General features: G+C 52.8%; 3 protein-coding genes across 6 annotated transcripts; 1 reads left to right on the top strand and 2 right to left on the bottom strand.

The window, feature by feature from the left end:
• Positions 1-3,145: 3,145 nt before the first annotated feature.
• On the bottom strand, positions 3,146-28,216 carry srrm2 (serine/arginine repetitive matrix 2). Of its 2 annotated transcripts, XM_080184798.1 has the most exons (12): positions 28,023-28,216; positions 19,164-19,429; positions 17,895-17,996; positions 17,413-17,574; positions 16,300-16,377; positions 12,959-13,021; positions 12,466-12,501; positions 11,419-11,469; positions 7,398-7,499; positions 5,347-5,575; positions 4,189-5,132; positions 3,146-4,149 (listed from the first exon to the last, which is right to left on the bottom strand). In XM_080184798.1, exons 2-12 carry the CDS (start codon positions 19,400-19,402, stop codon positions 3,237-3,239), a joined length of 2,919 nt encoding a protein of 972 aa, XP_080040924.1. In that variant the 5' UTR covers positions 19,403-19,429; positions 28,023-28,216; the 3' UTR covers positions 3,146-3,236. The 2 variants fall into 2 exon arrangements, with proteins under 2 accessions (XP_080040924.1, XP_080040923.1); XM_080184797.1 differs by having other exon boundaries at positions 3,146-5,132.
• Positions 28,217-31,487: 3,271 nt separating this feature from the next.
• On the bottom strand, positions 31,488-40,081 carry mmgt1 (membrane magnesium transporter 1). 3 transcript variants are annotated; one of them, XM_080184796.1, is made up of 5 exons: positions 40,014-40,081; positions 36,275-36,381; positions 34,246-34,298; positions 33,043-33,146; positions 31,488-31,694 (listed from the first exon to the last, which is right to left on the bottom strand). In XM_080184796.1, exons 2-5 carry the CDS (start codon positions 36,351-36,353, stop codon positions 31,541-31,543), a joined length of 390 nt encoding a protein of 129 aa, XP_080040922.1. In that variant the 5' UTR covers positions 36,354-36,381; positions 40,014-40,081; the 3' UTR covers positions 31,488-31,540. The 3 variants fall into 3 exon arrangements, with proteins under 3 accessions (XP_080040922.1, XP_080040921.1, XP_080040920.1); XM_080184795.1 differs by having other exon boundaries at positions 39,971-40,063; XM_080184794.1 differs by lacking the exon at positions 40,014-40,081 and adding an exon at positions 39,899-39,982.
• A 579-nt stretch (positions 40,082-40,660) lies between these two features.
• Positions 40,661-51,413, top strand: thoc6 (THO complex 6; the record flags this gene model as incomplete). Its single annotated transcript, XM_080184799.1, has 8 exons — positions 40,661-40,700; positions 44,510-44,628; positions 44,994-45,058; positions 45,846-45,949; positions 47,815-47,852; positions 48,719-48,767; positions 50,625-50,696; positions 51,311-51,413. Coding segments are annotated over exons 1-8 (574 nt in total), but the record flags the coding sequence as incomplete, so codon positions are not given.
• Positions 51,414-51,568: the final 155 nt, after the last annotated feature.

Raw genomic sequence — 51,568 nt, 5'->3', positions numbered from 1 at the left:
GAGCGACAGAGAGAGAGAGAAGAGGCAGAGACAGAGCGACAGAGAGAGAGGGGCAGAGACAGAGCGACAGAGAGAGAGAGGGGCAGAGACAGAGCGACAGAGAGAGAGAGAGAGAGGGGCAGAGACAGAGCGACAGAGAGAGAGAGGGGCAGAGACAGAGCGAGAGAGAGAGAGGGGCAGAGACAGAGCGAGAGAGAGAGAGAGGGGGGCAGAGACAGAGCGAGAGAGAGAGAGAGAGGGGCAGAGACAGAGCGACAGAGAGAGAGAGGGGCAGAGACAGAGCGAGAGAGAGAGAGAGAGGGGGCAGAGACAGAGTGAGAGAGAGAGAGGGGCAGAGACAGAGCGAGAGAGAGAGAGAGAGGGGCAGAGACAGAGCGACGAGAGAGAGAGGGCAGAGACAGAGCGACAGAGAGAGAGAGAGGGGGCAGAGACAGAGCGAGAGAGAGAGAGAGAGGGGGGCAGAGACAGAGCGAGAGAGAGAGAGAGAGGGGGGCAGAGACAGAGCGAGAGAGAGAGAGAGGGGCAGAGACAGAGCGAGAGAGAGAGAGAGAGGGGCAGAGACAGAGCGACAGAGCGACAGAGAGAGAGAGAGGGGCAGAGACAGAGCGACAGAGAGAGAGAGGGGCAGAGACAGAGCGACAGAGAGAGAGAGGGGCAGAGACAGAGCGACAGAGAGAGAGAGGGGCAGAGACAGAGCGAGAGAGAGAGGGGCAGAGACAGAGCGAGAGAGAGAGAGGGGCAGAGACAGAGAGAGAGAGGGGGGCAGAGACAGAGAGAGAGATGGGGGGCAGAGACATACCAAGAGGGGGAGGGAGAGACAGAGCAATAGGGAGGGAGAGGGGGTGGGAGACGGAGAGTCAGGTAGAAAGAGGGGGAGAGTCAGAGAGAGGCATTAAAAATCACTTGTTTTTGCCTGAACAAGCATGGGGCTTATTCCCCCTCAGCCCCCCTCCCTCACCACCGTCGCAAACCTGCTCCCCCTTCTCCCCCAGTTTAACCTTTCGACAAGGTCTCACATAGCAGACTACTATATAAAGTTAAACGCGTGGGGGTAAGGTCTGGAGATGGTTAGAAAGCTCGTTAGCTGGTCAGTAGGAAGCAAAGAGTTGGCATAAATGGGTCATTTTCCGATTGGCAGTGAGTGAGTAGTGGGGTTCCGCAGGGGCCTGTGCTCGGACCCCCAAATCTTCACATTATATATTGACGGTTTGGAAGAGGAACTGAATGCTTTCTCTCCAAATTTGAGGCTGATACAAAGTTGGGTGGGAGGGTGAGCTGTGAGGGGGACACAGAGATGTTTCAATGTGATCTGGACAGACTGAGTGTGTGGGTATCTGCAGTGTAATGTGGATAAACGTGAGGTTCTCCACTTTGGGAGCAATAATAGGAAGACAGATTATTCCCTGGATGGGTGTAAATTGAGAGAGGCGGATACTCAGCGCGACCCTGGAGTCCTCGTCCATCAGTCTCTGACAGTAAGCGTGCAGGTACAGCGGGCAGTAAAGGAGGGAAATGGTCTGTAGGCCTTCAGAGCGAGAGGATTGGAGTGTAGGGACAGGATGTTTTACTGCAATTGCACAGGGTGAGGCCACACCTGGAGTATTGGGAGCAGGTTTTGGGTCTCCTTATCTGAGGAAGGATGTTCCTCGCTACAGAGGGAGGCACAGCGAGGGGTTTCCCAGGCTGATCCCTGGGACGGCAGGTCCGTCAATACGAGGAGAGACTGAGTGGGTTCGGAATTCTGTTCACCTGAGATTCGAAGAGGGGGATCTGATAGAAACTTATCAAATTCTAACAGGGTTAGACAGGGGAGATTCAGAAAGCATGTTCCCCAGGGTGGGGGGAGTCCAGAACCAGGGGGGAGGGGGGGGGGTCACAGTTTGAGGATGAGGGGTGAACCTTTTAGGGACTGAGGGTGAGGGAGGAAATGTCTTCACCCAGAGGGTGGGGAATGTGTGGGATTCACTTCCACAGAAAGTACAGTCTCATTTCACACCCAATCAAATGATAACCTGCCTTCCTATCATTGCTACTGAGATGAAGAACCTCACATTTACACTCACAACCTCTCACAATTTACACTCACTCAAGTAATGATTGACTTCAGGAAGCATAAAGGAGAACACACCCTGTCTACATCAACGGGGACAAAGTAGAAAGGGTCAAGAGAACTTCAAGGTGTCCAGATCACCACAACCTGTCCTGGTCCCCCCCACGCCGACACTATAGTTAACAAAGCCCCACCTAAGCCTCTACTTTCTCAGAAGACTAAGGAAATTTGGCATGTCCGCTACAGACTCTCACCAACTTTTACAGATGCCTCCTGTAGAAAGCATCCTTTCCCGGATGTATCACAGCTCGGTCTGGGCTCCTGCTCTGCCCAAGACCGCAAGGAACTACAAAAGGGTGGTGAATGTAGCCCCCAATCCCATCACCCAAACCAGCCTCCTATCCATTGACTCCGTCTACACTTCCCGCTGCCTCGGGGAAAAGCAGCCGGGATAATTAAGGACCCCCCCCCCCCCCCCCCCCCCACAACATTCTCTCTTCCACCTTCTTCCTGTTTTGGGTTTCTACATTCCTCCACTCCACCCCCCCCCCCCCGCCATGCCCCGGACACTCACCGATCCTTGCGTCTGTCCCTGGGGGGCGTTGGCGAGCGACTGCTCTGAGAGTTTGACGAGCTGGAGCTGGAGGGAGAGCGGGAAGCCCTCCGTCGCTGGGCCGGAGGCGGCGAGGGGGAGCGGGACGGCGGCGGGGACTTGGAGGCGGAGCGCTGGCGGGGCGGGGCGGCCGGGGGGGACAGGGGACTCCCCTTCCCCCCGGGGGACGGTGGTGCCGCCGCCGCCGCCGCCTCCCCGCCCCGGGCCGGCGACCGGCCGGACGATACGGCGTCCCCGCCGTCCGCCAGCTCCCCCCCTGCCCCCGGCGGCGATCGGGGGCTGCTACCTCGGCTGCGGGGGGCGGTCTTGCCCGCTGGCGGTCCCGGGGGGCTTCCGCCATCGACCGGCGGCTCCTGGCCCACCGCCAGCTGCTCCTTTTCTGTTGCCGGTGGGCTGGCTCGAGCCGGGCTCCTGGTGGGCCGGGGGCTTGTCATCCCACCCCTCGGCGACGGCCTTCCCAAGGTCAGTGGCAAACGGTTACAATCTGGGGACGATCTGTCTTGCCGTGGCGACTCGCTCTTCCTTGGCGATGACCCCTCGTGCCTGGGTGACTTGCTGCTCCTTGGTGATGCCTTAGTCTGCCTTGGTGATGACCTGTCTCGTCGTGGTGACTCGCTCCTCCTTGGTGATGACCTGTCTCGCCTTGGCGACTCGCTCCTCCTTGGTGATGACCTGTCTCGCCTTGGCGACTCGCTCCTCCTTGGCGATGACCTGTCTCGCCTTGGCGACTCGCTCCTCCTTGGTGATGACCTGTCTCGTCGTGGCGACTCGCTCCTCCTTGGCGATGACCTGTCTCGCCTTGGCGACTCGCTCCTCCTTGGCGATGACCTGTCTCGCCTTGGCGACAACCTCTCGTGCCTGGGCGACTTGCTCTTCCTTGGCGATGACCCTTCTCGCCGTGGCGATGACCTCTTGTGCCTTGGCGACTCGCTCCCTCCTTGGTGACTCGCTCCTCCTTGGTGATGACCTGTCTCGCCTTGGCGACTCGCTCTTCCTTGGCGATGACCTGTCTCGCCTTGGCGATGACCTCTTGTGCCTGGGTGACACACTTCGCCTTGGCGATGACCTGTCTCGCCTCGGTGATGACCTCTTGGGCCTAGGTGACTCGCTCTTCCTTGGCGATGCCTTAGTCTGCCTTATCGATGGCCTCTCGCGCAGTGGCGACTCACTGTCCATTCGCAGTGCGTTATTCTCCTTTGGTGGCGTCCCCTCGCGCCTTGGTGACACACTCCTTTGTGGCGATGAACTCTGCGCCCTTGGCGATGACCTCTGGCGCCGTGGTGACACGCTCCTACTTGGCGATGACCTCTCTATCCTCTGCGGTGACCTCTGGCGCCTTGGTGATATGCTCTTCCTTGGCGACGGCCTCTCTGCCATCTGCGGTGACCTCTGGCGCCTTGGTGACGCACTCCTCCTTGGCGATGACCTCTGGCGCCTTGGCGACACACTCCTCCTTGACGACGACTTCTCCTTCCTTGGCGGCGACCTCTGGCGCTTCGGTGACACGCTCCTCCTTGGCGGTGACCTCTGGCGTCTTGGCGACACGCTCTTTCTTGGTGACGACCTCTCTGCCCTCTGCGGTGACCTCTGGCGTCTCGGTGACACGCTCCTCCTCGGCGACGACCTCTCCTTCCTTGACGGTGACCTCTGGCGCCTCGGCGACACGCTCCTCCTTGGCGACGACCTCTCCTTCCTTGACGGTGACCTCTGGCGCCTCGGCGACACGCTCCTCCTCGGCGACGACCTCTCCTTCCTTGGCGGTGACCTCTGGGCCTGGGGCGTCACGCTCCTCTTTGGCGATGACCGCTCGCGCCTTGACGATGACCTCTTGGGCCTGGGCGACTCGCTCCTCTTGCGCGGGGCCTTGTTGGGCCGTGACGTTGACCTCTTGCGCCTCGCCGGCGATCTCTGCTGCCTGGGGGACGCGCTCCTCCGCGGTGACGTCCTCCCCCTCCGCGGCGACGACCGCTGCTGCCTCGGTCTGGGGGACTCACTCCTCCGCGGCGACGACCTCCCCCTCTTGGCCGGCCGGCCCGGCGACGACCTCCCCCCCCTCCTCGACGACGACCCCTCGCGCCGCGGGGTCACGCTCCGGCTCCGCGACGGGGCCTTGCTGTGCCGCTCGCGCCGGGGGGAGGCCTTGCCGCCGGCCCCCCTCCGGGCGGGGGGGCTGCGGGGGGCCCGCGCCGGCGAGCGGGGGAAGCCGGGCGAGGCGGCCTCCCTCCCCGGGGAGCGCCGGGCGCCTCGGGCGGGGGGCGGGCTGCGGCTGCGGCCCCGGGGAGGGGTGCCCCGGCCCCTGTCCGGCGAGTGCCGCCTGCCCCCGGGCTCCGCCGACCCCCTGCCTCGGCCCGGGGACCGAGACCCCCGCCTCTCTGTCCAACGGGAGGGGTTGCGCTCGCTCTGTCGGACCGGGGAGAGCGCTGCCAACTGCTGCCGCGAGCGCTGGACCGGCGAGGCATCCACGGAACTCTGTAAGACATAACAAGCGATGGAAAACCGTCAGAGTGGGAGGGAAACGTCTGCCCCGTCACCATAAAGGAACACCCTTTAAAATTCCAGGGGGGGGACCCAGGGCACCGCCGCGGGACGTTGAAAACGGAGGTGAGAAGAAAACCCATTTAATGCCACCCCCACCTCCCCCTACCCCCCCACCCGGCCCCCCGCCCAACCCCCCTCTACCCACCTCTCTCTTGCTCCTGCCCGCACCACGACCGGGGCTTCCGCTTGTACTCCTCGCCCTGGCTCCCGGCCTCTCCGGCAGGACGGGGGAGCCGCCCCGGGCTGGCGAGGGCTTCCGTGCTGCCGCCTCCGCCGTCCGACCTTCGCCCTCTGACCTCGCGGCCGGCCGTGGCGATGGGCTGCCCCTTGCCGGCGCCACGGGGGCCATCGGTGCTGCCCTGGGACTCCGGGACCTGCAGAGAGACGGAGGAGGTGGGTGGTGGTGGTGGAACGGTCAGCAAATGGGACAAAGCCACCCCTGCGCCCCACCCCTCAGCTCCTCCGGGCCTGTTCCCCCACGCGATAGGACGGTGGCCCATCTATTCCTGCCAGCAGCCTCCCCAATGAACTTTCAGCCCCCTCTCCCCCGCACGTTGCTGCGGACGTTCGCATTTGCTGTTTGCACAGTTGAACGAAAGCACACTCTGTGCAGTTTTGGGCGCCGCACCTGCGCAAGGATATTTTGGCCTTGGAGGGAGTGCAGAGGAGGTTTACTAGGCTGATACCGGAGTTGAGGGGGTTGAGCTATGAGGAGAGGCTGAATAAACTGGGCTTGTACTCGTTAGAGTTTAGAAGAATGAGGGGAGATCTCATTGAGACGTATAAGATGATGAATGGGATGGAAAGGATAGAGGTGGAGAGACTCTTCCCGCTCAGAAAGGATAGTAGGACTAGGGGGCACAGCCTCAAGATAAAGGGGGGGCGGTTTAGATCGGAGTTGAGGAGGAACTTCTTCACTCAAAGGGTGGTGAATCTCTGGAATTCTCTGCCCGTTGAAGTGGTGGAGGCTGCCTCGCTAAATATTTTTAAGATGCGGGTTGACGGGTTTTTGATAAGTGAGGGGATTAAGGGTTATGGGGAGAGGGCGGGAAAGTGGAACTGAGCCACGACAGATCAGCCATGATCTTATTGAATGGCGGGGCAGGCTCGAAGGGCTGGATGGCCGACTCCTGCTCCTATTTCTTATGTCCGTTCCAGAGGTGTTGCTGCAGAGACCAGGCAGTAGTGTTGTCAAAGCAACAGTTTGTTTCTGAATTTGAGCCGGCGTAAATCAGGCACTTTAGACACCAAGAACCTACTGAATTTGAAACCGACGGTTTGGGCAGTCGGAAACAATGACGTCAGCAGAGGTGTAAGAGATGGGAAGCAGTGAGCCAAACTCACTCAGAGGGTGGTGGGTGAGTGAAATCGGCTGCCGCTGGTGGTGGTGGAGGAGGTGAACTCGCTGGGGTCTTTTGAGAGACTTCTGGATGAGTGCATGGGATTTAATGGGATTGAGGGTTGTAGGTAGGGATATGATCCGCGCAACTTGTGGGCCGAAGGGCCTGTTTGTGCTGTAGCGTTCTATGTCCTAAAGTGGGAGACCACTTGCTATCGTCCACAGCTCTCGAGAGACAGCAAGACAGACTTGCCTGCTCTCGTGTACAGCGCACAAGAAACAATACTTTTCCCTGTGTCCCGATACACGTGACAATAATAAATCAAATCCTTTTCCTTCTCCCCTCTGTACTCTATGAATGGTATGCTTTGTCTGTAGAGCGCGCAAGAAACAACACTTTTCACTATATCCCAATACATGCAATCAATACCCCACACAATAAACGATTCGCTTTCCTAGTTACTTGCTGTTCTTGTACACTGGCCTTTTGATATTCGTGCACAAGGACGCCCAGATCCCTCTGCACCTCAAGAGCTCTGCTATCTCTCACCGTTTAGACAACAAGCTCGTTTTTGATTCTTGCTGCCAAAATGGACCAATGCCCAGGTGTTAAACTGCATTCGCCACACGTCCGCCCGCTCACACCGAACCCTATCTTAAATCCCATTGAGGCTTCCTTGTGTCCTCACACTTCCCAAAACCACCACCGGTGAGACTGTTTGCGTTATCGAGCACGCAGGAGGGGGAAACCTTCGGCATTGGAGGGGGGGAGGAGGAGGAGGAGGAGGAGGAGGAGGGAGGCAGAGAACGTAAACGCGCGATGGCGGCGGCGCACAACACCAAATCGGAAAGCTCACCTACTCCGTGAGGGCGAGGTGCTCCTGGAAGATGAGGAGTTCTGCGAAGTGGAGGAACTCCGGGTCCTCCGGTGCTTGCGAGGAGGCGAATGGGTCGGGCTCCTGAGGGGCAAGGATTCAGAGTTTAATCCGGAGGCTTTTCACTCAACCCAGCCAGTTAGAGAGAACCTAACCGTCTCCCCTTGACGTTCTATGGCATGACCATCACTAAACCTCCCCCTCCTTCCACTGTCAACATCCTTTGGGGGGGCGGGGGGTGTGGTTGGTTGGTGTTACCATTGACCAGAAACTGAACACACTCTCCCCCACATTCAACATCCTGGGGGGTTACCATTGACCATCACTGAATCCCACCCCCCCACTATCAACATCCTGGGGGTTCCCATTGCCCAGAAACTGAACTGGGTCCCGGCCATATCAATACTGTGTCTCCCAGAGCAGGTCAGAGGCTGGGAATCCTGCGGGGAGTAACTCACCTCCTGATTTTCTCCCCTCCCGCCCCTTCCCAAAGCCTGTCCCACCATCCACAAGGACACAAGCCAGGGGTGCGATGGGACACTCTCCACTCGCCTGGATCATAGAAACCCTACATTGCAGGAGGCCATTCGGCCCATCGAGTCTGCACCGACCACAATCCTACCCAAGCCCTACACCTATATCCCTACATACTTACCCGCTAATCCCTCTAACCTACGCATCTCACAACTCTAAGGGGCAATTTTAGCATGGCCAACCACCCTAAACCGCACATCTTCGGACCATGGGAGGAAACCGGAGCACCTGGAGGAAACCCATGCAGACACGAGGAGAACGTGCAAACTCCACACAGGCAGTGACCCGAGCCGGGAATCGAACCCGGGTCCCTGGAGCTGTAAAGCCGCAGGGCTAACCCACTGTGCCACCCACGGATGAGAACGGCTCCCAACAACACTCGAGAAGCTCGACACCAGTGAGTGAAAAATCATGTCTCACAAATTTGATTGAGTTTTTTGAAGGGGTAACCGAGAAGGTAGATGAGGGCAGTGCGGTTGATGTTGTCTACATGGGCTTTAGCAAGGCCTTTGACAAGGTACCGCATTGTAGGTTGTTGCATAAGGTTAAATCTCACAGGATCCAGGGTGAGGTATCTAAATGGAGACAAAATTGGCTTGATGACAGAAGGCGGTTGTAGGGGGTTGTTTTTCAAACTGAAGGTCTGTGACCAGCCTCAGGGATCAGTGCTGGGCCCACTGTTATTTGTCATTTATATAATGATTTGGATGAGAATATAGGGGGCATGGTTAGTAAGTTTGCAGATGACCCCAAGATTGGTGGCAGAGTGGACAGTGAAGAAAATTATCTCCGATTGCAACAGAACCTTGATCAATTGGGCCAGTGGGCTGACGAAGGGCAGATGGAGTTTAATTTAGATAAACGCGAGGTGATGCATTTTGGTCGATTGAACCAGGGCAGGACTTACTCAGTTAGTGGTAGGGCGTTGGGGAGAGTTACAGAACAGCGAGATCCAGGGGGACAGGTTCATAGCTCCTTGAAAGTGGAGTCACAGGTGGACAGAGTGGTGAAGAAGGCATTCGGCATGCTTGGTTTCATCGGTCAGAATACAGGAGTCGGGATGTCTTGTTGAAGTTGTACAAGACTTTGGTACGGCCACACTTGGAAATACTGTGTACAGTTCTGGTCACCCTATTATAGAAAGGATATTATTAAACTAGAAAGAGTGCAGAAAAGATTTACTAGGATGCTACCGGGACTTGATGGATTGAGCTATAAGGAGAGGCTGGATAGACTGGAACCTTTGTCTCTGGAGCATAGAGGGGTGATCTTATAGAGGTCTATAAAATAATGAGGGGCACATCAGCGAGATAGTCAATATCTTTTCCCCAGAGGTAGGGGAGTCTAAAACTAGAGGGCAGAGGTTTAAGGTGAGAGGGGAGAGATACAGAAGGGTCCAGAGGGGCAATTTATTCACACAGAGGGTGGTGAGTGTCTGGAACGAGCTGCCAGAGGCAGTAGTAGAGGCGGGGACAATTTTGTCTTTTAAAAAGCGTCCAGACAGTTACAGGGGTGCGATGGGTATAGAGGGATATGGGGCAAATGGGCAATTGGGGTTTATAAAAAAAGGGGCTGCTTTCCATGCTGTAAACCTCAATGACCACCCAGGACAAAGAAGCCCCCCCTCCCCTCTCGATCGATACATTAACCCCCACCTTTGACATTCGCTCCCTCCACCACCCACGCACAGCGGCGGCCGTGTCTACCGTCTACAAGATGCCCCGCAGAGACTCGCCAAGGCTCCTTCCACAGCACCTTCCAAACCCGCCACCTCTACCCACCTAGAAGGGCAAAGGGGGGGGGGGGGGAACACCCACTGTTTGCAAGCTCCCCCCCCACCCCCCCGAGGCCCCCCGCACACCATCCTGACTTGGAAATAAATCGGCCGTTCCTTCAGTGCGGCTGGGATCCAAATCCTGGAACTCCGTCCCTAACAGCGACATGGGTGTACCTACACCACACACACACACACACACACACACACACACACGGGGATGGCTGTGGGGTCGAGGTGACGGCTCACCTACCCCCTTATCGAGGGGCGGTGGATAAATCCTGGGCTATTAGGGTCAGGGGATAAATCCTGGGCTATTAGGGTCGGGGGATAAATCCTGGGCTATTAGGGTCAGGGGATAAATCCTGGGCTATTAGGGTCGGGGGATAAATCCTGGGCTATTAGGGACGGGGGATAAATCCTGGGCTATTAGGGTCGGGGGATAAATCCTGGGCTATTAGGGACGGGGGATAAATCCTGGGCTATTAGGGACGGGGGATAAATCCTGGGCTATTAGGGACGGGGGATAAATCCTGGGCTATTAGGGTCAGGGGATAAATCCTGGGCTATTAGGGACGGGGGATAAATCCTGGGCTATTAGGGACGGGGGATAAATCCTGGGCTATTAGGGTCAGGGGATAAATCCTGGGCTATTAGGGACAGGGGATAAATCCTGGGCTATTAGGGTCAGGGGATAAATCCTGGGCTATTAGGGTCGGGGGATAAATCCTGGGCTATTAGGGTCAGGGGATAAATCCTGGGCTATTAGGGACGGGGGATAAATCCTGGGCTATTAGGGTCGGGGGATAAATCCTGGGCTATTAGGGTCGGGGGATAAATCCTGGGCTATTAGGGTCGGGGGATAAATCCTGGGCTATTAGGGACGGGTGATAAATCCTGGGCTATTAGGGTCAGGGGATAAATCCTGGGCTATTAGGGACGGGGGATAAATCCTGGGCTATTAGGGACGGGGGATAAATCCTGGGCTATTAGGGTCAGGGGATAAATCCTGGGCTATTAGGGACGGGGGATAAATCCTGGGCTATTAGGGACGGGGATAAATCCTGGGCTATTAGGGTCGGTGGATAAATCCTGGGCTATTAGGGATGGGGGATAAATCCTGGGCTATTAGGGACGGGGGATAAATCCTGGGCTATTAGGGATGGGGGATAAATCCTGGGCTATTAGGGATGGGGGATAAATCCTGGGCTATTAGGGACGGGGGATAAATCCTGGGCTATTAGGGATGGGGGATAAATCCTGGGCTATTAGGGTCGGGGGATAAATCCTGGGCTATTAGGGACGGGGGATAAATCCTGGGCTATTAGGGTCGGGGGATAAATCCTGGGCTATTAGGGACGGGGGATAAATCCTGGGCTATTAGGGATGGGGGATAAATCCTGGGCTATTAGGGACGGGGGATAAATCCTGGGCTATTAGGGATGGGGGATAAATCCTGGGCTATTAGGGTCAGGGGATAAATCCTGGGCTATTAGGGTCAGGGGATAAATCCTGGGCTATTAGGGTCAGGGGATAAATCCTGGGCTACTCAATGACGTCCACATCAACCTTCTGGCCCCTGCCCAGAAGGCAAGGGTCAGGGGTTTGGAGACTCGGGGCCCTGAGGGAGCTGGGGATAAGGGGAAAAACAAAATTGTCTTCCAGAAGGTTCCAGAGCAAGTTACCGAGTCTCACCTCTTTCTCTTTTTGTCCTTGTTCGCACGTTTACTCTTGGGGCTTGTGGACCTGTGGAGGAAGAGGAGGAGGAGGAGGAGGAGGAAGAGTTAGGCTGTTGTCCGAACAGAGCTCCCTCGACCCACTGGAATCTGAATCCCACGTCGCCCTCTGGGGCGAGCTGATCCCCCACCCGATGCTCCGCCAAAGCTCTGCTGCCCTCGTCCCGGGACGGAGCTCACAGCACGTCCCCATCACCCTCTCCCGTACTCGCTGACCCACACCCTCCCCTGGCCCAGTAACGCCTCCACCTTGTAAATTCACCCTCATTTTCAAATTCCTCCTGCCCTACGCTGGGCTTCCCTATCGCCACACCCTCCACCCACCCCTACACCCCCTCCCTATCGCCACACCCTCCACCCACCCCCTACACCCCCTCCCTATCGCCACACCCTCCACTAACCCCCTACACCCCCTCCCTATCGCCACACCCTCCACTAACCCCGACACCCCCTCCCTATCGCCACACCCTCCACTAACCCCTACACCCCCTCCCTATCGCAACACCCTCCACCCACCCCCGACACCCTCTCCCTATCACCACACCCTCCACCAACCCCCTACATCCCCTCCCTATCGCTACACCCTCCACCCCCCTCCCTATCTCTGTAACCCCCTCCAGCCCCCTACACCCCCTCCCTATCTCTGTAACCTCCTCCAACCCCCTACACCCCCCTCCCTATCTCTGTAACCTCCTCCAGCCCCTACACCCCCTCCCTATCTCTGTAACCTCCTCCAGCCCCCCTACACCCCCTCCCTATCTCTGTAACCTCCTACAGCCCTCCTACTCCCCCTCCCTATCTCCGTAACCTCTTCCAGCCCCTCCCACCCCCCTACACCCCCTCCCTATCTCTGTAACCCCCTCCAGACCCTACACCCCCTCCCTATCTCTGTAACCTCCTCCGGCCCCCCCACACTCCCTCCCTATCTCTGTAACCTCCTCCAGCCCCCTACGCCCTCGAGGTTACTGCGAGGTGTCTTCACTGACGGGATAAAACATTTGCTTACCTGTGTTTCTTCTTGCTTTTGGATTTGGACTGCGATCTGCGGATATGAGAGAGAGGGAGGTTAAAACCTGCCGTCGAGGTGCGACATTTATCTATTAGTGTCACATGTCGGCTTACATTAACACTGCAGTGAAGTTACTGTGAAAATCCCCCAATCGCCACACTCCTGTTGGGGTTACACTGAGGATGAATTTAGCACGGCCCCAATCCACCCAACCTACTCGTTTTTAGACACCAAGGGGCAACTTAGCACGGCCAATCCACCCGAACCAGCACGTCTTTCAGATGCGTGAGGGAACCGGAGCACCCGGAGGAAACCCACGCAGACACGGGGAGGACGCGCAGACTCCACAGAGACAGCGACCCGAGGCCGGGAATCGAACCCGGGTCCCTGGAGCTGCGAGGCAGCCAGTGCTAACCCCGCTGTGCTACTCCCTGTCCCCTGGTGACTGACCCTGAAAGGCGAGGGGTGGAAGCCCGCCGCGGACCCGTACCTGCTCTTCTTCTTGGAACTCTTTTTCTTCTTCTCCTTCGAGCGGGCCGACGGGCTGGCGGACCTGTAAGCAGGCAAACGGGACGCGTTACAGGAACCGGGCGACAATGGACCCCCCCCCCACCTCCCCCCCCCAGAGCCTGCTCCCCCATCCCCACAGCCTCCTGATCAGTGTGTGAACTCGGCTCTCTCTCCACTCCTTATCTGACTGTGCGGTCAAATTTCCCTCCAAGTTTGCCGAGGACACCACGGTAGTGGGTCGGATCTCAAACCATGACGAGACGGAGAACGGGAACGAGATGGAGAATCTGGTGAACTGGCGCGCCCACAATAACCTCTCCCTCAGTGTCAACACAACGAAGCAGATTGTCATCGACTTCAGGAAGTGTAAAGGAGAACGTGCCCCTGTCTACGTCAACGGGGACGGAGTAGAAAGGGTCGAAAGAGCTTCAAGGTGTCCAGATCACCAACAACCTGTCCTGGTCCCCCCCCGCAACGCCGACACTATAGTTAAGAAAGCCCCACCAACGCCTCTACTTTCTCAGAAGACTAAGGAAATTTGGCATGTCCGCTACGGACTCTCACCAACTGTTACAGATGCCCCATAGAAAGCATTCTTTCTGGTTGTATCACAGCTCGGTCTGGGCTCCTGCTCTGCCCAAGGCCGCAAGGAACTACAAAAGGGTGGTGAATGTAGCCCCCAATCCCATCACACAAACCAGCCTCCCATCCATTGACTCCGTCTACACTTCCCGCTGCCTCGGGGAAAAGCAGCCGGTATAATTAAGGACCCCCTCCCACGCACACACACCCCGGACATTCTCTCTTCCACCTTCTTCCGTCGGGGAAAAAGATACAAAAGTCTGAGGTCCCGTACCGACCGACTCAAGAACAGCTTCTTCCCTGCTGCTGTCAGACTTTTGAATGGACCTACCTCGCATTAAGCTGATCTTTCTCTACACCCTCACTGTGACTGTAACACTACATTCTGCACCCTCTCCTTTCCTTCTCTATAAACGGTATGCTTTGTCTGTACAGCACGCAAGAAACAATACTTTTCACTGTATCCCCATACACAGGACAATAATAAATCAAATCAAATCTTTTTCCTTCTCCCCTCTGTACTCTATGAACGGTATGCTTTGTCTGTATAGCACGCAAGAAACAATACTTTTCGCTGGATCCCAATACATCTGACAATGATAAATCAAATCGAGCAGGGTGGAGGAGAAAGGTAGGGGAGTCTGAAACTAGAGGGTGTAGGTTTAAGGTGAGAGGGGAGAGATACAGAAGGGTCCAGAGGGGCAATTTTGTTCACCCAGAGGGCGGTGAGCGTCTGGAACGAGCTGCCAGAGGCAGTAGTAGAGGCGGGTACAATTTTGTCTTTTAAAAAAACATTTAGACAGTTACATGGGTACGATGGGTATAGAGGGATATGGGGCAAATGCGGGCAATTGGGATTAGCTTAGGGGTTAAAAAAAGAGCAAGATAGATCGAAGGGCCTGTTTCCAAGCTGTAAACAGTATGGCTTTCACTACAAGGTACAAGTCTGGAGTGTGATGGAATACTCCCCACTCGCCTGGATGGGTGCAGCTCCCAACAACACTCGAGAAGCTCGACACCATCCAGGATAAAGCTTGATTGTCACCACATCCACAAACATCCACACCCTCCACCACCGACGCTCAGTAGCAGCCGTGTGTACCATCCACAAGATGCACTGCAGCAACTCACCAAAGATCCTTAAACAGCACCTTCCAAACCCACCACCACTTCCACCTGGAAGGACAAGGGGGCAGCAGATACATGGGGAGCACCGCCACCTGCAAGCTCCCCCTCCGAGCCACTCACCGCCCCGACTCCGAAATACATCAGCCGTTCCTTCACTGGGTCAGAGTCCTGGAATTGCCTCCCTAACGGCACTGCGGGTCAACCCACAGCACAGGGACCGCAGCGATTCGAGACGGCAGCTCACCCACCACCTTCTCAAGGGGGCAACTAGGGGTGGGCAGTAAATGCTGGCCCAGCCAGCGGCACTCATGTCCCGCGAGCGAATTAAAAACAAATAATAGAACGCTTATATAGAATCCTACAGTGCAGAAAGAGGCCATTCAGCCCATCGAGTCTACACTGACCAAAATCCCACTCAGGGCCAAGTCTCACAACACCACATATTTACCCCGCTAATCCCCCTGACACCAAGGGACAATTTAGCATGGCCAATCCACCCTAACCTACACATCTTTGGACACTAAGGGACAATTTAGCATGGCCAGGACAATTTAGCACGGCCAATCCCCCCTAACCTACACATCTTTGGACACTAAGGGACAATTTAGCATGGCCAATCCAACCTAACCTGCACATCTTTGGACACTAAGGGACAATTTAGCATGGCCAATCCACCCTAACCTACACATCTTTGGACACTAAGGGACAATTTAGCATGGCCAATCCACCCTAACCTACACATCTTTGGACACTAAGGGACAATTTAGCATGGCCAATCCACCCTAACCTACACATCTTTGGACACTAAGGGACAATTTAGCATGGCCAATCCACCCTAACCTACACATCTTTGGACACTAAGGGACAATTTAGCATGGCCAATCCAACCTAACCTACATATGTTTGGACATTAAGGGACAATTTAGCACGGCTAATGCACACTAACCTACACATCTTTGGGAGTGTGGGAGGAAACCGGAGCACCCGGAGGAAACCCACACAGACACGGGGAGAATGTGCAGACTCCGCAGAGACAGTGGCCTGAGCTGGGAATCGAACCTGGGTGCCCTGGTGCTGTGAGGCGGCAGTGCTAACCCACTGTGCTGCCTCGCTTGGGAGACTAGGTACTCGCCGTGCGTTGCCCGGTTCACTTCAGATGATAAACACTGGAGGAGGAAACGGTAGGGGAGGGGTAAGGGGGCATTATCTGGCAAGCCAATTCTCATCAGAACATTGCCCTGACTAACAGGGAACCTTTGCCTCTCCCAAGGCACCCGGGGTAATTCCAGCCCCCAAGAGACAAATCGGCATGAGGCTTGGACACGTCTCTTTTGTTTGCACAAATCGAGCCTGCCTCCCTCAGGCTCGGAGCACGTACAAATGAGCCACGTCACCGGCACGACTGTTTCTGGGAAGTTGGCCGTCCGGGCGGGTGGGTGCGGAGCACCAGTCCGGGAGACGGTGAGAGGACTGGAACGGGAGGGGAGGGACGGGCCCAGGGCGGAGGGAATTTGAACAAAGGAAAAAAACACCCAGCTGAAGTGTCCCTGCATCAGTCACCCCTCCCAAACCCTCCCCCTGCCCCGAGCAGCTCGCCAATCCCACACTCACCGCCCCCGGCTCCGAGCTTTCTTCTTCTTCCTCCGCTTGGGCGATGGGGAACGTGACCGGACAGGCTCTCGGATGATGCTGTGGATAAGAGAATTGAGTATTTCTTTCAGAAAGACAAGTACCGTCGAAGTTTTCCCTCTTGCACTCATCAGGACCAGAATGGCAAATTTCAAAGGCGACAATATAGAACCCTTGTGCGGCCATACCTGGAATATAGTGTTCAATTCTGGTCGCCACACTACCAGAAGGATGTGGAGGCTTTGGAGAGGGTTACAGAAAAGATTTACCAGGATGTTGCCCCTGGTATGGAGGGCATTAGCTATGAGGAGAGGTTGGAGAAACTTGGTTTGTTCTCACTGGAGTGATGGAGGTTGAGGGGAGGCCTGACAGAAGTCTACAAGATGATGAGGGGCAGAGTGGATAGTCAGAAAGGTTGAATAGGTTAGGCCTTTATTCCCTGGAGCGGAGAAGAACGAGGAGAGATTTGATAGAGGTGTATAAAATTACGATGGGTGTAGATGGGGTGAATGCAAGCAGGCTTTTTCCACTGAGGCTAGGGGAGAAAAAAAACCAGAGAACATGGGTGAAAGGGGAAAATTTAAAGGGAATATTGGGGGTGGGGGGGCTTCTTCTTCACACAGAGAGTGGCGGGAGTGTGGAATGAGCTGCCAGATGAATGCGGGGTCACTTTTAACAGTTAAGAAAATCTTGGACGGGTTCGTGGATGAGAGGGGGTGTGGAGGGATATGGTCCAGCTGCAGGTCAGTGGGACTAGGCAGATAAATGGTTCGGCACAGGCAAGAAGGGACAAAAGGCCTGCCTCTGTGCTGTAATTTTCTTTGGTTCTTGTTTTTTCAGGAAGGCGTTGGGTGTGTTTTTGTGCGTGTGTGTGGGGCAGCAGCAGCGGCCAGAGTTGGGGGAGGGCGATACAGCGAGAGAGAGAGAGAGAGAGAGAGAGGGAGAGAGAGAGCAGGCGAGGCAGAGACACACAGAGAAAGTTGGGAAGGGGACAGGGGGAAAAGGCATCAGAAAGATCTCTCAGTAATTAAACCGAGATGCCCCGGGGTGAGTGAGTGCCGGTCAGTCCCGCGCGCCTGGCCCAGCTCCACCTACCCGTACTGTTTCTGTGGCTCGCTCTTGCTGGCTGCCTCCTGCGCCCGCCTCTTGGGGTCGAAGGAGCTGCCATCCACGTAGCTGTCGCTGATCCCAAACGCCGCTCGCAGCAGCTCGTTCTTCTTCTCGTTGGCCTCGGCCAGTTGGTGCGTCTCGCTGACACTGGGGGGAGGGGGGGGGGGAAACAACACGGCAGTGAGGCCCGATCCCACAACAGGAGCCGGAACGCACCATTCGGCCCCTCGTCTCTCCTAGCCCATTCGATAGGACCCTGTCTGATCTGACAACTCCGTTCTCCTGTCTCTCTCTCTCTCTCCCTGCCTAACCCTCCATCCACCCCCACCCCCCCTCGCCAATCAGAAACGTCTCTAACTCAGTCTCAGATATTGTAGCCCTACCCCCTTCCCCATGACCGCCACCTTGTTTGAGATTCCTCCCCCCTCCTCCTGTGGATAACACAAGGATAACGGGGCCAGACTTACGCGGTACGAGCCTTCGCCTCTTCTTTGCCCTGGCTTCCATCTTTCTCCACCAGCATCTGTCGAAAGGTTGCCACCTTCTGTTGGATCTCCTCCTCGGAATACCTGAAGGAACGCCAGAAAAACATTCCCACTACCACAAACTGACGGCCATCAGGTAGACATGACAGTAACTCACATAGAGAGGGCTGTCACTAGCAAAACATCGCGCTCCCACTGCCCACAATCCCGATCCCCTTCCCGTTCGCTCCCACTGTACACAATCCCAATCCCCTTCCCGTTCACTCCCCCTGTACACAATCCCAATCCCCTTCCCGTTCACTCCCACTGTACACAATCCCAATCCCCTTCCCATTCACTCCCCCTGTACACAATCCCAATCCCCTTCCCGTTCACTCCCACTGTACACAATCCCAATCCCCTTCCTGTTCACTCCCACTGTACACAATCCCAATCCCCTTCCCGTTCACTCCCACTGCCCACAATCCCAATCCCCTTCCCGTTCACTCCCACTGTACACAATCCCAATCCCCTTCCCGTTCACTCCCACTGTACACAATCCCAATCCCCTTCCCGTTCACTCCCACTGTACACAATCCCGATCCCCTTCCCGTTCACTCCCACTGTACACAATCCCAATCCCCTTCCTGTTCACTCCCACTGTACACAATCCCAATCCCCTTCCCGTTCACTCCCACTGCCCACAATCCCAATCCCCTTCCCGTTCACTCCCACTGTACACAATCCCAATCCCCTTCCCGTTCACTCCCACTGTACACAATCCCAATCCCCTTCCCGTTCACTCCCACTGTACACAATCCCAATCCCCCTTCCCGTTCGCTCCCCCTGTACACAATCCCAATCCCCCTTCCCGTTCACTCCCACTGTACACAATCCCAATCCCCTTCCCGTTCACTCCCACTGTACACAATCCCAATCCCCCTTCCCGTTCACTCCCACTGTACACAATCCCAATCCCCTTCCCGTTCACTCCCACTGTACACAATCCCAATCCCCTTCCCGTTCACTCCCACTGTACACAATCCCAATCCCCCTTCCCGTTCACTCCCACTGTACACAATCCCAATCCCCTTCCCGTTCACTCCCACTGTACACAATCCCAATCCCCCTTCCCGTTCACTCCCACTGTACACAATCCCAATCCCCTTCCCGTTCACTCCCCCTGTACACAATCCCAATCCCCTTCCCGTTCACTCCCACTCTACACAATCCCAATGGACCTGCTCCCCGCTCCCCCTACCCCGGACATACCCCTGCTCCTCCATCATGTCCTCCAGCTCGATACACTTGAGCTCCACCTTGCGCTTGCGTTCGTGGTCCAGGATGTCCTGGTTGGGCTTCTTCATCAGTCCCGATTCCAGCTTCTTCAGCTCCTCCTCCGACTTGTAGTCCACCCGGTCCTTCTTGTGGCGGATGGAGGAGAGGTTACGCTGGACGTAGCCATTGGTGCCGCTCCCCCGAGGGGTGGGCAGGCCAATACCGTTATACATGGCGGGTGTCGCTGGCACTGGTCACTGCTGGAGTGTGGATTGGGACGGTTAGGAGGGGGGTCAAAGACACAAGAAAGGCAAACAGTCAGAGACAGGGGTGTCGCAAACAATACACGCTCAAATGCCCCCTACCCCCAGTGAGAGAGGCGCAGTTCCACACTGGGTTGTCCTACCTTTAACAAGGCCAGACAAGTGCCCAATACCCCCTCCCTCCAACATGTCCCTTAACAACCAACCAGCCCGCATCCCCACTGCGAAGAGGAACTCACTTCCTGACCCCCCCCCAACCACCAGAGTCTGTCCCACCATCCACGAGGACACAAGTCAGGAGCGTGACGGGACACTCTCTCCGCTCGCCTGGGATGAGTGCTGCTCCCAACAACACCCGAGAAGCTCGACACCACCACACACGGGGGCTGCGGTGGGTTCGAGACGGCAGCTCACCAAGCACCACTGCAAGGGGGCAATTATCACAGCACCCCTGCAAGTGCAGGAAGAGGCCATTCGGCCCACTGAGTCTGCACTGACAACAATCCCAGCCAGGCCCTATACCCGTAATCCCACATATTTACCCTGCTAATCCCCCTGACACTCGGGTTAATTTTATAACGGCCAACCCACCTAACCCGCACATTTCTGGAGGAAACCCGAGCACCCATAGAAAATTACAGCTCAGAAACAGGCCTTTTGGGCCTTCTTGTCTGTGCCGAACCATTTTTCTGCCTGGTCCCACTGACCTGCACCTGGGCCATATCCCTCCACACCCGTCTCGTCCATGAACCCGTCCATGTTAAAAGTGACCCCGCATTTACCACTTTATCCGGCAGCTCATTCCACACTCCCGCCACTCTCTGCGTGAAGAAGCCCCCCCCCCCATATCCCCTTTAAACATTTCCCCTTTCACCCATGCCCTCTGTTTTTTTTTCTCCCCGAGCCTCAGTGGATAAAGCCTGCTTGCGTTCGCTCTATCGATACCCAGAGGAAACCCACGCAGACACGGGGAGAACGTGCAGAGTCTGCACAGACAGTGACCCAAGGCTGGAACTGAACCCGGATCCTTGGCCCTGTGAGGCAGCAGTGCTACCCGCATTATTTAAGATAAACCGCTCCTAAACATTTTTTTTTGTTGCAATTTTTTCTGAAGAGACGTAAATGCCATGTATGCTTGTTAGTTACCGGCTGGGTTTAGTTACAGTTTGGTATGGTTTAACACCAATAGTCTGTAATTAAAACAGTGCTAACCACAATCTACATCAAAGGGGACAAAGTAGAAGTAACTGTAGTTAAGAAAGCCCCACCAACACCTCTACTTTCTCAGAAGACTAAGGAAATTTGGCATGTCCGCTGCAACTCTCACCAACTTTTACAGATGCCCCATAGAAAGCATCCTTTCCGGATGTATCACAGCTCGATCTGGGCTCCTGCTCTGCCCAAGACCGCAAGGAACTACAAAAGGGTGGTGAATGTAGCCCAATCCCATCACGCAAACCAGCCTCCCATCCACTGACTCCGTCTACACTTCCCGCTGCCTCGGGGAAAAGCAGCCGGCGTAATTACACCCGCACATTCTCCGGACATTCTCTCTTCCACCTTCTTCCGTCGGGGAAAAAGATACAAAAGTCTGAGGTCCCGTACCGTCCGACTCAAGAACAGCTTCTTCCCTGCTGCTGTCAGACTTTTGAATGGACCTACCTCGCATTAAGCTGATCTTTCTCTACACCCTCGCTGTGACTGTAACACTACATTCTGCACTCACTCCTTTCCTTCTCTATGAATGGTATGTTTTGTTTGTATAGCGCACAAGAGACAATGCTTTTCACCATATCCCGATACACGTGACAATAATAAATCAAATCAAATCCTTGGCACTAGCAGCAACTCCACCAATCTTCGCGTCATCCACAACCTTACAAATCAGACATCCCCACATTTTCCTCTGGATCATTTATGTATACTACCAGCAACAGACATCCCAGCGGAACACCATGAGCGACAGATCTCCATTCAGAAAAACACCCTTCCATCGCTAATCTCTGTCTTCTATAACCAAGCCAGTTCTATATCTATCTCGTCAGCCCACCCCAAATCCCATGATTTTGTAACAGTCAGCCATCTTGTCAAACGCTTTACTAAAGTCCATATAAACTCCATCCGCCATCCTATCCTCATCAATGTTCTTTGTCACCTCTTCAAAAAAAACTTAGTCAAGTTGGGGAGACATGACCTTCCCAGTACAAAACCGTGCTGCCTGTCACTAACTGGTCTATTTTCCTCCAAACGTGCGGATATCCTGTCCCTCAGTACCTTTTCCAAAAGCTCCCCCATCACTGACGTCACTGGCCTATGGTTTCCTGGATTGTCCCTGCTTCCTTTCTTAAACAAGGGAACAACATTGGCTGTTCTCCAGTCACCTGGAACCTCGCCAAGAGGATGTGAAGATATCTGTGTTGGTTAAATTCATAGAATGCCTACAGTGCAGGAGGAGGCCATCTGACCCATCGAATCGGCACCGACCACAATCCCACCCAGGCCCTAATCCCGTAACCCCACATGTTTACCCTGCTAATCCCCCTGACACTATTTAGCATGGCCAATCAACCTAACCCATACATCTTTGGATTGTGGGAGGAAACCGGAACACCCGGAGGAAACCCACGCAGACACGGGGAGAGCGTGCAAACTCTACACAGACAGTGTCCCGAGGTCGGAAGTGAACCCAGGTCCCTGGCGCTGTGAGGCAGCTGTGCCAACCCACGGTGCCACCCTCTGACAGACTGCCGGATTGAACTAACTATTGAGGACAAAGCGGATAGATTCCGGATTAAATTAATCACACAGATTACAGTTTAAATGGCTGCACCGTGGCACAGCGGGTTAGCACTGCTGCTTCAGAGCGTCAGGGACCCGGGTTCGATTCCCAGCTCAGGTCACTGTCCATGTGGAGTCAGCACGTTCTCCCCGTGTCTGCGTGGGTTTCCTCCGGGTGCTCCGGTTTCATAAGAACATAAGAAATAGGAGCAGGAGTAGGCCATCTAGCCCTTCGAGCCTGCCCCGCCATTCAATAAGATCATGGCTGATCATGGTTTCCTCCCACAGTCTGAAAGACGTGCGGGTTAGGGTGGATTGGCCATTTACACAGCTAGTGGGGGTATTCACGGACATCTTCAACCTCTCTTTACAACAATCTGAGGTCCCTGTCTGCTTCAAGAAGACCATCATCCCGGTACCTAAGAAAAACCAAGCAGCGTGTCTTAATGACTATCGGCCGGTGGCTCTGACATCCATCATTATGAAGTTCTTCGAAAGGTTAGTCATGGCACGAATCAATTCCAGCCTCCCGGACTACCTGGACCCACTACAGTTCACCTACCGCCCCAACAGGTCCACAGCAGACACCATCTCCCTGGCCCTGCACTCAGCCCTGGAACACCGAGATGACAAGGACACCTATATCAGACTCCTGTTTATTGACTACAGCTCAGCCTTCAACACCATTATTCCCACAAAACTCATCTCCAAACTCTATGGCCTGGGCCTTGGTTCCTCTCTCTGCGACTGGATCCTGAACTTCCTAACCCACAGGCCACAATCAGTAAGGATCGGCAACAGCACCTCCTCCACAAATATCCTCAACACCGGTGCCCCCACAAGGCTGTGTTCTCAGCCCCCCTCACTATACTCCTTACACACCTCTGACTGTGCAGCCAAACCCCCCTCCAATTCGATTTTCAAGCTTGCCTACGGCACCACCGCAGCGGGTCAGATCTCAAACAATGACGAGACAGAGAACAGGAATGAGATCGAGAATCTGGTGAACTGGTGCAGCGACAATAATCTCTCCCTCAACGTCAACAAAACAAAGGAGATTGTCATCGACTTCAGGAAGTGTAAAGGAGAACACGCCCCCGTCTACATCAACGGGGACGAAGTAGAAATGGCCGAGAGCTTCTGGTTTTTAGGTGTCCAGGTCACCAACAACCTGTCCTGGTTTCCCTCCCCCCCGGTCCAACACCGACACAATAGTTAAGAAAGCCCCACCAACGCCTCTACTTTCTCAGAAGACAAAGGAAATTTGGCATGTCCGCTCCGACTCTCACCAACTTTTACAGAAAGCATCCTTTCCAGATGTATCACAGCTTGGTATGGGCTCCTGCTCTGCCCAAGACCACAATGAGCTACAAAAGGTTGTGAACGTAGCCCAATCCATCACGCAAACCAGCCTCCCATCCATTCACTGTCTACACATCCCACTGCCTCGGGGAAAAGCAGCCGGCATAATTAAGGACCCCCCCCCCCCAACGCACCCCGGACAGTCTCTCTTCCACCTTCTTCCTTTGGGAAGAAAGATACAAAAGTCTGAGGTCCCGTACCGACCAACTCTAGAACAGCTTCTTCCCTGCTGCTGTCAGACTTTTGAATGGACCTACCTCGCATTAAGTTGATCTTTCTCGACACCCTCACTGTGACTGTAACACTACATTCTGCACCCTCTCCTTTCCTTCTCTGTGAACGGTATGCTTTGTCTTTATAGCACACAAGAAACAATACTTTTCACTGTATGTTAATACATGAGACAATAATAAATCAAATCAAATCTTTGTTGCAGTGTTAATGTAAGCATAACCATGACACTATTAAATAAACTTTAACCGGTCAAATCCAAACCATAATCTGTCAAATTTAAACCACAATCTGTGATATCAATGGATAAAAACACCAGTTCCATCAAATCTAAACGTTAATTTATCAAATTTCAACCATAATCTCAAAGAGGTTAGTTTTAACTTTTGGGACAGGCCTATCATTCTCCATAGCTATCTTAAAACTAATAGAATTACGGTCACTGGTTCCAAAGTGCACCCTCACTCACACTTCCACCACCCGCCCTTCCTTATTTCCCAAGAGGAGGTCAGGTTTTGCCCTCTCTCTAGACGGGCCCTCCACACACTGGATGAGAAATTCCTCCTGAATACGCTCAACAACTTTCTCTCTATCCAACCCTCTAACACTATGGCTGTCCCAGTCAATGTTGGGAAAGTTAAAATCCCCCAATATTACCACTCTATTTTTCTTGGAGCGATCTCCTTACATAATGTGCTCCTCAATTTCCCGCTGACTAGCTGGGGGCCTATAGTACAAACCTATCAAAGTGATTTCCCCCTTCTTATTTCTCAGTTCTACCCATATAGACTCAGTGGCTGAACCCTCCTAGTACTGCGGTTATTCTGTGAGGTTAACCAGTGCGATTAATGGTTACACACAGTAAACCCATCAAATACATCTAAAAGCACAATTTATGAAATTTAAACCATTATCTGTGTGATTAACGATTAAAAACTCAATTTAAACCGTAATCTGTTAAATTTATACCATAATGCGTGATTAATGGATAAAAAACATCAACTAAATCAAATTTAAGTTTTTAAACAAGTTCGTTTTATTAGTGTCACAAGTAGGCTTACATTAACACTGCAATGAAGCTACTGTGAAAATCCCCTAGTCACCCCACTCCGGCGCCCATTCAAGTAACACCGAGGGAGAATTTAGCACCTAACCAGCACGGCTTTCAGACTGCGGGAGGGAACCGGAGCACCCGGAGGAAACCCACACAGACACGGGGAGAACGTGAAGACTCCACACAGACAGCGACCCGAGCTGGGAATCGAACCCGGATCCCTGGCACTGTGAGGCAGCAGTGCTAACCTGCTGTGAATCCATTAATCTCACAGATTATGGTTTAAATTTGATAAATTAAGGTTTAGATTTGAAGTGACTGACATTTTTATGCATTGATATCATAGATTATGGTTTAAGTTTGATAAATTAAGTTTCATAATTTGATGGATTTAATGTTTTTAACATTAATCTCACAGATTATGGTTTAAATTTGATGCAGTTGGTGTTTTTAATCCATTAATATCACAGAGTATGGGTTAAATTTGACAGATTATGGTTTAAATTTGGTGAATTTAATGGCTGTATCCAATAACCACAGACTATGGTTTAAATTTGGTACATCAAGGTTTAGGTTTGATAGAACATTGAACAGTACAGGCCCTTCGGCCCTCGATGCTGTGCCGAGCTATGTCCCAACGCAAGATCAAGCTATCTCACTCCCTATCATTCTGGTGTGCTCCATCTGCCTATCCAGTAACCGCTTGAAAGTTCCTAAAGTGTCCGACTCCACTTTCGCAACAGCAGTGCATTCCGATCGCAACCACTCTCTGAGTGAAGAATCTACCTCGGACGTCCCTCCTATATCTCCCACCTTATAGTTATGCCCCCTAGTAACAGCTACATCCACCCGAGGAAATAGTCTCTGCATGTCCACTCTATCTATCCCCCTTATAAACCTCTATTAAGTCGCCTCTCATCCTCCTCCGCTCCAAAGAGAAAAGCCCCCAGCTCCTTCAACCTTTCCTCGTAAGACCTACCCTCCAAACCAGGCAGCATCCTGGTAAATCTCCTCTCTCCAATGCTCCCACATCCTTCTTATAGTGAGGTGACCAGAACTGCACACAATACTCCAAATGTGGTGTCACCGAGGTCCGGTACAGTTGCAGCATAACCCCACGGCTCTTAAACTCAAACCCCCTGTTAATAAACACTATAAGCCTTCTTCACGGCTCTATCCACTCGAGTGGCAACCTTCAGAGATCTGTGGATGTGAACCCCAAGATCTCTCTGTTCCTCCACATTCCTCAGAACTAATGTTTTATCGCATTAATCACACATTATGGATTAAATCTGACAGAACATGGTTTAAATTTGATGGAGTTGGCGTTTTTAACCATTAATCTCACAGAATGTGGTTTAGATTTGATAAATTGAGGTTTAAACTCGAAGGAACTGATGTTTGCATCCATTAATGTCACAGATTATGGTTTAATTTTAACAGATTTACTGTGCGTATCCATTACACCTGGGTGGCACAGTGGTTAGCACCGCCTCACAGCGCCAGGGGCCCGGGTTCAATTCCGGCCTCAGGTCACTGCCTATGTGGAGTCTGCACGTTCCCCTCGTGTCTGCGTGGGTTTCCTCTGGGTGCTCTGGTTTCCCCCCACAGTCCGAAAAATGAGGTTAGGTGGATTGGTCATGCTAAATTGTCTGTTAGTGTCCAAAGATGTTTACGTTTTAGATTCGATAAATTAAATTTGATAATTTAATTTTGACAGATTATGGATTAAATTTAGCAGTTAATGTTTTAGATTTGATAAATTAAGCTACATATTTGACGGATCTGACGTCTTAAACCATTAATCACATTATGGTTTAATTTGATTGTGGTAGTTTTTATCCATTAATCTCTCAGATTACAGTTCAAATTTGACAGATTATAGTTTAAATCTGATCAAACTGATGTTTTATCCTTAAACATCATGGTTTAAATTTGACACATTATGGTTTAATTTGATGTTTTGTCCACTAATCTCACTGTTTTCTGGTTTAAATGTGATCAAATTGGTGTTTTTAAACACATTAATCACATAACAGTTTAAATTTGATTAAATAGATATTTTTATCCATTCATCCCACTATTTTCTGGATTAAATTTGATCAAACTGCTGCTTTTAACCGTTAATCACACAGATTACGGTTTAGTTGGACAGATTTTGTATTTTTAGCCATTAATCTGCCTGTTTTCTGGGTTCAATTTGATCAAATTGATGCTTTTATTCATCAATCACAAATATTATGGTTCAAATATGATTAAATTGGTGTTTTTATTAATTAATTTCACAGATTATGAGTTAAATTTGATCAAATTGATGTTTTTATCCATTAATCTCAGATTATGGATTAAATTTGATCAAATTGATGTTTTTAAACCATCAATCACACAGATTACGGATTAAATTTGATCAAAGTGATATTTTTATCCATTAATTCCACAGATTATGGATTAAATTTGATCAAATTAGTGTTTTTAAACCATCAATCACGCAGATTATGGATTAAATTTGATCAAATTAGTGTTTTTAAACCATCAATCACGCAGATTATGGATTAAATTTGATCGAATTGCTGTTTTTATCCATTAATCATTGATATTGTGGTTTAGTTTTGACCAAATTGACGTTTTTAATCCATCAGTCACATAGATTATGAATTAAATTTGGTAAAATTGCTGTTTTTATCCATTAATCACAGATTTTATGGTTTAAATCTGATCAAATTGATGTTTTATGTATCAATCACACAGATGATGGATTAAATTTGATCAAATTGATGTTTTTATGTTATCAATCACACAGATTATGGATTAAATTTGATCAAATTGATGTTTTCAGCCAACAATCACACACATTATGGGTTAAATTTGATTAAATTGTTGTTTTTATCCAGTAACCACTGATATTATGGTTTAAATTTGATTAAACTGGTGTTTTTAATCCATCAATCACACAGAATGTGGGTTAAATTTGATCGAATGGTTATTTTTATCCACTAATCTCCCTGTTTCCTGGTCTAATTTTGCTCCAGCTGCTGTGTGGAGGGGAGGGACTGCACTCCCCCTGCCTCCCCCGGGGACGGTAAGGGGTTGGGCGGCCCTGCTCGCTACTCGAGGCCCAGGCTGTGTGCGCGGCCTAGCGCCCGCAGGCGGTCCGGAGACACTGACCTGGGCTTGGCGGGGGGTGGGCCGCCAAGCCGGGGGGGGAAGAGGGGCTCTTCTTATCCCGCCCCCCCTCTCTGGCTGGCTCTCGCTCTCGATCGCTCCGGTTCCCCGTCTCTCCTCCCTCTTCACTGCGACACCAACATGGAGTCCGGGGGAGGAGGGAAAGACCCCCTAGGAGATGGCGGCGGAGGGAGGTAGCGCCCCCTCGCAAAGCCGCTCGGGACTTGTAGTTTTCCCGACCGTTGCCGCCCGTCCGGGACAATGGAGGACCTGGGTGGATGTGGACTACAACTCCCGGCGTCCCCCGCGCGCGCGGGGACCTTTCAAAATGGCGGCGGCGGCCCAGCGAGCGAGAGAGTTGGGGGTTACGCCGCGGAGGCCGACGGGAGTGCTCGGCCATCTTGGATTGCGAGGGGAAGACTACAACTCCCGGTGTACACCGCGCCGGGTCTCCGGGTGTGATCACCTCGGGGCGCGCGGAGGCCGACGGGAATTGTAGTTCGCGCTCTCTTCCCCCCGCCCGACTGGACGGAACAGGGACAAGAACAGCGAGGAGAGTACGCATGCGCCCACTCCGGTGAGGTGACTGCGCATACTCTCCGTCCCGCGCCCGCCTCAAGGGGGACTACAGTTCCCGAAAGGCATCGCGCTGACGCAAGGCACGCCGGGAGATGTAGTCCACAGCCCTCCACTCTCCTATTGGAATTAATAGCAAGGTCGCCGACCTGGGAACTACAACTCCCAGTGGACCAAGGTGGGTACAAGTGGCGCCAGTGACCAAGACATGTCCATAGGCAAAGTTCATGGTGACCTCTCCATAATAAACTATAGACCGTGGGAAATTAGACATTGCATTCCTGACCATCCAAAAAAGTCCTCCCGCAAGCCAACTAAGTCACCTCCTTCCTTGCTCTCAAAGTGGGGTGCCAACTCAGGAAAGTCCTGCCAGCCACCTTGCGCACAGCAAGATCCCACAAGAAAAAAACCCCACAAAGGGTGGTTGCCCACGTAGCCCAGTCCCAATCACGCAAACCAGCCTCCCCCTTGTCCATCGACTCCGTCTTTCTGAAAGGGCTGGGATGGGCAGAAGGGGGGGGAGATGTGGACGGTGGGGGGTGGGGGACGGTGAAGGGATATGCGGAAGGAGGGGTTGGAGATCTGGACAGGGGGAGGCGGGGGGAGACGTGGACTTGGGTTGTGGTAGGGCAGAAGAGGGGGAGATGCTTCCGCGCATAAGACAAGGATTGGACGGCGTGGCCTCAGAGAGAAAGGGACAAGCCTTCAGAAGTGGGATAAGGAGGAATTTCTTCAGCCAGAGGGTGGGGAAGGTGTGGAATTCACTCCCACAAAGAGGGCCACAGCATTGGGAGACACAGATAGATAGGTCCTTAGAATAGAACAGATTTGATTTGATTTATTATAATCACATATATTGGGATACAGTGAAAAGTATTGTTTCTTGCGCTATACAAAGCATACTGTTCATAGAGTACAGAGGGAAGAAGGAAAAGGATTTGATTTATTATTGTCACGTGTATCGGGAGACAGAGAAAAGTATTGTTTCTTGAGCACTACACAGACACTGTTCATAGAGTACAGAAGGGAGAAGGAAAAGGATTTGATTTATTACTGTCACAGTAAAAACTTGTTTCTTGTGCGCTGTACAAAGCATACCGTTCATAGAGAAGGAAAGGAGAGGGTGCAGAATGTAGTGTTACAGTCACAGCGAGGGTGTAGAGAAAGATCAGCTTAACGCGAGGTAGGTCCATTCAAAAGTCTGACAGCAGCAGGGAAGAAGCTGTTCTTGAGTCGGTCGGTACGGGACCTCAGACTTTTGTATCTTTTTCCCCGACGGAAGAAGGTGGAAGAGAGAATGTCCGGGGTGTGTGTGTGTGTGTGTGTGGGGGGGGGTCCTTAATTATCCCGGCTGCTTTTCCCCGAGGCAGCGGGAAGTGTAGACAGAGTCAATGGATGGGAGGCTGGTTTGTGTGATGGGATTGGGGCTACATTCACCACCCTTTTGTAGTTCCTTGCGGTCTTGGGCAGAGCAGGAGCCCAGACCGAGCTGTGATACAACCAGAAATAATGCTTTCTATGGGGCATCTGTAAAAGTTGGTGAGAGTCCGTAGCGGACATGCCAAATTTCCTTCGTCTCTTGAGAAAGTAGAGGCGTTGGTGGGTTTTCCTAACAAGAATGTCAGCATTGGTTGGGGGGGGGGATTGGAAACCAGGACAGGTTATTGGTGATCTGAAGTCTTAGAAAGTAGGATCATAGAATCCATACAGTGCGTAAGGAGGTGATTCGGACCATTGACTCTGTACCTTGGTCTGGGGCCTACGTTTGCCATGCAGTTCACTCTCAATAGCCCTCGCTGGGCGACGAGAGATGGGCAATGAATACTGGGGTCAGCTAGCCACCCAGGACAGGTAGAGCACTGGGTTAGATACAGAGTAAAGCTCCCTCTACACTGTCCCCATCAAACACTCCCAGGACAGGTACAGCACGGGGTTAGATACAGAGTAAAGCTCCCTCTACACTGTCCCCCCATCAAACACTCCCAGGACAGGTACAGCACGGGGTTAGATACAGAGTAAAGCTCCCTCTACACTGTCCCCCATCAAACACTCCCAGGACAGGTACAGCACGGGGTTAGATACAGAGTAAAGCTCCCTCTACACTGTCCCCATCAAACACTCCCAGGACAGGTACAGCACGGGGTTAGATACAGAGTAAAGCTCCCTCTACACTGTCCCCCATCAAACACTCCCAGGACAGGTACAGCACGGGGTAGATACAGAGTAAAGCTCCCTCTACACTGTCCCCCCCATCAAACACTCCCAGGACAGGTACAGCACGGGGTTAGATACAGAGTAAAGCTCCCTCTACACTGTCCCCCATCAAACACTCCCAGGACAGGTACAGCACGGGGTTAGATACAGAGTAAAGCTCCCTCTACACTGTCCCCCCATCAAACACTCCCAGGACAGGTACAGCACGGGGTTAGATACAGAGTAAAGCTCCCTCTACACTGTCCCCCATCAAACACTCCCAGGACAGGTACAGCACGGGGTTAGATACAGAGTAAAGCTCCCTCTACACTGTCCCCCCATCAAACACTCCCAGGACAGGTACAGCACGGGGTTAGATACAGAGTAAAGCTCCCTCTACACTGTCCCCCCCATCAAACACTCCCAGGACAGGTACAGCATGGGGTTAGATACAGAGTAAAGCTCCCTCTACACTGTCCCCCCATCAAACACTCCCAGGACAGGTACAGCACGGGGTTAGATACAGAGTAAAGCTCCCTCTAAACCCCTCCCCGCAGCAACGTAGAGACTGGAAGAAAAGACAGATTCTCTGAAAAGTTAATGGACTGTTTATTGGATAATATTAATCCCCTCACATTCTCCCACAATCTCCTTACCCCCTCCCCACAACTCCCCACAGCATCATCCCCTCCCCCCCCCCTCCCCACAGCAGCGATTGAAGTGTTAACGATGGAGAAGGAATGGCCAGCAGGTTAACGCCAGCCAGCTTCCAGCTTCCGGAGCTTCAGCGTGCTGCCTGGGGGCTGGGCCAGCGGCTTGGACTCTGTCTCCGGTGGTCGGAACAACACACGGCCACGGTGGTTAAACAGGTAGAAGGACGGATGGTTCCTCAAGGTCTCAAAGGTTCTGAGAGAGAGGGACAGAGAGAGAGAGAGAGAGAGAGGACAGAGAGAGAGAGAGAGAGGGACAGAGAGAGAGAGAGGGAGAGAGAGAGAGAGGGACAGAGAGAGAGAGAGAGAGGGACAGAGAGAGAGAGAGAGGGACAGAGAGAGAGAGAGAGAGAGAGGGACAGAGAGAGAGAGAGAGGGACAGAGAGAGAGAGAGAGAGAGGGACAGAGAGAGAGAGAGAGAGGGACAGAGAGAGAGAGAGAGAGAGGGACAGAGAGAGAGAGAGAGAGGGACAGAGAGAGAGAGAGAGGGGGGGACAGAGAGAGAGAGAGGGGGGGGACAGAGAGAGAGAGAGGGGGACAGAGAGAGAGAGAGAGAGGGACAGAGAGAGAGAGAGGGGGACAGAGAGAGAGACAGACACGCAGAGAGACAGACACGCAGAGAGACAGAGAGACACATAGAGAGAGAGAGAGAGACACACACAGAGACAGACAGAGAGAGAGATACACAGACAGAGAGAGAGAGAGAGATACACAGACAGAGAGAGAGAGAGAGATACACAGACAGAGAGAGAGAGAGAGATACACAGACAGAGAGAGAGAGAGAGATACACAGACAGAGAGAGAGAGAGATACACAGACAGAGAGAGAGAGAGAGATACACAGACAGAGAGAGAGAGAGAGATACACAGACAGAGAGAGAGAGAGATACACAGACAGAGAGAGAGAGAGATACACAGACAGAGAGAGATACACAGACAGAGAGAGAGAGGGAGAGAGACACAGAGGGACAGAGACACAGAGAGAGAGAGACACAGAGAGAGAGAGACACAGAGAGAGAGAGACACAGAGAGAGAGAAAGAAAGCGAGAGGGAGAGAGACAGAGAGAGAGAGAGAAAGTGAGAGAGAGACAGAGACACACATACACACACACACACACACACACACACACAGAGAAAAAGAGACAGAGAGAGAGAGACAGAGGGCAACAGAGAGCAGGGGAGAGAGAGCGGGAAGGGAGAGGGGGAGGCAGAAGGGGAGGAGAAGGAGAGGGGGAAGAGAAAGAGAGACAGACACACAAATTTAAAAAAAGGGAATAAAAAAGACAAATGGTTAATTTGAGTCGATTATGCATATTTTACGCATCAAACACTCCCAGGAGAGGTACAGCACGGGGTTAGATACAGAGTAAAGCTCCCTCTACACTGTCCCCCCATCAAACACTCCCAGGACAGGTACAGCACGGGGTTAGATACAGAGTAAAGCTCCCTCTACACTGTCCCCCCCATCAAACACTCCCAGGACAGATACAGCACGGGGTTAGATACAGAGTAAAGGCTGTGATGAAAAGTAAAACATGGACTTACTTGTTTTTAAGTTCTGATGTTGCATCCATATCTTTGAATTCTCCCGCAACATGAACAATACCGTAACACGTGAGTAAAAATGCCAGAAGTGTTTGGAGAACTATCTGCAGATGGAGGAGGACATAGGCATCATAAGTAATTCTCTACTTTTCTCACCCTCCCACAGTGCGGCGCTCCCTCAGCACTGACCCTCCCACAGTGCAGCGCTCCCTCAGCACTGACCCTCCCACAGTGCGGGACTCCCTCAGCACTGACCCTCCCACAGTGCGGGACTCCCTCAGCACTGACCCTCCCACAGTGCGGGACTCCCTCAGCACCGACCCTCCCCACAGTGCGGGACTCCCTCAGCACCGACCCTCCACAGTGCGGCGCTCCCTCAGCACCGACCCTCCCACAGTGCGGGACTCCCTCAGCACCGACTCTCCCACAGTGCGGCGCTCCCTCAGCACCGACCCTCCCACAGTGCGGCGCTCCTCAGCACCGACCCTCCCACAGTGCGGGACTCCCTCAGCACCGACCCTCCCACAGTGCGGGACTCCCTCAGCACCGACCCTCCCACAGTGCGGGACTCCCTCAGCACCGACCTTCCCACAGTGCGGGACTCCCTCAGCACCGACCCTCCCACAGTGCGGGACTCCCTCAGCACCGACCCTCCCACAGTGCGGGACTCCCTCAGCACCGACCCTCCCACAGTGCGGGACTCCCTCAGCACCGACCCTCCTACAGTGCGGGACTCCCTCAGCACCGACCCTCCCACAGTGCGGGACTCCCTCAGCACCGACCCTCCCACAGTGCGGGACTCCCTCAGCACCGACCCTCACACAGTGCGGGACTCCCTCAGCACTGACCCTCCCACAGTGTTTTAAAGTTTATTTATTCATGTCATAAGTTAGCCTTACATTAACACTGCGATGAAGTTACTGTGAAATCCCCCCGTCACCCACGCTCCTGTTCGGGTTACACTGAGGGAGAATTTAGCACGGCCCCAATCCACCCCCTAACCAGCACGTCTTTCGGACTGTGGGAGGAAACCGGAGCACCCGGAGGAAACCCACGAAGACACGGGGAGAATGTGCAGTCTCTGCACAGACAGTGACCCGAGCCGGGAATTGAACCCGGGTCCGTGGCGCTGTGAGGCAGCAGTGCCAACCCACTGTGCCACCGTGCTGTACCTTACCACAGAGTGGGGTGCCCTGTACTTACATCAATTGGGAGTGTTTCATTCTCTTTCTCCGTCAGTCTCATGTACGATCGATCTGTTGAGAGGGGGAGAGAGTGGGGGGGGGGGGGGGGGGGGGGGGGGAGAGAGGGAAGGGGGGGGGTAAGGTGGGGGGGGGGGGTGGCGAGAGACAGATGGCAAGAGGGAGGGTGAGACAGGGAGAGAGGCAGAGTTAAGGAGGCGATTTCGTCTGAGCAATCTGTCATCACATCCATCTACCCCCCTCCCCTCTGTCCTCTGCACCCCTCGAGCGCTCTCTGTGGGAGCGAGTTCCACACTCTCACCACTCTCTGGCTCGATTCGAGTTGTAAGGAGAGGCTGGGATAGACTGGGACTTTTTTCTCTGGAGCGTAGAGGGGTGATCTTATAGAGGTCTATAAAATAATGAGGGGCACAGATCAGCGAGATAGTCAATATCTTTTCCCCAAAGGTCGTGTGGAGTCTAAAACTAAAGGGCAGAGGTTTAAGGTGAGAGGGGAGAGATACAGAAGGGTCCAGAGGGGCAATTTTTTCGCACAGAGGGTGGTGAGTGTCTGGAACGAGCTGCCAGAGGCAGTAGTAGAGGTGGGTACAATTTTAAAAAGCGTTTAGACAGTTACATGGGTACGATGGGTATAGAGGGATATGGGGGCAAATGTGGGCAATTGGGATTAGCTTAGGGGTTTAAAAAAAAGGGGCAGCATGGACAAGTTGGGCTGAAGGGCCTGTTTCCGTGTTGTAAACCTCTGTGACTGTTGAATTGGTGTCACGGGTATGCAGGGTGGTGAAGGTGGTGTTTGGCAAACTTGCCTTCAGTGGCCAGAGCATTGAGAGCGCAGGGAGTTGGGACATTTTGTTACCACTGTGCCAGAGGTTGGTGAGGCCAAGCTGGGAGCACTGCGTACAATTCTGGGGCACCCTGCTATCGGAAGGTCGCTATTAAACCGGAAAGGTTTTTTACGTTTGATTTTTTTGCATTCGTCAGGTACGACTCAAGTGACCCAAGAGGGAGCTTTATAAAGTTTATTTGAGGAGATTGTCACCGACTTCAGGAAGTGTAAAGGAGAACATGACCCCTGTCTACATCAACGGGGACAAATTAGAAAGGGTCGAGAGATCTTCAGGTTTTTAGGTGTCCAGATCACCAACAACTTGTCCTGGTCCCCCCATGCCGACACTATAGTTAAGAAAGCCCCACCAACGCCGCTACTTTCTCAGAAGACTAAGGAAATTTGGCATGTCCGCTACGGACTCTCACCAACTTTTACAGATGCCCCGTAGAAAGCATCCTTTCCGGATGTATCACAGCTCGGTCTGGGATCCTGCTCTGCCCAAGACCGCAAGGAACTACAAAAGGGTGGTGAATGTAGCCCCAATCCCATCACACAAACCAGCCTCCCATCCATTGACTCTGTCTACACTTCCCGCTGCCTCGGGGAAAAGCAGCCGGTATAATTAAGGACCCCCCCCCCCCCCCACCATGCATCCCGGACATTCTCTCTTCCACGTTCTTCCGTCGGGAAAAAGATACAAAAGTCTGAGGTCCCGTACCGACCGACTCAAGAACAGCTTCTTCCCTGCTGCTGTCAGACTTTTGAATGGACCTACCTCGCATTAAGCTGATTTTTCTCTACACCCTCGCTGTGACTGTAACACTATATTCTGCACCCTCTCCTTTCCTTCTCTATGAACGGTATGGTCTGTCTGCATAGTGCGCAATAAACAATACTTTTCACTGTATCCCCATACACGGGACAATAATAAATCAAATCAAATAAAAAAAATTAAAGTTCTATTTAATCCCAAGGGACCTTTGAAACCAGAGAACACTGCATTAGTTCAGATTAAAACTGACATGATATCAATTATACTGCTTCAGTAACAATAAAGGACATCGGTTGCAGACACCACGGCGCCGACAAAACATCCTGCAGAGAAACACAATTAGAAGATGTTTCTTACAGGCACAGTATCGTCACACGGGGTTAGAAAGCAGAGCATCAATGGGGAGAGCATGGGCCCTCGTGTACTTACGTTGGGCGGCAGAGAAGGCGGCGTGCGCAAGGGCAAAGAGTCCAACCGCCACCAAGCCCTTCCAGACTGACGATGCCATCCCGCGAGTCTGCTGTAATGCCTCAAACCTGGAGGGGGGGCAGGAAAGGAAGAGTTACCCCCTCAAGGCAGATGAACGAGGCTCGCTCTGTCCACCAACATTCGCCCCCACCCATCTTAAAAGAAAAATCCACCCCCGGGGGGGGCCTCAGATGGCAATCCCAGGGCCGGGCTAGGATCTTTAAAGGGGAAAGCAGAGAGGTTCGCTCTCAACGTAGTATCGATGACACCATTTCAGTTACAACAAAGAACACTGGCTGCAGACAATCAGGCACCGACAAACCATCCTGCAGCGAAATATGGAGCACTGTGCACAGTTCTGGCCGCCTCACTACAGGAAGGATGTGGAAGCTATTGAGAGGGTGCAGAGGAGATTTACAAGGATGTTGCCTGGATTGGGAGGCCTGCCTTATGAAGATAGGTTGAGGGAGATCGGTCTCTTCTCCCTGGAGAGACGAAGGATGAGAGGTGACCTGATAGAGGTTTATAAGATGTTGATAGGGTGGATTCTCGGAGGCTATTTCCCAGGGCTGAAATGGTCGCTACGAGAGGACACAGGTTTAAGGTGCTGGGGAGCAGGTACAGAGGAGATGTCAGGGGTAAGTTTTTCACTGAGGGTGGTGAGTGAGTGGAATCGGCTGCCGTCAGTGGTGGCGAACTCGCTGGGGTCTTTTAAGAGACTTCTGGATGGGTACGTGGGATTTAATGGGATTGACGGTTATAGATAGGCCTGGTAGGTAGGGATAGGATCGGCGCAACTTTTGGAGGAGGGAACCGAGTGTATGGTGTCGAAATTTGCTGATGACACCAAGATCGGTGGAACGGCAAATTGTGCGGAGGGTGTAGAGAGTCTGCAGAAGGATCTAGATAGGCTGGGCGAATGGGCCAGGAACTGGCAAATGGAATTTAATGTTGGCAAGTGCGAGGTGGTCCACTTTGGTAGGAATAATGGTAGGAAGGACTGTTACTTACGGGGCGAAAAACTGCAGCAGGCGACGGTGCAGAGGGATCTGGGCGTCCTTGTGCATGAGTCGCAAAAACCCAGCCTGCAGGTGCAGCAGGTGGTCAGGAAGGCGAATGGGATGCTGGCCTTCATAGCGAGGGGGATTGAATATAAAAGTAGGGAGGTCTTGCTGCAGCTGTATAGGGCATTGGTGAGGCTGCAGCTGGAGTACTGTGTGCAGTTTTGGTCGCCGTACTTACGCAAGGATATTTTGGCCTTGGAGGGAGTGCAGAGGAGGTTTACTAGGCTGATACCGGAGTTGAGGGGGTTGAGCTATGAGGAGAGGCTGAATAAACTAGGCTTGTACTCGTTAGAGTTTAGAAGAATGAGGGGAGATCTCATTGAGACGTATAAGATGATGAATGGGATGGATAGGATAGAGGTGGAGAGACTCTTCCCACTCAGAAAGGACAGTAGGACTAGGGGGCACAGCCTCAAGATAAAGGGGGGGCGGTTTAGAGCGGATTTGAGGAGGAACTTCTTCACTCAAAGGGTGGTGAATCTCTGGAATTCTCTGCCCGTTGAAGTGGTGGAGGCTGCCTCGCTAAATATTTTTAAGACGCGGGTTGATGGGTTTTTGATAAGAGAGGGGATTAAGGGTTATGGGGAGAGGGCGGGAATGTGGAACTGATCCACTATCAGATCAGCCATGATCTTATTGAATGGCGGGGCAGGCTCGAGGGGCTAGATGGCCGACTCCTGCTCCTATTTCTTATGTTCTTACCGTAAACCTATTCCCTCCTGGGATCCATGAAGGGAAAATGTGAATACTCCTTCTCGGCTCCCCTCATAATTTTATATATCTCCATCACGTCCTCCTCAGCTCTGAGGAAAACAACCCCACCCTCTCTTTGTAGACTCCAGCCCTGGCCAACATCCTGGTGAATCTCCTCTGCGCCCTCCCCTCTCCGCTTCCCATAGCACTGCGACCGGAACTGCACACAGTTCTCTAAATGTGGCCTCACCAGCTCCAACTAGTCAGTACCAATTCCCCACGCACACACTCTTTCTCGTTCCCCCTTGCGTGTTTGGTGCCCTGTCTACATCAATGGGGATTGAGTGAGGACATTCCAGAGCTTTGAGATTCTCAGTGTCCAGATCACCAACAACCCTGTTGCCCCCATGCCGATGTTATAGTTAAGAAAGCCCCACCTCTACTTTCTCAGAAGACTAAGGAAATTTGGCATGTCCGCTACGACTCTCACCAACTTTCCGGATGTATCACAGCTCGGTCTGAGCTCCTGCTCTGCCCAAGGCCGCAAGGAACTACAAAAGGGTGGTGAACGTAGCCCCCAATCCCATCACGCAAACCAGCCTCCCATCCATTGACTCCGTCTACACTTCCCGCTGCCTCGGGGAAAAGCAGCCGATGTAATCAAGGACCCCCAACACACCCCGGACATTCTCTCTTCCACCTTCTTCCGTCGGGGAAAAAGATACAAGAGTCTGAGGTCCCGTACCGACCGACTCAAGAACAGCTTCTTGCCTGCTGCTGGCAGACTTTTGAATGGACCTACCTCGCATTAAGCTGATCTTTCTCTACACCCTCGCTGTGACTGTAACACTACATTCTGCACCCTCTCCTTTCCTTCTCTATGAACGGCATGTTTTGTCTGTATAGCGCACAAGAAACAATACTTTTCACTGTATCCCGATACACGTGACAATAATAAATCAAATCCTTTTCCTTCTCCCCTCTGTTCTCTATGAATGGTATGCTTTATCTATAAAGCACGCAAGGAACAATACTTTTCACTGTACGCTAATACACGTGACAATAATAAATCAAATCATTTTCCGTCTCCCCTCAGTACTCTATGAATGGTACGCTTTATCTATATAGCACGCAAGGAACAATATTTTTCACTGTACGCTAATACGCGTGACAATAATAAATCAAATCATTTTCCGTCTCCCCTCGGTACTCTATGAACGGCATGCTTTATCTGTATAGCACACAAGAAACAATACTTTTCACTGTATGTCAATATATGACAATAATAAATCAAATCTATGAACAGTATGCTTTGTCTGTATAGTGCGTAAGAAACACTACTTTTTACTGTATCCCAATATACGTAACAATAATAAATCAGATCTTTTTCCTTCTCCCCTTAGTACTCTATGAACGGTATGCTTTGTCTGTATAGCGCACAAGAAACAATACTTTTCACTGTATCCCGATACATGTGACAATAATAAATCAAATCAAATCAAAGGAAAGCAGATCCCTTCCAATACCCCTCGCCCGCCCACCTGCCTTCTCCTTTACCACTGCACCCGTTAAGATCGCTCTTGCCCGAATGCTCCCCACATCTCCCACGAAAGATATGCGACCGCGCTTTGCTGACCTCATTTCCCCCTCCCCCCACCACCACCACCCCTTCGATCCGGCCTCCTTCTCAATTTGGGTAGACGATCCCACAAAAAAAAAACCCTGAAGGCTTTTCCAGACATTTCTTCACCCCCTCCCACCCCTCAAAACATTGTCCCTAATCCAGGAATGATAGCCCTACCCTCCCCCTCAATCACCCACCCCTCACCACAACATGGCACCATCTGAAATAAGAAGAAGGGAGACAAATGAAAGACAATTCAGAAAAGGAAACCAGGACCATTGGAGGGGTGTCCCCTTCCTCTCCAAGAGCAGCAAACCACCTTGTGTCTCCAAGCAGGGAAGTGGGAAAATGGAGGCTGCTCCCCTTTCACCCGCTTCCTCCCCATTGACACCGGCCGCCATGTTGGTTGTAGTCCCCAAAGGCCCCCTCTAATGTTGGGGTGGGCGGAACATCCGGTCCGGATGAACTACAACTCCCAGGGGGCGCCGGGCGCTTCCTCAGCCCCCTTCCGGTCCCCCCTGCACACGCCGGAAGCCAGCCGTCGGGTCAGCGGGTCACAACGGCCGCTTGGTCGCCATGGCGACCGCCTCACACAAAGCCAACAAGGAAGCCTCCCGATTCAAAAGCGACTAGTGCATTTTTCCTCTTATCTAAAGGCATCATCGATGGACGGAGAGCGGCTTTTCTTAAACATCCCCTTTTAATTTTATTTTATTTGACCTAAAGAAAGAGGGGGGGCTGTTCCCAGAAGCCACCGCGCGTGTGGCCAACGACCCAACCGACAATTTCCAAAGGCTCATTTTTAAAAAACCTCTTCCCCCACATGATGTTAAAACGCGGCCTTTGTAAACTTGTGCGCCCTGAAATTATTTTTTTTAATCTCCTTTCTTTTAACCGCGTTTGATCATAGGTCAAGGGTCACACCCGCCCTTCCACCCAGAAGCCAATGCGGTGCCCCGGCGCCTGCGCAGCCACATCCAAGATGGCGGCGCCCATGATGAACAGTGTAAGTGGCTATTGATAGAATGAATGGTCCAGGTTCCTACATGGTGTTTATAAATAGTCTTATCAGGGGGTGAAAGAGTCAAAGTATTTTTGCCCTAATATGACTGCAATATTTTAAGAAGACTGTAAATATCCTGATGTTAAAATAATGCTGTGATCATGTTACAGTGTTCCTAATGCTAAAATATTCTAGTAATTCTTATAAATTTCGAATATTTTAACAAATATTCCAGTAAATCTTATTCAATTTAATATTTTAATAATGTTACAATGTTCCTAAAGCTAAAATATTGCAGTAATTCGTATAAAGTTCCAATATTTTAACAGATATTCCAATCAATGTTATTCAATTTAATATTTTAATCATGTTCCATTGTTCCTAATGCTAAAATATTGTAGTAATTCTTATAAAGTTCTAATATTTTCATCCCGACTCTCTGCTCCTCTACCGCGGCTACGTTCGCAGCCGGGTGTCCCTGGAGAGGGAGCATGCGGTGTCCGTGGGTGCAGTTGATGCCTTCCGTGCCCGCTGGGCACCGCAGGGGCTGGGGTGCGTTATAAACCCCGACAATCACGCTTTGATTTGATGTGCCTTAACTTTCCTTTGTACTTTTGTTTTTGTTTGGGCTGTTCCCCTTCCTTTTGGGGAGCTGCCCCCTTTGACTTTGTCCTAATTTAATTTGGGTTTGTTTATTTGGTTTGACCTTAAGAGAGGGACAAATATTCCAATCAATGTTATTCAATTTAATATTTTAATAACGTGAAAATGTTCCTAATGCTAAAATATTCTAATAAATGTTATAAAATCCAATATTTTAATAATGTTTTTCATGTTACATAAGAACATAAGAAATAGGAGCAGGAGTAGGCCATCTAGCCCTTCGAGCCTGCCCCGCCATTCAATAAGATCGTGGCTGATCTGATAGTGCATCAGTTCCATTTTCCTGCTTTCTCCCCATAACCCTTAATTCCCCTGTCTATCAGAAACCTATCTACCCGCGTCTTCAATATATTCAGCGAGCTAGCCTCCACCACTTCAACGGGCAGAGAATTCCAGAGATTCACCACCCTTTGAGTGAAAAAGTTCCTCCTCAACTCCGATCTAAACTGCACCCCCCTTATCTTGAGGCTGTGCTCTCTAGGCCTGCTGTCCTTTCTAAGCGGGAAGAATCTCTCTACCTCTACCCTATCCATCCCCTTCATTATCTTATACGTCTCTATAAGATCCCCCCTCAGCCTTCTGAACTCCAACGAGTACAGACCCAGTCTATTCAATCTCTCCTCATAGGCTAACCCCCTCATCTCCGGATACAGTAATCTTAATATTAAATATTCCATTAGATTTCCATAATTTAGTATTTCTATAATGTTAAAATGCCCCTAAGGCTAAAATATTTCAATTCATATTATAACATTAATACTTCTATAATGTTATAGAAATAGAAACCCTACAGTACAGAAAAAAGACATTCAGCCTGTTAAGACTGTGCTGACCACAATCCCACCCAGGCCCTACCCTCATATACCTACACATTTACCTGCGAATCCCTCCAATCTACGCATCTCAGGACACGAAGGGGCAATTTTAGCACGGCCAATCAACCTAACCCGCACATCTTTCGGACTGTGGGAGGAAACCGGAGCACCCGGAGGAAACCCACGCAGACTCGAGGAGAATGTGCAAACTCCGTACAGACAGTGACCTGAGCTGGGAATCGAACCCAGGCCCCTGGAGCTGTGAAGCAGCCGTGCTAACCCACTGTGCTACCGTGCCACTCATTAAAATTTTCCAATAAATGTTATAAAATTCAATATTTTACTCATAGAATCCTACAATCCTCTGGTTTTCTCCCACTGTTCAAAGATGTGCAGGTTAGGTGGACGTATCGTTGGGGGATTAGCAGGGTAGATACATGTGGTTACGGGGATAGGGGCTAGGTGGGGTTGTGGTCGCTGCAGACTTGATGGGCTGAATGGACTCGTTTTGCACTGTAGGGATTCTATGAGCACCCAAAAGAAACCCTGGGGTGGCATAGTGGGTTAGCACTGCTGCCTCACAGCGCCAGGGACCCGGGTTCGATTCCCTGCCTCGGGTCACTGTCTGTGCGGAGTCTGCACGTTCTCCCCGTGTCTACATGGGTTTCCTCCGGGTGCTCAGGTTTCCTCCCACAGTCTGAGAGACGTGCCGGTTAGGGTGGATTGACCAGAGCAGGCGCTGGGGTGTGGCGACGAGGGGAATTTCACAGTAACTTCATTGCAGTGTTAATGTGAGCCTTACTTGTGATTAATAAATAAACTTTTAATATTGATATATTCCAATTAATTTTATACAATTACTATTTATTCAAAGGTGGCATGATGGCATAGTGGTTAGCACTGCTGTCTCACAGTGCCAAGGACCCAGGTTCGATTCCTGGCCTCGGGTCACTGTCTGTGTGGAGTCTGCACATTCTCCCCGTGTCTGCGTGGATTTCCTCCGGGTGCTCCGGTTTCCTCCCACAGTCCGAAAGATGTGTAGGTTAGGGTGGATTGGCCGTGCTAAATTGCCCCTTAGTGTCCCAAAGATGTGTAGGTTAGGGTGGATTGGCCATGCTAAATTGTCCCTTAGGGTCCAAAGATGTGTAGGTTAGGGTGGATTGGCCGTGCTAAATTGTCCCTTAGTGTCCAAAGATGTGTAGGTTAGGGTGGATTGGCCATGCTAAATTGTCCCTTAGGGTCCAAAGATGTGTAGGTTAGGGTGGATTGGCCATGCTAAATTGTCCCTTAGTGTCCCAAAGATGTGTAGGTTAGGGTGGATTGGCCATGCTAAATTGTCCCTTAGGGTCCAAAGATGTGTAGGTTAGGGTGGATTGGCCGTGCTAAATTGTCCCTTAGTGTCCAAAGATGTGTAGGTTAGGGTGGATTGGCCATGCTAAATTGTCCCTTAGGGTCCAAAGATGTGTAGGTTAGGGTGGATTGGCCGTGCTAAATTGTCCCTTAGTGTCCAAAGATGTGTAGGTTAGGGTGGATTGGCCGTGCTAAATTGTCCCTTAGTGTCCAAAGATGTGTAGGTTAGGGTGGATTGGCCATGCTAAATTGTCCCTTAGTGTCCAAAGATGTGTAGGTTAGAGTGGATTGGCCATGCTAAATTGTCCCTTAGTGTCCAAAGATGTGTAGGTTAGGGTGGATTGGCCATGCTAAATTGTCCCTTAGTGTCCAAAGGTGTGTAGGTTAGGGGGGATTGGCCATGCTAAATTGTCCCTTAGGGTCCAAAGATGTGTAGGTTAGGGTGGATTGGCCGTGCTAAATTGTCCCTTAGTGTCCAAAGATGTGTAGGTTAGGGTGGATTGGCCATGCTAAATTGTCCCTTAGTGTCCAAAGATGTGCAGGTTAGGGTGGATTGGCCATGCTAAATTGTCCCTTAGTGTCCAAAGATGTGTAGGTTAGGGGGGATTGGCCATGCTAAATTGTCCCTTAGTGTCCAAAGATGTGTAGGTTAGGGTGGATTGGCCGTGCTAAATTGTCCCTTAGGGTCCAAAGATGTGTAGGTTAGGGTGGATTGGCCATGCTAAATTGTCCCTTCCTTCGGGGGTGAGAGAGTTGTAGCAGACGGTGCGATGCCACAGTGGAAAGAAAACCATAACTGTGATAGTCGCAGAGAGCAGGATTTAAAATAAAAACCTTGTGTTGATGGTGCAGTAGCGTTGCTGGGGCTGGGGGGGTGCTGGTGGGTGGTGGGTGGGTTTGAGGGGACAGTACTGCCATATTCAGCGCGTGCTGGGTCCCCCCTGGCTCTAACGGGCTGTTTTGTCTGTGTTGGCGATTTCCCAGCGGGCAGAGATCCCGCGCCAGCTCGAACTGCTTCACATGACCATCTTCTCTCAGAGTTTCTCTCCCTGCGGGAAATACCTGGCCGCCGGCAACAACTACGGAGAAATCGGGATCTTCAGGTAGGCTGCGGATTCCCTGACACCGAGCCTGGCCCCCACCCCCCCCCCCCCCCCTGCACCAAACGCTGACCTCTGAACCCTGACCTCTCCCCCGCCTTGGCCAACCCTGATCCTGCTTCCCAACTCTGTACCCCCAACTCCCTCACTCGGCCTTTCACTCTTCCACTCCCTGTCTCCCCTTCCCCCTCGTGGGCACCCCCTCCTCTCTCCACCCCCCCCCCCCCCCCCCCCCCGTCGCGGGCACCCCCTCCTCTCCCTTCCCCCCCAACCCCATCGCGGGCACTCTCTCCTCCTTTCCCCCTCGCGGGTCTCCCCCCCAACCTTTCTCCGCTAACACGATATCTCGCTCTCGTTCCCCTCTCCAGCCTTGCAGCCTCCCTTAGCATAGAGGCAACCGAGGAGAATCAGAAATCCATTTTCACCTTTCAAGGTAAACCGTCGTACTGTCCTCCTTACTGGAGAGAGTGTGGAGGGAGCTTTACTCTGTATCTAACCCCGTGCTGTACCTGTCCTGGGAGTGTTTGATGGGGGGACAGTGTAGAGGGAGCTTTACTCTGTATCTAACCCCGTGCTGTACCTGTACTGGGAGTGTTTGATGGGGGGACAGTGTAGAGGGAGCTTTACTCTGTATCTAACCCCGTGCTGTCCCTGTCCTGGGAGTGTTTGATGGGGACAGTGTAGAGGGAGCTTTACTCTGTATCTAACCCCGTGCTGTACCTGTCCTGGGAGTGTTTGATGGGGGACAGTGTAGAGGGAGCTTTACTCTGTATCTAACCCCGTGCTGTACCTGTCCTGGGAGTGTTTGATGGGGACAGTGTAGAGGGAGCTTTACTCTGTATCTAACCCCGTGCTGTACCTGTCCTGGGAGTGTTTGATGGGGGGGACAGTGTAGAGGGAGCTTTACTCTGTATCTAACCCCGTGCTGTACCTGTCCTGGGAGTGTTTGATGGGGGGGACGGTGTAGAGGGAGCTTTACTCTGTATCTAACCCTGTGCTGTACCTGTCCTGGGAGTGTGTGATGGGGGGACAGTGTAGAGGGAGCTTTACTCTGTATCTAACCCCGTATGTATCTGTCCTGGGAGTGTTTGATGGGGGGACAGTGTAGAGGGAGCTTTACTCTGTATCTAACCCCGTACTGTACCTGTCCTGGGAGTGTTTGATGGGGGGGCAGTGTAGAGGGAGCTTTACTCTGTATCTAACTCCAATTTGTACTGCAGCTCATGAGGGTCCCGTCTACAGTCTGGTGTCCACCAGTCGGCAGCTGATAAGCTCTGGAACCGGAGACATAAAGGCCTGGAACTGGAATGAACTCGTTAAGAAGGTAACTAAAGGACAGTGTATCTAACGCACTGTGACACCCGGTCCCAGAGTGGGGGAAAGGACAGTGTATCTAACGCACTGTGACACCCGGTCCCAGAGTGGGGGAAAGGACAGTGTATCTAACGCACTGTGACACCCGGTCCCAGAGTGGGGGAAAGGACAGTGTATCTAACGCACTGTGACACCCGGTCCCAGAGTGGGGGAAAGGACAGTGTATCTAACGCACTGTGACACCCGGTCCCAGAGAGGGGGGAAAGGACAGTGTATCTAACGCACTGTGACACCCGGTCCCAGAGAGGGGGAAAGGACAGTGCATCTTACGCACTGTGATACCCGGTCCCAGAGTGGGGGAAAGGACAGTGTATCTAACGCACTGTGACACCCGGTCCCAGAGAGGGGGAAAGGACAGTGTATCTAACGCACTGTGACACCCGGTCCCAGAGAGGGGGAAAGGACAGTGTATCTAACGCACTGTGACACCCGGTCCCAGAGGGGGAAAAGACAGTGTTTCTAACGCACTGTGACACCCGGTCCCAGAGAGGGGGAAAGGACAGTGTATCTAACGCACTGTGACACCCGGTCCCAGAGTGGGGGAAAGGACAGTGTATCTAACGCACTGTGACACCCGGTCCCAGAGTGGGGGAAAGGACAGTGTATCTAACGCACTGTGACACCCGGTCTCAGAGTGGGGGAAAGGACAGTGTATCTAACGCACTGTGACACCCGGTCCCAGAGTGGGGGAAAGGACAGTGTATCTAACGCACTGTGACACCTGGTCCCAGAGTGGGGGAAAGGACAGTGTATCTAACGCACTGTGATACCCGGTCCCAGAGAGGGGGAAAGGACAGTGTATCTAACGCACTGTGACACCCGGTCCCAGAGTGGGGGAAAGGACAGTGTATCTAACGCACTGTGACACCCGGTCCCAGAGAGGGGGAAAGGACAGTGTATCTAACGCACTGTGACACCCGGTCCCAGAGAGGGGGAAAGGACAGTGTATCTAACGCACTGTGACACCCGGTCCCAGAGTGGGGGAAAGGACAGTGTATCTAACGCACTGTGACACCCGGTCCCAGAGAGGGGGGAAAGGACAGTGTATCTAACGCACTGTGACACCCGGTCCCAGAGAGGGGGAAAGGACAGTGCATCTTACGCACTGTGATACCCGGTCCCAGAGTGGGGGAAAGGACAGTGTATCTAACGCACTGTGACACCCGGTCCCAGAGAGGGGGAAAGGACAGTGTATCTAACGCACTGTGACACCCGGTCCCAGAGAGGGGGAAAGGACAGTGTATCTAACGCACTGTGACACCCGGTCCCAGAGGGGGAAAAGACAGTGTTTCTAACGCACTGTGACACCCGGTCCCAGAGAGGGGGAAAGGACAGTGTATCTAACGCACTGTGACACCCGGTCCCAGAGTGGGGGAAAGGACAGTGTATCTAACGCACTGTGACACCCGGTCCCAGAGTGGGGGAAAGGACAGTGTATCTAACGCACTGTGACACCCGGTCTCAGAGTGGGGGAAAGGACAGTGTATCTAACGCACTGTGACACCCGGTCCCAGAGTGGGGGAAAGGACAGTGTATCTAACGCACTGTGACACCTGGTCCCAGAGAGGGGGAAAGGACAGTGTATCTAACGCACTGTGATACCCGGTCCCAGAGAGGGGGAAAGGACAGTGTATCTAACGCACTGTGACACCCGGTCCCAGAGTGGGGGAAAGGACAGTGTATCTAACACACTGTGACACCCAGTCCCAGAGAGGGGGAAAGGACAGTGTATCTAACACACTGTGACACCCAGTCCCAGAGAGGGGGGAAAGGACAGTGTATCTAACACAGTGTGTTTATGTGCTTAATTTGCAGGTTTGCAAAGAGGCTTGGACTCGCCGTCCTGCGTTTGGGTAACTCAATCCTGTTTCTCCGAGATTGCCTCCCCCACCAATATCCCCCCATCCCCAAGAGCCCAATCCCATTCCTTCCCGAAATCCCACATCGTTTTATCCCCGACTCCTTCCTGTGGGGGTGAATCCCCCACCCTCTGGGTGAGGACATTTCCTCCCTCACCCTCAGTCCCTAAAAGGTTCACCCCCTCATCCTCAAACTGTGACCCCCCCCCCTCCCTCCCCCCGGTTCTGGACTCCCCCCACCCTGGGGAACATTCTTTCTGAATCTCCCCTGTCTAACCCTGTTAGAATTTGATAAGTTTCTATCAGATCCCCCTCTCCGAAACTCCGGTGAACAGAATCCGAACCCACTCAGTCTCTCCTCGTATCGACGGACCCGCCGTCCCAGGGATCAGCCTGGGAAACCCCTCGCTGTGCCCCCCTCTATAGCGAGGGAACATCCTTCCTCAGATAAGGAGACCCAAAACCTGCTCCCAATACTCCAGGTGTGCCCTCACCCTGTGCAATTGCAGTAAAACATCCCTGTCCCTACACTCCAATCCTCTCGCTCTGAAGGCCTACAGACCATTTCCCTCCTTTACTGCCTGCTGTACCTGCGCGCTTACTGTCAGAGACTGATGGACGAGGACTCCAGGGTCTCGCTGAGTATCCGCCTCTCTCAATTTACACCCATTCCCGTAATAATCTGTCTTCCTGTTACTGCTCCCAAAGTGGAGAACCTCACACTTACCCACATTACACTGCGCCTGCCCTGCACAAGTCCACACACTCAGACCGTCCAAGTAACACCACCTCCCTCCTCTTGCCAGCCTCTCCGATCCCTCCCTCCCTCTCTCAACTTTCACTTTGATTTATTTCTGCAGAACCAGACTGGATATTCCAGAAATAAACAGCTTGGTCCTAAACCAGAAGGTGAGTTTCATCAAACACTCCCAGGACAGGTACAGCACGGGGTTAGATACAGAGTAAAGCTCCCTCTACACTGTTCCCCCATCAAACACTCCCAGGACAGGTACAGCACGGGGTTAGATACAGAGTAAAGCTCCCTCTACACTGTCCCCCATCAAACACTCCCAGGACAGGTACAGCACGGGGTTAGATACAGAGTAAAGCTCCCTCTACACTGTCTCCCCATCAAACACTCCCAGGACAGGTACAGCACGGGGTTAGATACAGAGTAAAGCTCCCTCTACACTGTCTCCCCATCAAACACTCCCAGGACAGGTACAGCACGGGGTTAGATACAGAGTAAAGCTCCCTCTACACTGTCCCCCCATCAAACACTCCCAGGACAGGGACAGCACGGGGTTAGATACAGAGTAAAGCTCCCTCTACACTGTCCCCATCAAACACTCCCAGGACAGGTACAGCACGGGGTTAGATACAGAGTAAAGCTCCCTCTACACTGTCCCCCCATCAAACACTCCCAGAACAGGTACAGCACGGGGTTAGATACAGAGTAAAGCTCCCTCTACACTGTCCCCCCATCAAACACTCCCAGGACCATATGCTGTCATGTGAACTAACTCTCTCTTTCTCTCTCTCTCTCTCTCTATCTGTCTGTTTCTCTGTCTCTCCCTCTGTGTCCCTCTCCCTCCCTCTCTCTCTCTCTCTGTGTCCCTCTCCCTCTCCCCCCCCCTCTCTGTGTCCCTCTCCCTCTCCCTCCCCCCCCTCTCTGTGTCCCTCTCCCTCCCCCCCCTCTCTGTGTCCCTCTCCCTCTCCCTCCCTCTCTCTCTCTGTCTCTCTCTCTCTCCCTCTGTGTCCCTCTCCCTCTCCCTCCCCCTCTCTCTGTATCCCTCTCCCTCTCCCTCCCTCTCTCTCTCTGTCTCTCCCCCTCTCCCTCCCCCTCTCTCTGTGCCCCTCTGTCTCTCCCTCTCTCCCTCCCTCTCTCTCTCTCTGTCTCTCCCCCTCTCCCTCCCCCTCTCTCTGTGCCCCTCTGTCTCTCCCTCTCTCCCTCCCTCTCTCTCTCTGTCTCTCCCCCTCTCCCTCCCCCTCTCTCTGTGCCCCTCTGTCTCTCCCTCTCTCCCTCCCTCTCTCTCTCTCTGTCTCTCCCCCTCTCCCTCCCCCTCTCTCTGTGCCCCTCTGTCTCTCCCTCTCTCCCTCCCTCTCTCTGTCTCTCCCCCTCTCCCTCCCCCTCTCTCTGTGCCCCTCTGTCTCTCCCTCCCTCTCTCTCTCTCTGTCTCTCCCCCTCTCCCTCCCCCTCTCTCTGTGCCCCTCTGTCTCTCCCTCTCTCCCTCCCTCTCTCTCTCTGTCTCTCCCCCTCTCCCTCCCCCTCTCTCTGTGCCCCTCTGTCTCTCCCTCTCTCCCTCCCTCTCTCTCTCTCTGTCTCTCCCCCTCTCCCTCCCCCTCTCTCTGTGCCCCTCTGTCTCTCCCTCTCTCCCTCCCTCTCTCTGTCTCTCCCCCTCTCCCTCCCCCTCTCTCTGTGCCCCTCTGTCTCTCCCTCCCTCTCTCTCTCTGTCTCTCCCCCTCTCCCTCCCCCTCTCTCTGTGCCCCTCTGTCTCTCCCTCCCTCTCTCTCTCTGTCTCTCCCCCTCTCCCTCCCCCTCTCTCTGTGCCCCTCTGTCTCTCCCTCTCTCCCTCCCTCTCTCTCTCTCTGTCTCTCCCCCTCTCCCTCCCCCTCTCTCTGTGCCCCTCTGTCTCTCCCTCTCTCCCTCCCTCTCTCTCTCTGTCTCTCCCCCTCTCCCTCCCCCTCTCTCTGTGCCCCTCTGTCTCTCCCTCTCTCCCTCCCTCTCTCTCTCTGCCTCTCCCTCTCTCTCCCTCTCCCTCTCAGGATAACAGTCTGTTGATGGCCTGCGGTGATAACACTATCCATGCCATGGACTTGGAGAGCGGCACATTCACGGTGAGAGTCTGGTTCCCGCTGTCCCACGTTTCCGTCCCACAGTTTTTTGGTGAATTCGGTGGAGGGGGGGGGGGGGGGGGGTGACCCTCGACCCTCTGCCAGTCGGTGGACGTGTAATCGAGGGAGGGGGCCATGGGTGCAGATGGGTGGGTGGGCCACCCTTCTGTGACCTCCCGTACGCGGGAGACGGTCCTGCGACCCCCTGCACCTCCGTCCGGGGTGGGGTTTAATCTGAGGGGACTCGGTCCTTAGACACGGAGCAGTGTAAGTTCCCCAGGACCAAGTCTCGCTCGCCCTCCACCTGTAGTCCCTCCTGAGGAGGTGATCTGACCTCGGGATTTGATACGGTTGGAGGGTAGTTCTTCTGAATGGGCCTCGTCCTGGTCCCCGTCGCAGGGTGGGGGGGGGTCCGGGAGGGGGTTGGAGTGGGGGGGGGTCATGTTGTAGGGGCGGGGGAGCACCTTAACTCTTGGACGTGTGTCTGACGTGGTGGGTCGGGGAGTGGCAGTGTTGGCAGGACACCCCGTGTTAACCCCTGTACGTCTCCCCCTCTCTCTCTCCCCCCACCCCCCCCCCCCCTCCCCATGCCTGACCCCCCCCCCCCAACACCACAGCACACCCTCAGGGGACACAAGAACTACGTGCACTGCCTTGTCCTGAGGGAGGGGCAAAAAGAGTGCGTCTCGGGCAGCGAAGACGGCAGCGTGAGACTGTGGGGTAAGATCGCGGGGGCGAACGGGAAGGGGGATTGGGATTGTGTACAGTGGGAGTGAACGGGAAGGGGATTGGGATTGTGTACAGTGGGAGTGAACGGGAAGGGGATTGGGATTGTGTACAGTGGGAGTGAACGGGAAGGGGATTGGGATTGTGTA

This window comes from Carcharhinus amblyrhynchos, unplaced genomic scaffold (assembly GCF_965287045.1).
Source record: "Carcharhinus amblyrhynchos unplaced genomic scaffold, sCarAmb.v2.hapA scaffold_945, whole genome shotgun sequence".
Taxonomy (NCBI): Eukaryota; Metazoa; Chordata; class Chondrichthyes; order Carcharhiniformes; family Carcharhinidae; genus Carcharhinus; species Carcharhinus amblyrhynchos.
Note: the sequence above shows the minus strand (reverse complement) of the source record. Positions and strands in the feature narration are given on the sequence as shown.

Coding starts and splice junctions, on each gene's coding strand:
- srrm2 (XM_080184797.1), bottom strand. CDS start 19,402: ATGTATAACGGTATTGGCCTGCCCACCCCTCGGGGGAGCGGCACCAAT. Junction 17,997..19,163: donor GACATGATGGAGGAGCAGGG/GTATGTCCGGGG, acceptor GCGTTCCTTCAG/GTATTCCGAGGAGGAGATCC. Junction 7,500..11,418: donor AAGGACAAAAAGAGAAAGAG/GTGAGACTCGGT, acceptor CTTGCCCCTCAG/GAGCCCGACCCATTCGCCTC.
- mmgt1 (XM_080184794.1), bottom strand. Junction 33,147..34,245: donor ATGAAACACTCCCAATTGAT/GTAAGTACAGGG, acceptor CTCCATCTGCAG/ATAGTTCTCCAAACACTTCT. Junction 31,695..33,042: donor ACATCAGAACTTAAAAACAA/GTAAGTCCATGT, acceptor CCTCTCTCTCAG/AACCTTTGAGACCTTGAGGA.